Raw genomic sequence first — 72,089 nt, forward strand, 5'->3', positions numbered from 1 at the left:
GCTGTTGATGAGGTATTGCCACTAAGATCATCATCCACTATGTTTTCAGTGTTGATGGCAGGACACTGTTACTTGCAGAAGCTTTTCCACAATTCCTTTTCAAGGATGGCTCTTCAGCTTTCACAGTTTTCATTTGCAGGGGCCTTTTGTTTAAAAACCGATAAAATATTATTTTTCAATGGTGGTACAAGCTTCACTGTATGCTGCAAAGAATAAAATAAATATGAGCATAATATGTACCCCAAATCCTACAAATCATGCAATGTACGTTATTATTATAGAACATGTTTGTTGCCTGGTTTAAAAATTTCTCCTAAGACAGGACCTGATACAGTATTTATTTTTGTTTTTCATAGGATTGCAAATACCATTAAAATTAGATGCACAAAGAATTTTCTCAAGTGGAAGTTTTGCACCACTTATTTCTAAACCAAACAATATCACTCTCAATTGACCAATACCATTCTCCACCCAATGTCCCACTTTCAATCAGCGTCATGATCCACAAATCCTCATCACACCAGAGCTTGTAGGCAATCTGCAGCTTGCCTAAGCTTAAGCAAAAGGGGCACCTTTCAGATTTTGGTAGAGGGGGGCCAACTTTAACCATGATTCCAAGGGCTAATTAGGCACCTGAAAACCCTAGGGTTTTTTGCAGATAACTTAGAAATTAGCTGATAGGAGCACTCTGTCTAATTCCTATATAAAAAAAGAGGATTTAATAAATATTAGACCCACTCAGCTCTAATACTAACATATTCTCATGTCTTGTGTCAAGTCACTTAATTAACACTAGTTGCATTTTACTGTATATTCTTTGTTACTAACTCTTGAATACAACAATTGAAACAATTGTAGAAAAATCTAGATTGCTTTCTATCACTTTTTTGCAGTTCACTAAGCTTGGAATAGATCATTTAGCTTTGGAAACACACTATGAGGGAAAGGCCCTATGAATTTATACTGCACCTGCCTAGGGCTCTAGAGGTGTCACCTTACTACAAATAATAGACAAGAAACTAACCTTAAACAGGAGTGGAACTGACACTTTCAAGTCACTTTCACAGTATTGCCAATCCCAAATGTTCAAAAAACTTCAATCAGGCTCACCAAAAATCATGAGATTGGCTTTAATATCATGGGATTACGTAAAAACAACAGATTTGGAGTTCTTTTTATTTGCCTTCTGCTTTTTGAACCTTTAGGGTGCACTGGGGTCATATTTTGAAGCTTTCTCCACAGCCACAAGGACTAGAAACTCATTTTTCTTTAAGAATGAAGGCTAAAATCATCACATACCCACTTGACTCCAGGAGCGGGGGCTTTAAGGAAAACAATTATCTTGAGACTTATGACAAAATCATGGGAGTTGGCAACACTGCTTTTACTTCTGTTTAAAGGCTAGTTATTTTCCAGACGGCCCTTAAACACAACACTACAGCAACTGAGTTGCAGTTCTCACAGGATAATATTTAAAACCAAACACCAAGAAAATTCTATATTTTAAAATTGAGGAAAAAAAAGAGAGACTTCTGAGGTATATCAGGGCCACTGCAGGCAGGAAATGAAAGGAAAATGAACAGGCACAGAAGCTCTGGGCAGCTCTTCCTTTAGAAAGAAAGTTAGAGGGTCAAATCTTCAAGTCCTTCATCAACTAAACCGTCTATTGCCATCAGTGCCTCCACTCATAGACATAAACATCACAGTGAACATGTGATAACACATGTGGTCAATAACCGTACACTCCATACTTACATATCTGAGCCATCTTATCCAGAATTACATATTTTATATGCATTGGCTCAGGGACTGGATTTTCTGGCATATTTTGAACAGTGCTGAGCACACAGATGGTGCCCAGTGAATTATGCAAATCATGACAGTAATCACCAACTTTATGGACTCTGTGGATGCAGTTTCTGTTCTTTGTTCTGGAATTGGCTTGAATACAGTGGAAACCCTAAGACTTTGATGTATAATCACATCTGATACTTCAGTGACAGTTTCTCATTTCTTCCTTTTCTCAAACTCAGAACAAAAAATGACTGAACAAAATGGTTTTCAGTTAAAATTGCACAGCAGCCATTGCTGTACAACCCAGCATGGGGCAGAACCTGCTACCCCGTGGGAGTTAAGTGATCTCCTCTCATCTGACTAAAAGAAAAGGAGTACTTGTGGCACCTTAGAGACTAGCAAATTTATTTGAGCATAAGCTTTTGTGAGCTACAGCTCACTTCACTTTCCAGGCTTCCTATCCTCTGTGCTGCTTTCCATGCTGTCAACCATGATGTCCATCCTGGCACCATTTGCTGGAGTCTCAGAAAACTGGCTGCCTTGTTTTTTTTCCCCATCTATCAGAGTCCTCTTTTTTTGCAGCAAGCAGCAGAGAGAAAAGGGCTTGTCTGTTGGATGGGGAGCTAGCCCTGAAAGACCTGGGTTCTACTCCCCCTAGGGACTTCCTGTCTGACCACAAGCCAAGGCTTTAAGGACAGAAGGATTTGTGCTGGAAATGGCCCACCTTGATTATCATACACATTGTAAGGAGAGTGATCACTTTAGATAAGCTATTACCAGCAGGAGAGTAGGGTGGGGGAGAGAAAACCTTTTATAGTGATAAACACCCATTTTTTCATGGTTTGTGTGTATAAAAACATCTTCTGTATTTTCCACAGTATGCATCTGATGAAGTGAACTGTAGCTCACGAAAGCTTATGCTCAAATAAACTGGTTAGTCTCTAAGGTGCCACAAGTCCTCCTTTTCTTTTTGCAAAGGTTTTTAGGCACTCAAAGATGCAGCTAGATATCTAGTGGGGTTTACAAAGCACCAAATCTTCTAAGTTCATTTGAAAATCTCACTAGGTGCCTAAATACTTTTGAAAATCTGGCCTTTAATCTGTGTGTGCCTCAATGCCCCATCTGTACAATGGGGATAACAGCATTGCTCTACCTCACCAAGGGGCTGGGAGGAGAAATAGGTTAGACGTTGTAAGGCACAGCCTCAGATACCATGGTGATGGGGCCAGATAAGTACCACAGGTAGAGTGGGAACTTCTCGATACACTGCTAGCCTTCCCTGGGTTTGACCTTTTCTTTTCACCTATGCCCCCAAATCTCCCCCTTTTCTGAATGTAACCCAAGCTCAGTGCTTTGCTGGATTTTTTCTGAGTCCCCTTCCCCACCGCTTTGTTCTCCCTAAAACAACCCCTCCTCCCTGGCCCCCCTCCACAGTGGAATTCCTCTTTTACAGGCTAAACTGCCACATTCTTAATCACCAGCCCTTTCTCATCTTAATCACCCTGCCTCTGTTTGTAAACAAAATACTGACTCCCTAGGGCACCTCTCCTCTGCAGAACTTACATTTCACACTAATGCTGTGCTGTAGTTAAGAGCTTTACCTGGGAGCTTGCACACCTGCTGTACAAAAATTGGCGGGGAGGAGGGCTTCTGCCTCTCTTCCCCAGTTGGCACCCTTGTTAAGCTTTACCATGGTGATGTGTCCTTCTGGCATACATGGTGCTTTTATTTGAATACACTAAGTGCTTCCTTATGCAGAAATATTAATTAAATTAGTGCTTTATTACACTCAGAGCACATTACGAATAAAACACAATGAAAAACACAGTTGGTCAAAGCGTTTTAATTAGGGAAGTCTGTGACATGAATGTTCTCAGTGAATGAAGAGAGCGCCTCACTTACTTCACATGCTGAGCTGCCTGTAATATAATCAATAAAAAGTGTTCTTTTATTTTTTGCCAAGCAGCTTAAGTCAGTTGCAGATGGAAATTGACTGAAAACCGAAGATGAACTTCTTTACTGAGTGTGATACATTAGGAATCATAACCAGCTACAAAGACTGATAAACTCTGACAAACTGTGAACCATTTATTAATATATTGGCTAAACCTCTGTGACCGATTTAGTCATCAAAGCTCCACCAGAATAAAATAATTTGCCAATGACACAGTTTTAAAAAGTTACATTTCTGACTTGCCAGGATGAGGGTGACGGAAAAACAACTGCCAGCAACTGTGAGTTGTTTGTCATTAATGCTGTCCTGAGGGAATGCTTTGTAGACTAGAGCATGCAAGCCTGTTTCCTGCCACTAATAGCCAGAAGCTTGAGCTGGTAGATTGTAGAATTAGTAGGCACAGGCTGGGAAAATCGTAAAATACAAGAGCAGGAACACAAATTATACATTTTTAGATACATGTATCATTCTTAATATTAACGCATGGTCTGAAGCATAGGGGGGAGGCAACCCCCCGCATACACTCACACTCTCCCCAAATGGCGCCCTGGCTGATTGAAACAGTAAAAGTCATGACAACTATCTTGCCTAAATAGCAAACGTTTGGGAGTTGTTTTACCAATTTTTATTAATAAGTGATGCCTGTACCTCAGCATTCTTGCGCTTGTAGAGGTTGTTCTCTTTTGTTTAATTCCAGGGGGTGACTGACTGGTTTTGTGTGTGTGTGCGCGTGGAGAACCCATAGAGTCTGACTGAGAATGGAACCTACAGGACAGTCTCTCAGTCATCTAAAACAACACCAGGCTAAATGACCTTGCTGTCTATGCATGCAGTTCATGGGTTGGGAGACGTGTGGAGACGTGTGTTTAAATCCTGAGAAATTGTTATTTTCACCTCCATTTTTGTTCGTTGGAAAAACGTAATAAGCTGTGCTGTTCTCAGCTGTGTTGGAATGTCTCATGTAACTATGTTGGGGGAGAAAAAGATTGGTTATTATCATGTGTCTATAATTTGGGCAGTCTTCCTTAATTAGCATCAGAGCTGTAGTTTAATCCAAGAGAGATTAGATGCTCCTTTGTATCCGCCATTTGGCTGCAATATAAATATCAGGTGGCACTGGGATTGATCATGCCCTGTCATTTTGAGGCTGATAGCTAAAAAAGGTTTGACTCCTTCTACATTATTAGATATAGCTAATATGGAATTGTTGTTTCATTTGATATGTTTTAACCAACCCGCTAATTAGACTGGTTTGATATTAACTCACTCTGTCTTCATTTGATTTATGTCTTTGATTTTATGTTTTTTGTTTAGTTATAAATTATATACAATTGGAAGCCCAGGTGGATTGATATTTCTTAACCAGACATCAGGCTCTACAACTGCAAGAACCTTGGGACAGATAACAGAGATAACTTTATAAGACACCTCCTGGTGGTCCATAGAATCTGCCTCCTTCAGTCCTCCCAACAAACCAGAGACAGTGAAGAAAATCATACAGCAGAAAAACATTTTAAAAGTAAAAGCCTTGACTCGGCCAAGTGAAAGTCAAACGGCCAAATGAACGAACACGAAAGGAGAGCAGCATTGTCAAAGCTAGTAATCCTAGATGCCATTAAATATTTAGAATGATCTATTTCTCTCTAGCTCCTGCCTGGGAAGTTTAATAGCTTCCTGCAAATTTGGCACTCTCAATTAACGGGCTAAATATCCTTCTTCAAACAAGTTTGAAGCAAAGAAACCATTCTGGAATAAGAGTTTGGGTTTTTAATTATCAACAGGATTAGATATGGCAGGTATAGTCAGTGCTTATCAGCAAGGCTGTGACGGAGAGACTGCCGAGACTCATCAAGCCCTCGGATCGCTACCCCTTCCTGCTTCTCCACGTGGGCACCAATGATACTGCCAAGAATGACCTTGAGCGGATCACTGCGGACTATGTGGCTCTAGGAAGAAGAATAAAGGAGTTGGAGGCGCAAGTGGTGTTCTCGTCCATCCTCCCCGTGGAAGGAAAAGGCCTAGGTAGGGAGCGTCGAATCGTGGAAGTCAACGAATGGCTACGCAGATGGTGTCGGAGAGAAGGCTTTGGTTTCTTTGACCATGGGATGGTGTTCCATGAAGGAGGAGTGCTGGGTAGAGACGGGCTCCATCTTACGAAGAGAGGGAAGAGCATCTTTGCCAGCAGGCTGGCTAACCTAGTGAGGAGGGCTTTAAACTAGGTTCACCGGGGGAAGGAGACCAAAGCCCTGAGGTAAGTGGGAAAGCGGGATACCGGGAGGAAGCACAGGCAGGAATGTCTGTGAGGGGAGGGCTCCTGCCTCATACTGGCAATGAGGGGCGATCAACAGGTTATCTCAAGTGCTTATATACAAATGCACAAAGCCTTGGAAACAAGCAGGGAGAACTGGAGGTCCTGGTGATGTCAAGGAACTATGACGTGATCGGAATAACAGAGACTTGGTGGGATAACTCGCATGACTGGACTACTGTCATGGATGGTTATAAACTGTTCAGGAAGGACAGGCAGGGCAGAAAAGGTGGGGGAGTAGCACTGTATGTAAGGGAGCAGTATGACTGCTCAGAGCTCCGGTACGAAACTGCAGAAAAACCTGAGTGTCTCTGGATTAAGTTTAGAAGTGTGTGCAACAAGAGTGATGTAGTGGTGGGAGTCTGCTATAGACCACCGGACCAGGGGGATGAGGTGGATGAGGCTTTCTTCCGGCAGCTCACGGAAGCTACTAGATCGCATGCCCTGATTCTCATGGGTGACTTTAATTTTCCTGATATCTGCTGGGAGAGCAATACAGCGGTGCATAGACAATCCAGGAAGTTTTTGGAAAGCGTAGGGGACAATTTCCTGGCGCAAGTGCTAGAGGAGCCAACTAGGGGGGGTGCTTTTCTTGACCTGCTGCTCACAAACCGGGTAGAATTAGTGGGGGAAGCAAAAGTGGATGGGAATCTGGGAGGCAGTGACCATGAGTTGGTTGAGTTCAGGATCCTGACGCAGGGAACAAAGGTAAGCAGCAGGATACGGACCCTGGACTTCAGGAAAGCAGACTTCGACTCCCTCAGGGAACGGATGGCCAGGATCCCCTGGGGGACTAACTTGAAGGGGAAAGGAGTCCAGGAGAGCTGGCTGTATTTCAAGGAATCCCTGTTGAGGTTACAGGGACAAACCATCCCGATGAGTCGAAAGAATAGTAAATATGGCAGGCGACCAACTTGGCTTAATGGTGAAATCCTAGCGGATCTTAAACATAAAAAAGAAGCTTACAAGAAGTGGAAGGTTGGACATATGACCAGGGAAGAGTATAAAAATATTGCTCGGGCATGTAGGAATGTTATCAGGAGGGCCAAATCGCACCTGGAGCTGCAGCTAGCCAGAGATGTCAAGAGTAACAAGAAGGGTTTCTTCAGGTATGTTGGCAACAAGAAGAAAGCCAAGGAATGTGTGGGCCCCTTACTGAATGAGGGAGGCAACCTAGTGACAGAGGATGTGGAAAAAGCTAATGTACTCAATGCTTTTTTTGCCTCTGTTTTCACTAACAAGGTCAGCTCCCAGACTGCTGCGCTGGGCATCACAAAATGCGGAAGAGATGGCCAGCCCTCTGTGGAGATAGAGGCGGTTAGGGACTATTTAGAAAAGCTGGACGTGCACAAGTCCATGGGGCCGGACGAGTTGCATCCGAGAGTGCTGAAGGAATTGGCGGCTGTGATTGCAGAGCCACTGGCCATTATCTTTGAAAACTCGTGGCGAACCGGGGAAGTCCCGGATGACTGGAAAAAGGCTAATGTAGTGCCAATCTTTAAAAAAGGGAAGAAGGAAGATCCTGGGAACTACAGGCCAGTCAGCCTCACCTCAGTCCCTGGAAAAATCATGGAGCAGGTCCTCAAAGAATCAATCCTGAAGCACTTGCATGAGAGGAAAGTGATCAGGAACAGCCAGCATGGATTCACCAAGGGAAGGTCATGCCTGACTAATCTAATCGCCTTTTATGATGAGATTACTGGTTCTGTGGATGAAGGGAAAGCAGTGGATGTATTGTTTCTTGACTTTAGCAAAGCTTTTGACACGGTCTCCCATAGTATTCTTGTCAGCAAGTTAAGGAAGTATGGGCTGGATGAATGCACCATAAGGTGGGTAGAAAGCTGGCTAAATTGTCGGGCTCAACGGGTAGTGATCAATGGCTCCATGTCTAGTTGGCAGCCGGTATCAAGTGGAGTGCCCCAGGGGTCGGTCCTGGGGCCGGTTTTATTCAATATCTTCATAAATGATCTGGAGGATGGTGTGGATTGCACTCTCAGCAAATTTGCGGATGATACTAAACTGGGAGGAGTGGTAGATACGCTGGAGGGGAGGGATAGGATACAGAAGGACCTAGACCAATTGGAAGATTGGGCCAAAAGGAATCTGATGAGGTTCAATAAGGATAAGTGCAGGGTCCTGCACTTAGGACGGAAGAACCCAATGCACAGCTACAGACTAGGGACCGAATGGCTAGGCAGCAGTTCTGCAGAAAAGGACCTAGGGGTGACAGTGGACGAGAAGCTGGATATGAGTCAGCAGTGTGCCCTTGTTGCCAAGAAGGCCAATGGCATTTTGGGATGTATAAGTAGGGGCATAGCGAGCAGATCGAGGGACGTGATCGTTCCCCTCTATTCGACATTGGTGAGGCCTCATCTGGAGTACTGTGTCCAGTTTTGGGCCCCACACTTCAAGAAGGATGTGGATAAATTGGAGAGAGTCCAGCGAAGGGCAACAAAAATGATTAGGGGACTGGAACACATGAGTTATAAGGAGAGGCTGAGGGAGCTGGGATTGTTTAGCCTGCAGAAGAGAAGAATGAGGGGGGATTTGATAGCTGCTTTCAACTACCTGAAAGGGGGTTCCAAAGAGGATGGCTCTAGACTGTTCTCAATGGTAGCAGATGACAGAACGAGGAGTAATGGTCTCAAGTTGCAGTGGGGGAGGTTTAGATTGGATATTAGGAAAAACTTTTTCACTAAGAGGGTGGTGAAACACTGGAATGCGTTACCTAGGGAGGTGGTAGAATCTCCTTCCTTAGAGGTTTTTAAGGTCAGGCTTGACAAAGCCCTGGCTGGGATGATTTAACTGGGAATTGGTCCTGCTTTGAGCAGGGGGTTGGACTAGATGACCTTCTGGGGTCCCTTCCAACCCTGATATTCTATGATTCTATGATTCTATGATTCTAAGAGGAGTATGCTCTCTTAGTGGAATTGCCATTACCTTGCTCATGGGAGCAGTCCTATTTACTTCAAATGGGACAGCTTCCATATGGAAGGGGAATGTAATTTGGCTTTGAATAAATAGAGGCCTACTTAGAAAACCACCTGCAGGTGTGAATGCCTGATTCCATGCCCTTGTGGTGGGAGACAGGGGCTCAGGACCCTGCCCTCAGTGCTTAATTTGTGCCGGGGCTTGTCAGGGCTGAGCCCCGGCGCCTTTGGGCTTACTGCGTCAGTTATGAAAGTAAAAAAATTGCCTGACCCCAGCACCTAATCGCTTGAGCTCTGGCACCTCTTTGGTTACAAATTAAGCACTGCCTGCCCTCATCACCACTGAATACACAAGATCTATTCATCGCCTTTAAAGAGAGCCAGAGTCTTGTCTTTTAATCTTAGAAGCATAAGGGTTATTTCAAATACAGAAGTGACTCTAGAGAAAACAAATAAATATTCATGTTCCCTACATAGCATAGCTACAGTATTGAGTCATGGATGACTTTTTATTAGTCTCCGCTTGTTAAAATTCATTCTTGAAGCAATAGGAACCTGGTTTCTGGGGGCACAAAATGAACCTGGCCCAGTATTTTTTAAAATGGGGGGAGAGGGGGATTTTGGGGTCAGCAAAGCACTAAAGCAGGTGATTAAAATTAAGTATATGCTTAAGATCCACCACAGGGACTAAAGTCAATAGGACTTAAGCACATACTTAAAGTGCTTTACTGAAGAAGAATAGTTTTCCTCATGTGCTTAAAGTTAAGCAGATGCTTAAGTGCTTTGCTAATCAGGGCATATAACATCTAATGTACTCATCATTAAACGCAGTCCTGGTTTTTGTTTAAAGTTTGATCCACCTTGCAGTGGAACTACTGGTAAATCCAAACGAGATCAATCTGCGATGGAAAGGCAGTGCTTGATCCCAAGACTCATCTCTGGGGAACTCCCGTTGCCATCAGCAAATCACTGGACTCCAATCCTTCCTGGAGTTCCCATAGATGTTCGAGTCACTGAAGTCAATGGAAGTCCCATGGGCAAGATGGCTACAGGAGCAGACAGAGAGCGCAAACACAGGTGCTCATTACATTCACTGCAACTAAAACCTGAAGATACAGCAAATCAAATCCACTTTAAAGGGATATTATGGACTGATCTCACTTCTTTCAGTTTGGGACAGCAGCTGCACTTTGCAACACTAGTGAGACAGATACAAAGCTCCAAACTAAGGATTATACTTTGTAAGAGAAAATATGTACTAGAAAAGAACCCCACGATGCTTTTTACTATATTACTTTTATGGTCCAGAAGGACTCTCTGCCTTAGACCTGGAGGCACTGGGACATATTCTCACATAGGTGACAATCTCTTTGCACAGCTCTTGGGCTCAAAGGGACCATAAAGTTGGCTTTACCAACTACCTGGAGGGGGGAACACATGCAGAGCACCTCTGGAAGTATTAGGTAATATAAACTTATCTCCATGGTCCAGCTCTCCCCAGCCACTAGATCATAGTCTGCTGGGTGCAGTTTAGAGCAATCCCAAGGCTATTCTTGCTTATAATGGGAGCCAAACCAGCCCCAGAATTAGCTTTATGCCATTTTTGTAGCTCCCTATCTTGAGTCTGCCTTAAATCCTATGCCAAACACAGCTCAACCCTGTCCAGAAGTCAGGGCCTATATGTAAATATTCTCCAAAATTATAGTATGAAATCTTCTCCCAGTGAATCCGAGTTTGTGGAGGAATGCATGAAATTACACACATACATTTATATTATCCAATATCTCCATAGCCAATTGCACAACTGTTATGGTGCCTAAATCCATACGCAAGACTTCCAGTGAGTTCAATGGGAGTTTTGCCTGAGTGGAAACTTTAAGATCATAGTTATTTTATTTTCAGAAATCATGGGTTTCTCAAACACACAGTCCTGAGCAGAATAAGTTACAAATTCGATTGTGAAAATGTAAGCCCTGAACATTCCTGTAGACTTTAGATAAAAGCTAGATCATTCTGACAATGAAAACTGGCTGCTGTCCAATTATTTCCCTTAAAGCACATTCACAATGTGGACACTATGCAAAACATAGAATAGTATGAATATGCTAATATTTACAGTATTTTTCAGACTAAATCCTGCAGCCATAAACACAGTATTCAAATGTTTGCACGTAGTTTTTTTTTTCTTGAACATTCAAAAGCCACAGATGTAATGGTTTCTCTGTGCACTAAAAATCTCTGCTATTATTTTGAGATACAGGAGTATTTTAGCACAGTTTTACTTCACAGCATTTCTCACACGGTGAAGCTTTTGAATGGGGTGTAATGGATCTGGATACCTGAGTCCACTTTATTCGTAACAATGATGTGCTATCAAATAGCTGTAACCATTCCTCTGTTGCCATAGCACAGAACACAACATCCCTTGTCATAGCAGCTGAACTCCTGCCTGGAGGTGCAATGATCAAGACAATACAGGTGCTCCCTTCCTGATCAGTCAGTCCCTGTTGGTCTAAGCTTATTTGAATGATTTCTTCAGCAAACACCCATTAATGGTCTGCTAAGCCATGTCTCATTATTTCTTAACCAAGAGGATATTTTTTGGACCTTAGAAGTAGTTCAGTACCATGGTCAGCACAAAGACATCTCGAATCTATGTAACTATAAGGTGAAGTAGACAGCTAACGGATCAAGGATGTGACACTGATGGAAACAAAAGAAAGCAACAATGGAGAGGAAAATGTCTTGTCTGATGCTGATGATTTGTATGGGGAGAGCAGAGGAAGGCATTTGACTTACTGTACCACGCTTTAATCAGAGAGAAAAGCAAAGCTGTTTAAGTGATGCAGATGTAACCGAAAACATTTTGTTGTGATCTTTAACAAAAAATTATATTGCAAGCAGCTGAAGAAGCAATAAACTTTTAGCCTGGTTCAAGTGAGCATCTGGCAAATCTGCCTTCCAGCTAACAAGAGACTCGGTTACTGACTAGCTAATTTTGCCTTAAAATCAAGAGGCTGAAGGAGACAAGGTACAGGGTGAAGAAAGTGGCACATTATGTTCAGAAAGATCCATTCAGTCTTTCACCCCAGCTCCCATAGGAGGAATCTGTCTGATGATATCCCTTGCTATGATGGCATAGGCTCTGCTGTAAGGCTGATCCGCAGCACCTCTATGTACACTCTTGGAGGGGAGCAGCAGAGACTCAATGAATCCTTGAAAAAATGCAAAAGTACCACCAGTATAGATTCGTGTGCATACTTCCCACAGAAAGAGGAAGACAGGGCCTGGATGTACTCCAAGACTCAACATTGCTTACAGTACTTACAGGATCTATTAGCTTTGAGAAAAAAATACCTTGACAGCATCAATGACTTAAAATCCATGAACATGACATCAGAAATTTCTCCGGTGTCAACGAAATCCTCCAAAACAGGGGAAAGGCCACTACACCCACTTCCTACCAGGCACTCCGCTAAGGTAAGGCCTATTGTATCTAAGCACAAGAAAATATTCTTGCCATGTGGTTACCTACCATTTGCCTTGACTGTGTAACATGTAGTTGCATAACCTCTTTTGGTTTTCTGTGTCAATGGTCTTTATTCAAGATCAAGTCCTCTTTTAAGTCCACTCTTATTGTGCCACCATTTGAAATAAAGAATAATTTAATGTTTACAAGCAGTCATACAATAGTGAATAAAGAGCGAATAAAGGTTGAGTAGTACCTGCTGAATTAAATTTGATTTTCTGTGTATCCTGGATGCAAACAGAAGAACTAAGGTATCAACCATAATCTGATGATTGTGCATGTTCCTTTAGGATCTAGATTTGACCTGATAACAGAACATTCTAAAGGAGCAGCTGACTGCTGCTGTCTCTGGGATCCTGGTGGTTTATGAGACCACAGTCAATCATGTGGGGTTTTTGTTAGTTTGAGGTTATCATTTGTGTTATTAAGTGCCACCAATTATAGCCCTCTACCAAGAATGGGGGGACCTGGTTATATTTCATCACTTTTAGAGGTAGGGTCCAATAACAGCCTTTTTTGGAGAACAGCTGGAGTGCTTTAATAGATTAAAATGGTGACAGATGCCATTTTCTATCTTCCCAACTCTGCCACAGACCTTCTGTGTGATCTTGGGCAAGTGACTTCATTGTGCCTCCATTCCCCATGCGTAAAAAGGGGATAATAATACTTCCCTTCTGCACAGGAGTGTTGTGAGGAAAATAAACCATAAATACTTAGAAGACACTCAGACAGTACAGTGATAGAGTCATGGAAGTACCTCAATAGGTAGAGAATCCTGGAGTGGGGGGAGATGAGAACACATAGGGCCTGTAAACACATATTTGGAGTGATGTGGCGTGTGCATGAGTCGAGATTTATCTGAATGTTTTGGGGAAAATGTGCGTGAGAGCGAGAAAGAGTTGGGTGTGTATGATGTCTGGAAAATGCATCCATAAAATAATTGTGTTCAAGGCTATCACATCAGATGGCACTTCATGGTTATCCACCTTGGTTGTTTATAGCTGTTACTGATTGGAGAGCTCAGTAATCCATTGAGATAAGTAGGAGGCTTTCTATTGACTTTGCATCAGGCCCCGTGTAAACTGCTTTGAAATTTTCTACACAGAGTACATTCTTTTATTGAACCACCATGATTTTCACTGAGCAGCCAGGTACAATGTCATCAGCAGTACTAGTTTTGTCATCGCTACAAGTTTCACTGCCTGCCACGGGGACACAGCCAGTATTAGTTCTCAATGCTCCATTCACTAGAAAGCTGCTGCTAACTAATACACTGGCAGATGCTTTAGAAACAGAAAACAAAATTTTGCACTTCACTGTCATTACACTCAGAACTTTGAAGTAGTCTGTATGAAAGGTGCTATCTCCAACCATTTTACAGAGTAAAGAATCATACAGTTGAAAAATCGAATGCAGCCTTTCCTTTCAGTTGCAGTTTTGGATCTCATGTATCTGAACTGTTTTGTTTGCATCTGCTCAGAAATGAGGCTGATTCAGCCTGGCTTGATTCAGTTAGATACAGAGCTCCCAGCAGTGGAAAGGCTGCCTGCCAGAGTATTGTGTTCATGCAAAGTGGCCACAATCCCTCCTTTGACAGCAGAGCCACAGCTGGCCTGTGCAGGGCCCACAGTGGGTGCAAGCGGGGCAGTGTGGGGAGGGGACAGAGGGCTGACTCGCTGCATCCCTTGGGACTCTCTATCAGCAAGGCATTGACCACACTTTGAAGTCAACCTCCCATGGCAGAAGCCCTGAAGGAGAACACTGGTTCAAATGCTGCCTACCCTCCCACAAGGACAAATTCACCTTTGGATATAGTAGCTTCTGCTACTGCATAGGGGGTGCAAATTGTGCCAGTGGGGGCTGAATGAAGCCTAAAAATTTCTGGTACCAGAGACCATATTTTCTAATGCTTTATGGGCCTGATCCAATGCCCACTCTGATCAATGGCAGTTTTCACATGACTTCAGTGGGCTTTGGATCAGGACCTACATTGGTATCATATTCGGTACACTGATGCTCAGTAAATAATGGAGGGGAAGAAGAATTAAGATGCATTGGCAAGGGGAGATGGAGACATTTGTAAAGAGATGAATAATCAAGGAGAGGGAAAGATCCACAATAGACACACTGAGATCTAGGAGGAGTGTGGCTTGCGCTATGCCGATGGGTGCCAGTATAAGAACCTTTTCATATGGATAAGTAGTCTAGGAATTTATGACACACCCTCCCTATAGTTAGTTGGGGTTGGTTCCCTTTTGATTCATGGGAGATTGACAGGCACTGGGGTCACTAACTCCATTGCCATCAGTGGTAGAATTCTGGATCTACCCTTGTGTAACAGAGCAGAATTTGGCCGAGTCAACACAGTGGCAAAGGATGCAAAACACTGCCAACTACAGTAGGTGCTGTAGAATAGATCTTACAGACAGAGGGTCCTTACATTTCCTGAGTGGGTTGTTATAGTGCTATGTACAATAGAAAATTTCTCTTTTAAAAAAAAAAGGAACTCTGATTTAACAAACAAATGCAGCTCTCATTTTCAAAGGTCTGGAGTATTAGGTCATCAGATTATAACTGACTCGTTCTTATGTATGACCAGCCTTGATTCCTGCTGGAGTGTTAACTCTACCAGCCTCCTGCTCATAAATGGATAATGTATGACATCAGCAGGATACTCTATACAGTGAGTCATTCTCACCAACACAAGCGGGTCGGTCACTGCACCGTAACACTGGCTTTGAAGAAAGGGGTTCTGAAGGACTCCGGAAGTAATCCAGAATACCACGGGTTATTTGGCTGCTTTCTAAATGGTACTTTTATTTAGTGATCACATGTTTCTTTTTAAACACAGGGATGTATTGTTTTGTACGTCACTATCTGCTTGCATTAACATTACCTTCAGTGAAAATTCATTTCTCTTTCTCTACATGATGAGGAATTAGTAGAAATGCACTCACCAAACACTAAGGAGGTTTGGATTTGGATCTGAATGGCTGTCTCTATAACAGGCTGAACCAAAGCCTGGTTACTGAATGGTATCTGACCTTTGGGTCTGGATTCAGGCTCAAACTTTGACCCTGGGGCTCGTCCTGAGGGAAAAATAATTTGTGTCTTGGATGATATTGACAAGACATTTTCTTTAAACTGTCTTCTAACCATTAAGGGCCAGATGTAATAGCAGTCACTAGTCAGTAGGTGTGAAGTGGCTGCTTCCTTTTAGCACTCCTATTGATGCAAGTCACCCCAAAGAGGTTAGGGAGCAAAGAAGCTAGGTCAAGCTTTATTCATCCCCTCACCAGCCTATAGAGCAGAGAGCTGCATCCTTCAAAGATATCTCGGAGAGTCAGGGAGGTAGTGTGGTAGGGACACACTGCTCTCAATGGCACAGTCTGGCCTTAAACCGAGTGAGAACATAAGCAGTCCTTACTTGGGCAGAACTCCGAGGACAGTCAATGGGAGTTTTGTCTATACAGACACTGCAGTACATAGAAACTCCAAGAAGTGTTACTCTATTGTCATAACTATTTCAGTTTTTACACACAGAAATGTTTATTGAAGAGAGATTTTTAAACCCTACTGGTTTTCATTTGGGGTTATCACCACACTATCAAATTGTCCCCCTTTAGTGGCACAAAAGCCTCCTTCCTCCTTAAATAGACTTTATGCACAAAGACCTCAGTTTCCACATAGGCACCAAAATAAGTGGGCAGATTTTCAGAAGAGCTCAGAATATTGAGTGCCGAGGGCTGTTTGAAACTCTACCCCTGCATGTCAGGACACGAGATGTTGGCTGACAAGCACTTTGAAAATCTGGCCCTAGCTGTTGTGGGGGAGGGCAGGTGCTGAGTATTTGAAAATCTGGCCCATTAGTACCAAGAGGTTCAACCTGTTTGGGAGGCAGTGTCTCCTAATGGGTAGTGCCTGGGTCTGGCATTCAGGAGGTATGGGTTCTACTGCTCGCTGTAGCACTGGCCTGCTGGGTCTTGGGCAAGTCACTTTCCTTCTCCAAGCCTCAATTCCCCATCTGTAAATTGGGGATAATGATCCTGACTTCCTGTCTAAGTGCTCTGAGATCTCCTGATGAAAAGAGCAATATAAGCACTAGGTATTTGTGGACAATTCTTAGCTTGGTATGAACTATGGACTAAAGATGGGCCCAAATAAAATCAAAATTTGGGCTGTTTGGATCCAGCTGCAACTCCGCTTTGCATGGTTCTCTTATTAAGAAGTAGTTCTATATTATTCTCAATGTACTTATTTCTTACACATTTGTTCAACAGATATCAATGGAGAAAAGAGTCCCACAGCCCAATTCAGATGTAAGAGAGGCAATAGCCTTCTTGGACTCAGTGATTGCAGATCTGGATGCAGAGAGATCGCAGAAAGTTCCTGTGACAGATCTCCCAAACGTGGATGTTGACTTTGATGGTGAAGTCTATATAGTACATCTAAAATACTATTACTAAGGGAAGAGGGGTGGAGGCATGAAGGGAAAATATGTGGATCATAAAAATGTCACACTCCAATTTCTACAACAGGTAGTCTTGTTTATAGAGCTGTTAAAAATATCAGCAGAATAGTCCTTATCTATAGGTGACTGAAACATATCTTTCTATATAGATTGATCTCTTTCCTCATTCAGAAATGGTTGGCTGATATTGGTCAACCTTATAAACCAAAAACTCACTGACAGGCACCAGTGTGCAAATATTGGATTGGGGGAGGGGTATCACTGACAATTCAATCAATACACTTATTTCAGGTTGATCCAAAAAATGAATTTTTCTGAAAAAAATCTGATTAATTGAAAAGTCAGAAAACAAGTAGTTTTTGGTTGAATGAAACATCGTGTTTGCTCTGACATGAAATGCTTTGTTTGGATTTCAAGCTTCTCCCTCCCCCTCTCCCCAGTTTAAAATAAAGCTAAAGGTGATTTTGAAACCAAAATTCATTTGGAATCAAACTAAATATTTTGTTTCAAAGAGGTTGAAGTGAAACATTACTTTTGGGGAAATTTGAGAGGTTCCACCCTCCTCTCCCACTACAACCGTTTGCTGAAAAGGACACAAATTCACAGAATATCAGAGTTGGAAGGGACCTCAGAAGGTCATCAAGTCCAATCCCCTGCTCAAAGCAGGGCCAGTCCCCAATTTTTGCCCCAGATCCTGAAATGGCCCCCTCAAGGACTGAACTCACAACCCTGGGTTTAGGAGGCCAATGCTCAAACCACCAAGCTATCCTTATCAGCCAACTAAAATCTGCATTTTTCACCAAGAAAAGTTTTTGTTGAAAGATCTTGCCAGCCTACCTATAAGCTAGAGATAAAGTACAGAAAATTTTAGTCAGAAAGTGAAATTCAGACATTCCTAAAGTAGAAGTCATTATGAAAACTTCACTATGTTACTCAGCATTACTTCTAGAAAGGACTTAATTAACATCCTCCTTTGTCAATTACTAGCTGAATGTCAACATTCATTGGGAAGCTATTAACTAGAACTATCTTCTGTCTTTCAGTTGCTACCAGCACTCGTGAGCACAGTTTACATTCAAACTGGATTCTCCGTGCCCCCCAGAGGCACTCCCAAGATGCCTTGCACATAGAGGCAGCAAGCCAGTCTAAAAGAAACAGCCAGAGAAGAACAACTGGCTCCAGAAAGAGATTGGAAAGATATCCAATTTATTTACCCAAAGCAGTGGAAGGGGCATTCAGCACTTTAAAATTTAAACCAAAATCATGTAAGAAGGACTAGCCCCAGCTGGAAGATAGCTATATGAAAAGCTAGAATGTGTAGCAGTTACTTCTCTTGGTAAGCTCTGGCCCACCCAACACTGCAGCAGGTACATAACAGTGCATGTTAACTGAAGGCTTTTTATGCTGTTTGTATTGTGAGCCATGGCTATTCCAGGTTTGCAGTGACATTGGAGCATAGCTCATTGAGTTCACGGTGCCTAACAATACTGCTTTATCATTGGGTGCGGGGGAAGCGCCAACTTGGCAAGTGTTTTCCAGTGTTATTGGAAGCAATGATTTCAGCATTGCCTGGTGCAGTCATCTCTCTCCTGCCTCTAGTGCTACAAAGCAGTTCTATTGATCTTTGGTGAATATTTGCACCAGGAGTTCCAATTTCAGGGCAGCGAAATGGACTTTCCTCATCTTTGCAGGAGAGGATTTAGTGTGTGCCATCATCAGTCCCATGACCTGAGAGCACGCAGTGGCACCAACGAGAGGCTGTGGAGAAGGCAGCCTTGAAAGGGCCTTAAAAATAACAGCAATAAGAGCATCAGCATGAGCAGGGATGTGTTGAGACAATTCTCTCACTGTGTGCTAGAAAAGTCAAGAAGTTCCTGTACTCTGCTCTCTGATGGAAACTGTTTTGATGTGGGAGAAGCACAGAAGCTTCCTTGCAGGTGGAGATTTGTGCAATTCTTTTCATAGGTTACAAAAAATAAAAAAAATTCCTCAACCATATATTTGAATATCCCAGATGCTGATCAAGCCTTACCTAGATGATGGGAATTTAAAACATTTATATGCACTCCTATAGGTGTGTAATATCTTTGAACAGTAGCATTTGTGAACAAACAGGACATGGACTACTCTCTAATCCGGGGTGGGGGGAGGAAATCATGAACATAAATCCTAGTACATCAGCACTAGTTTATGCCCATTACCTGGACATCTGTGTTCATTAAGACCTCCAGTAAACACTGGAAAAAACGTGTACTATAGAGGTGCTTCTAAGAAGGTGCTTTTACCTTAGTCATGCTACATAAGCCATTTGGAATTTTTATGACATACAGTATGTCTATTTCTCTAACGAATAGCAAAGTAAAACCTCATGGACTACACTGAAGCATTCCCACCATGTTGCACTGGCTGTTTGGACCAGGCACTGCCATTATGAGTCCCTAGTTTTTGTCTGAACCTCATCCAGGTTAAAGTTGACTTTCTTCAGAATCTGAAAGAAAAGCAAGTTAGAGAAAGTCTATTTTGCTCCAGTGTCTTTTCTTTCTATTGGCCTTCAGTCAGTACTGATCCTTGGTGCATGGCTTATTGGACATGAAATTTACTATTTTAACTGTGTCTGCAATGGGCTACACTCACCTCTCATGAGCACCTGTTGGCCAAGTGCGTGTGCCTGCACTCTCTCTCTGTCTTTGTGGTGGGTCTTTGCTGACTCAGCCCTCCAGCCAAGTCTCTCACACACACAATCTGTCTGTGAGTAAAAGCACAGCAAACTCCTTCTGGGGTATAAGTCCAACAGGGGCCTCTCTCAGTAACATCTCTCTCAAGTTGTCCCTGCTCTGGTATAGAGCAATGCCCCAGGGCTCCCTCCCTGGAGGCAATGTCTTCACCCTCTCAGGTCCTTTCTGGCCACAGCTCTCAAGCTGGCCAATGCAGTTCAGTTGTCCTTCTAGGGTGTATCAAGGTCCAGGCCACTTTCCCAGTGGCTGGTGGGGGTGCAGGGTGGTCCCAGCCCAGGGACCCTATAGATAGCAGCTGTGCCATGTCCCTTTATCTAAGCCACACTGCTGCTCTAATTCCCTGGGCCACTTCCCCATGGGTCCAGTACATTCTTCACACTTACCTCAGGGCCTTGTCCTGGTGGAGTCCCAGCAGCCAGCCCAGAGCTCCTTCACATTCCCCCAGGGTTCTGCCAGCATTACTCTGTCCAAGGCCAGCTGGCCATACTCCTCCTACTCTAGCAAAGAACTAAACTCTCTCTGGCCCTGCAGCTCTTCTTATACTAGCTTGTTGGTTCCTGATTGGCTGCTTCTGACACAGCTGCTCTAGGCAGCTTGAAGGATTTCTCTACTGCCCTTTTCTGGGGTAGGGTGTGGCAGGGCCTCAGGCCTCCAGCAGGGGGCCTCCGGACCTAGTTCACCCTGTCACAGTGTCCCTTGTGAATTGGGAAGGTACTTTGCACAACTCCCTGCCATTTCTATGTTCAGCATTTCTGCTATACAAGGGACTTGGGTAAAGATCCAGAGGCAGGGACTGCTGAATTAATCAGTTTATTGCATTGTAACCTTCATGAGCATCATGCATGCTGTACTGTAACATTTACTAGACAGCAAGTGTTATAGATCTGCATTTCTATTGCTTCTTGACAGACTTACTTGACCAGGATTCCTGCCACTGGCTAAACATTCTTCAGATCTTATTGAGTTAGGATGCTGTTCTTCACCTGATAGGAGAGTGCCAAGGAATCAGCTGTTCACTGCTGACACCTGCTGATTGAATAACATCCTTTTTTTTCTTTCTAATGATATTCATGAACTGAGTTTGCTTCTGTTACACTTCAATTTTACATGTTGTTCCTCTACATTCAGCTTAGCCTGTAGTCCTGCCCAATCAAGCAACATAAATTCTGCCAACATCATCCAGAAAGTCTGATGCCATGTTGAAGCAATAAATTGGGGTATAAATGTAGCCTGTTGCTCATAGACTATAATGGTAGAAGCAACCATCATAGTCATCTAGTCTGACCTCCTGCATATTGCAGGCCACAGAACCTCACCCATCTACTCCTGAAATAGGCCCAGAACCTCTGGCTGAGTTAGTAAAGTCCTCAACTCTTGATTTAAAGACTTCAAGTTACAGAGAGTCTAGCATTTACTCTAGTTCAAACCAGCAAGTCACCCATGCCCCAAGTTGCAGAGGAAGGTGAAAAAAGCCCCAGGTTTTCTGCCAGTCTGACCTGAGGAAAAATTCCTTCCCGACCCCAGATATGGCAATCAGTTAGACCCTGAGCATGTGGGCAACCTACCAGTCAGACACCTGGAAAAGAATTCTCTCTTGTAACTCAGAGCCATCCCCATATAGTGTCCCATCTCCAGCCATTGGAGATATTTGCTAACAGCAGTCACAGATTGGCTACATGCCGTTGTAGGCAGTCTCATCATACCATTCCCTCCATAAACTTATCAAGCTCAGTTTTGAACGTATGGAAACCAGCTAGATTTTTTGCCCTTACTGCTCCCTTTGGAAGGCTGTTCCAGAACTTCACTCCTCTGATGGTCAGAAACCTTCGTCTAATTTCAAGCATAAACGTAATTGATGGCTAATTTATATCCATTTGTTTTTGTGCCAACATTGGCCCTTAAATAACTCCTTTCCCTCCCTGGTGTTTATCCCTCTGATGTATTTACAGAGCGAAATCATAACTCCCCCTCATCTTTCATTTTGTTAGGCAAAACAAGCCAAGCTCCTTAAATCTCCTCTCAAAAGGTAGAAATTCTCAATTCCTCTGATCATTCTAGTAGCCCTTCTCTGCACCTATTGCAGTTTGAATTAATCTTTTTTAAACATGGGAGACCAGAATTGTACACACTATTCCAGATGAAGTCTCACCAGTACCTTGTATAACGGCAATAACACTTCTCTATCCCTGTTCAAAATACCTCACCTGATGCATCCTAGGATTGCATTAGCCTTTTCCATGGCCACATCACATTGGTGGCTCATAATCATCCTGTGATCAACCAATACACCCAGGTCTTTCTCACCCTCTGTCGCTTCCAACTGATGCCTCCCCAGTTTATAACAAAAATTCTAGTTGTTAGTCCCTACTTATATGACCTTGCACTTTGCACTATTAAATTTCATCCCATTTCTTTTACTCCAATTTTAAAGGTCATCCGTATCTTCTTGTATGATATTCCAGTCATCCTCCATATTGGCAATACCTCTCAACTTTGTGTCATCTGTACATTTTATTAGCACTCTCCCACTTTTTGTGCCAAGGACTGTAATAAAAATGTTAAATAAGATTGGTTCCAAGATTGATCCTTGAGGAACTCGTCTAGTAACCTCCCTCCAGACTGACAGTTCACCTTTCAGCATGAGCCGTTGTAGTGTCTCCTTTATCCACCTTTTAATTCTCATATTAATCCCCATTTTCTATAATTTGATAGTTTCCCATGTGGAACTGTATCAACTGCTTTACTAAAATTCAGGCAGATTAGACCTACTGCATTTCCTTTGTCTAGAAAATCAGTTATCTTCTCAAAGAAAGAGATCAGGTTGGTCTGGCACGATCTACCTTTTGTAAAACCATGTTGTATTCAATCCCAATTACTGTTAACCTCTGTCTTTAACGACTTTCGCTTTCAAAATTGGTTCTAATACAACTGAGGTTAAACTAACAGGCTTGTAGTTTCCCAGATCACTATTTTTTTTTCCTTTTAAAAATATAGATACTAGATTTGGAATTCTCTAGTCATAGGGTACAATCTCCAGGTTTACGGAGTCATTACAAAATCCTTGCTAGTGGGTTTACAATGTCATGTGCCTTTAATATTCTTGGATGGAGATTATCCAGGATCCCCAATTTGGTCCCATTAAGCAGTTTGAATTTGGCTTCAGCCTGGGATGTGGTAATTTTTACTTCCACATCCTTGTTCCTATTAGCCACCCTGCCATTGCCCCCAAGCTCCTCATTAACCTCATTAAAAACTGAGCCAAAGCATTCATGTAGGTTTTGGGCCATGCCTAGATTATCTTTGATCTCCACCCCATCCTCAGTGTTTAGTGGTCCCACTTCTTATTTCCTTAGATTTATATATTGGTTTTAATTTCCTTTGCAAGGTCCAACTCTGGTCAGCTTTTGGAAGTTCTTATCTTTTCCCTACACTTCCTGACCTCCAAGAAGTAGCTTTCCTTGCTGAACCATCCCTTCTACCATTCCTTTTAGGCTTTCTGCTTTTTCTTAATAACATATTTGAGATGCTCATTCATCCAGTTTGGTCTGCAACACTTTCCTATGAATTTTTCCCCTTGCTTGGGATGTAGGTAGTTTCTGCAACTTTGACTTAAAGTAATTCCAAACCTCCTCCATATTCAGATCCTTGAGGTTTTCAGTCAGGTCCACTTCCCTAACTCATTCCCTTAATTTCTTTAAAGTTTACATTTTTGAAATCAAGAACCCTAGTTGCAGATCTGTTTTTGTTTATCCTTCCGTTTAGTTTAAACCAAATTAACTCATGATCACTCAAACCAAGGTGGTCCTCTACAGCCAGTTCTTCTATGAGATCATTGCTACTTACCTGCCCCACCACGTTGGCACCTCCTATATTGTGGCCCTGCCCACTCTTTAGAGAAGGATAAAACTGCTTCAGGGCAGCTCTAACATCAGCTCAGCTGCAATGGTTTCCTAGGCACCATTCAGCAACCAAGAAGAGGTGGAGCACAGGATGCTTCTGCCACACACCCTCTCTTCGCAGACATAGCCCTTATGCTGAGGGTCTGGGAGGGTAGCATAAAGTCACTTTGGCAGCTTTATGCCGTCCCAGGAACCTGCAGAAGGCTATTCCCTGGGGGCCATTTCCACTGGGTTTTTGACCACCTCAAGCTGCTAGTGTGTTTAGGAGGCAGATCGTGATGGAAAAGCCGACCCATAATCTTTCTGAAGAACAGTAATTAAAGTACATTATGAGACACACACACATTGGTAACATGGATCATAAAAAGGCTTTTAAACAATATTCAACTCCTCTGTATTGGCTTCAGTGCCAATTTCAGAGATTTTACTCATATACTGGTCATTTTGCTTTTATTTTAAAGATGCACATGGGTGGGGCAAAACCAGACCAGTTGAACACTTCCCACTCATACCATCTTCTCTCTCCTTGAAAGGCTCCCGTGTCATTTTGTTGCCACTGTGCTGTGGAGGTGCTCCCACTGCTGGGCAGCACATAGTCCCTTGTGTGATATACGGGCTTTAGTTTGATGACTAAGAGAACAAAAAGGCATCCTAACAATTCTTTGGACTCATTTTCTTAGCCTTTACTTTAAATCCCCCCTTCATTAAACTTAGGGAAATTTAAACTAAACAAAAAAGCAGCTTCCCTAATTAAAGCCCCTTTCAAAGTTTAAGATAAGGTCTGAGTGCCTCATTTCCATATTTAATGGATCACTTCATTAACCTGATTGCAAGGTGCTGCCTTTCATACTTTCACTCCCAGAACTTTTCTGTGGGGCAAGTGCCCTTCAGTACCAGTGCTGTTAGCATGAGCTTGGTCATGCACACAACATACAGCTGTCACAGAGTCCCTGGGCGATGCTCTGGAACTGCTCCCCATGAAGCTAGTCAGGACTCTGGGGAAGTCTCCTCTCTGGGAGCAGACTGTCTTCAGGACACAAAGCTCACACAGCTTCCACCTTCCTGGGTCTGACCTCGGAGCATTCAGCATCCTCTGCCCCTCTGTGCGCTTCCGACAGCGAGTCCGCTCAGGCGGGGTCCTGGGGAAGCCAGAGGGTCCTGCAGCCCAACTTCACAGTCAGATGTGACTCTCAGCCAGCCAGTAAAACAGAGGTTTATTAAATGACAGGAACATGGTCTAAAACAGAGCTTGTAGGTGCAGAGAACAGGACCCCTCAGCTGGGTCCATTTTGGGGGGCAGTGAGCCAGACAACCACGTCTGCCCTTCACTCCATGTCCCAGCCAGCCCCAAACTGAAAACTCCCTCCAGCCCCTCCTCCTCTGGGCTTTGTTCCTTTCCTGGGCCAGGACGTCATCTGATTCCTTTGTTCTCCAACCCTTTCGCTCTCACCTTGCAGGGGGGAAGGGCCCAGGCCATCAGTGGCCAGGAAACAGGGCGTCGGCCATTCTCTGTGTCCAGACTCCTGCACACACCTGCCCTCTAGGGCTCTGCAGTGATCATACACTCTTATCCCACCACCTAGATACTTAAGAACTGCATAGAGGAAACTGAGGCACCCCCACACTATTCAGAGGAAACATTAAGAACAGTCCCACTTCGTCACAACAGCATTAGGGTTTGAGCTTGCACCATTGACTTCAATGGGTGAGTTAGCAGTGACCTTAGTAGGTGCAAGATCAGACTTTTCGTGTCTATTGCTAATATCATGAAAGAACTGTGCACATGCAAAAGAGCTCCTTCATACTACTGCTGAGTACCAGAGCCCTGGAAGAGTTTACTGTTGCGCTCCTTTAATCAAACCAGTGAGACCCAATAGCAAGGTACATAAATGAGGAGCTTTATTGATCGTATCTGCACTATATGAGTATTCACACAACACTGATCTCCCAAAGCCCTGTCCCAGCATGCATTCGGCTCAGTAAAACCTGGGACAGATTCTCAGGAGAGAGTCTCTTCTTTTGTTGTTTCAAAGTCCCAATATTCCCGAGGCTCACTCCGAGTGACTAGCACTTGTGACACTGTTGGGCCATAGTATCACAGGGATTCTTTGTATTAATTGCTCTCACACATACACACCCCTTGGCTGCTGTGAAATGAAAGAAATAATACACTAAAAATCAAATAACTTCAGGGGGAAGAAGTCTTCTGAAGAAATCAAGCCTATGGGACGTAAAGCCACTTTGTTTATATCATCATTCTGCATAAATCATTGGCAGATGCAGAAGTAGTTCAGATGGTGGGTGTGTAATGGAAGTTGGCAGCTGGACAAGATGTCCACTCCAATTTGAATATTTCAGTGCTGTACAGTTACAGTTAAGACAGAAGGTGTCAGCACAGCCATTGTAAAAGCATGTCTAGGAGAAGTCCTAGGCAGTGCACAAGGAAATACGTTATTAGTTTACTGGGCTAGCAACTTTATATGTTTATAGGAATACATTTATACCAGTACAACTTCCCCCCTCCTCACCCCACTCCTGTGAAGGGGGAGAGATACATGAATTTAACTGTATCCTTTTTTCAACTATTACATTATTTGATACATGATGGAACAGCTTCAACAGGAGAGGCTGGGAGAGCTCCCCCATACCAAAATATCCCATATCCCAGTGGGTAGGACACTCACCTGCAATGAAGGACACCTCAGTTAAAATCTTTGCTTCCCATCAGGCCGAGGGGGAAATTGGCCCTGGGTGAGTGCACTGACAGTTATAAGGTTGGCACCACCTCCTCCAGCTGTCTTGTGACGTTTTTTTCTGGACTTTTATTTTAAAGAGTGCCCTAAAATAAAATGAGGCAGAATTTTCAGTTCAGGACAAACTGATTTTTGTCCCCGAGTTTTTGGAACTGCCAGCCAACCAAACGATAAAATAAAATAATTGGCTATTCACCCAGCTCTACTCTGCACCTCTGAATAAGTCAGGACACTATTTAAAGCACAGTGAATGCAGCCCACAGAGCCAGGGCACAGGTCATTCCCAGAGCCACTACTTCAGAGCCTGCCATATAGCCATAGGAGAGACGAGGGAGTTGGAAGAAGGAGCAAGAGCATGTGAAAAGCAAGAAGCTGGCAACATGAGAAGACAAACTCTCAGACATCAAGAAATGCCCAAAGTTCAGGAGTGAAAGTTGTTCCAGTAACATTAATGCAGCTGCACAGTGCATCCTCTTTTTAAGGCTATGTTAATAAGGAGATGTAAGGGACAAACATTTATGTACAACAAGAGAAAGAGGAATGAAAAATACTCCATGTACGCAATGTCACTGAGTTAGTTGCCAGAAAAATTTTCATTTTAGGGATTTCCTTTGTGGCACTTGATCCTGAACCCTTGAGATTGCATTAAGGTTAGTTTCTTTACATTTAATTTCCTAGGGGTGTGTGTGTGTGAATGCAAGAGAAAGACAGGGGAGAACTCAAAAAGAAAAGGAGTGCTAGTGGCACCTTAGAGACTAACCAATTTATTTGAGCATGAGCAAAATCTCTCACTAATTGATTTGTCCAATTTACAAGCTCTGTTGTGTTGTGAATTCCTTGCTTCACAGTTGTGTATTTTTCACAGTCTACAAACTCTCAAGATGTGGGCTGAAGTCAGTGGGCTTGATCCAGCTTTTTACTGAGTATAATATGAACAGTATCTTCTTGAGCAATGGGCAGCACAAAAGATATTGCCCATGTTGCTTGATTCTTTCAGATTGGCATGACACAGCAGATAAGGTCTATTACCAGATTAGCACTGGTTTCTTTTGTGGTGGGCAAACTCATTCATAATCTATTAACAGGTAGCTCCACCATACACTCTTCCACTGATAAGTAGTTTTAATACAGTAACTACAATTCATCATTACTTTTATCATAAAAATGTGGCACGTTTCAAGACTAGAATAGAGAAACATCCTTTAGGGATAACTCAGGAATAGTTATAAGACCCTGGTACAGGGCAATAGACAAGAGGACCCATTAGAGATGCCTTAAAACCAAACGGAGTCTATGGAATCAAAGTTTTAAGTTATATTGTTTTCTTTAAAGTGAGATTGACGGACCTTACTAAAAGCCTGCGCTCATTGAAAGTGACACTGCACAGCAAGGACAGATAGAATGAAATGCGTGAATGAGCTTTAATAGCCAATGCTATTAGCTGACAGCACCCTGACCCGCTAGACATGATCTCATAGCAGCTCTTGCGGGAGGTTTCTCGAAATGCAGCTTGAACTGTCCTTCGGCCACACGGTGGCACTTCATTCCTAGCAATTCTGCAGTCATCATATTTCTATGATCAGCAAAAGAAAAGGGAAATTGAAGTGTTTTGTCCTACTTGGTCAACAGACATTCAGTGTGTGTGTGTGTGTGTATAGATGCATAAACACATACACTACTCATTTTTAATGTCCTTAATTCATAAATGTTTATTTGGCAGTTTCCAATTTACTTTAGTTCTTTAAGTGAGTTTCCTCATTCTTCCAAGGAGATTTCCCTTTGAAATGAATGCCTGCGACACCACAGGAAAAACTGGAGACATCAGCAAATCCTGTCTGAGCTGCTGACCAGGCACCTCACCACTCACGTTGCTGGGGAAGTGCACTGGACATAGTAAAGGCATTTTTAAAAGTGATTTTGTGTTCTCAGGGAAGAGAGTTGGATTAAAAATAGGGAACCGAGGAAGGATTAAATCCTCAGAGTTTAATGTCGAGATGAGACTCAGCCACAAGATTCATCCCTGGCTCTGCAGTTCCCCGAAGTCCAGAGCCAGAGTTTTAATTGAGACAGTTATTTTGATATGGGAGAGGCCTAGTTAGCTTAAGAGCCAAACTTCCCAAAAGTTTTGGGGCTGTTCAAATCCAGGGTTTCAGTCTGGGCTTCCTTCTAATTTAATATATGAAGAATTATGTCCTTGTTAAAAAACAAAAAAATTACTATTGTCTGCAACTCTTGTGCCATGGGGAATGACAAAACGGAGAAGGGGATTGATGGCAAATAAAATACCCTGTTTTATTTACAAGACAGCTGTAGCTTAAGCATCCGGTTAGTTATTTAGACTGATCCATCACATTAAAGTAAAAATGTGGTAGATCAATCCAGATACCTAACTGATGCATCACTTTTAATGCAGTTTCAAAGATACAGGGCTGGTTTTTGTCCTCAGTTCCAGTGGGCTAAATCTGGAGTAATTTAATTGTGTCAAGGGAATGGAACAAATGGAATACATCCAGCAAGAGCAGAATTTAGCCAACAGTTTCAGCCATTCAGTGCATTGACATTACACATTTAGGGCCTGATTTTCAAAGATATTTAGGTGGCCAGTGGGAGTTTCCAAAAGTGAGTAAGCAGGTTAGATGTCTATCTGCATCTTTAGGTATCTAAATACCTTTGAAAAGCTGAACTGTAAGACCAAATCTAGAGCTAGCGGAGACAGATGCAATTGCATTTATACCCATGGGATTACACTCACTGACAACAGGTTTGATTCAGGCCAGAGCTTCAATTGTCAAGATGGCAAATGCAAGTTATGTGAGCAACATAATGCTAACAACAGCCTATCCTGCAGCGTTGTAAGATTTCTACTCCCTTTGCACAAGGTTCCTGCTGATCACCCCATCCCTGTAGGGCAGCTATTTCTTACTGATGCGCCCAAACAATAGGGACACCTCAGGATAAGCAACACTTCTTGGAATGACACGGCAATATTAGAAATGCTGCTGCTGTGACATTCTCAAAAGTGCCTCTGGCTGCATCTGTTCATCATTCATAAACTGTATTGTCGGACAGGGGGTGCCTGTACGTGGCAGCATGGCATTTTCGATGGACATTTTCCTGGGATAAGATCTCATCACTCATCTCTTCCCTCGTGGTAAGATTTCAAACTTGTTATTTCACATCCAAGTATGATTTAAGGGGCCAGAGTCTGATCTCTGTTACGCCAGTGTAAGTCTGGAGTTATTCCATTGATATGGTGAGACGAGACAGAGTCGAAGGAGAAGTAGACCCAGCGTGGACCAGAGTAAGGGGAGACTGAACGTACTGTCTTTGCAGGCACTCACTCACTGCTACCTTTGGTTATTGCATGGTACTTGGATATTAGGGTGACAGGCATTTCTAAGGCACCTAAGACAAATACAAACAGATAGCACTGATCCCTATCTGGAGAGGGCTTAAACGAGTGATCAACAAACTCCCTGAATCTGTAGTTCAAGTGCATTGTATGAGAGGCTGAGCCCGTGGAACAGTTTCAGAATTTTACATTAGAATAGTCATTTCCACCTCAGCCTAAGCACCACTTTTCCTCTGATTACCTCCATGCTGGACTTTCTGCGCTGTAATGCAAAGCTCTGTTTGGAGAGGATCCATGGCCAGGTAAATGATTAGTTTCTGATTTCCCTGTGGATCTTTCTGTTTTGTGTGCGATGGGCTCTAGACAGTCCAAGTTGATCTGTTAAAAGAACCAGGCTCTCACTGCTGGTGTGATGAAACAACTCACTCACTCCAGCACAACCTAGAGCACCTGCTCTGCACACTCGGCAAGCAGACAGCAGCACCATGGTAAGTGTCTTTCAGCATTACTCTTCTTTTTATGTTCAATACCTAGTTTCTCAGATCAGATTTAAACACTAACTATACTGTATTTTACAACTAAAATATATTTGTCTTTCAATCAAGTCTTGAGGCTGACATAAGCGCTGTTAATTTCCTGCTTTCATCTATCCTTTAACCATATCAGTGCTGCATGATCCAAAAGAATTCAGCGTAACTGAAAACAACGTTCTGTAACCATTCTTAATTGCACGCTGGCTTTAAAGTTTAGTTAATATGTTTTCTCTATGGAAACAAGAACTACTGCTGTGTAGAGAACAAGTCTCGGGGAGTTTTGCATGAAGGCAGGAATGAGCAGTGCTATTAAATAAACAAACTTAACAAGAAATGGGGGAAAGACATAATTGTTTCCCCAAAGGGGTTGTCATTTCATTTTACTTAACCAGCCCATTAAGGGCTCTTTTCCCATGTTCCATTAGGCATAATGCTAATGTCTTCTCTCCCATAGTACGGATTTATCAACACCTGCCTGAAATCTCTAATTATAGAGAAATTTGGTGAAGAGACATGGGAAACACTCAAGTAAGTATTTGATCCTTTAAAAAGAGCAGTACTGATGACTTGGGTCTTCCATCATGGGAGCCAAAGAGGATTAAAATTTGATTGTGTCCTGTTGACCATTATAAATACAATTCAGGCCCACACAGCTCTATGTTTCACTGCTACAATTAAGTATGAGCCGAGCGTGCCAAATTCTGGGCTGAGTTACATCCCCGCTGCAGCTGAGGGAGTGGTGTTCAGCATAAATCAGAACAGAGTCCATGAGAGGCAAATTCATCCAAAATGTTATTTACTAACGCCAGTGGAGTTACACCAGAGAGCGATTTGTCCCTGAGACTCAGAATGCCCTTACCTTCTGCCACCTTAACCTTCTCCCTCCGGTAGTTCATTTCTAGTATATCATAATGTCATTTATCACATATTGTAAAACTAGCCCCACGTAATTTCAATGGAAGCACGAGACTTGGTTTTTTACCTGTTGGATTAGGCAACAATAAAGAAGAACATAAGAATGGCCATACTGGGTCAGACCAAAGGTCCATCTAGCCCAGTATTCTGTCTTCTGACAGTGGCCAATGCCAGGTGCCCAGAGGGAATGAACAGACCAGGTAATCATCAAGTGATCCATCCCCCTGTCGCCCATTCCCAGCTTTTGGCAAACAGAGGCTAGGCACACCATTCCTGTCCATCCTGGCTAATAGCCATTGATGGACCTATCCTCCATGAATTTATCTAGTTCTTTTTTGAACCCTCTTATAGGCTTGGCCTTCACAAGATCCTCTGGCAAAGAGTTCCGCAGACTGACTGTGTGTTGGGTGAAGAAGTACTTCCCTTTGTTTGTTTTAAACCTGCTGCCTATTCATTTCATTTGGTGACCCCTAGTTCTTGTGTTATGAGAAGGAGTAAATAACACATCCTAATTTACTTTCTCCACCCCAGTCATGATTTTATAGACCTCTATCATACCCCCCCTTTTTATAGCTTAAAGTGAGCCACTTTTCATGTTGTTTTATGGACTTTCCACAGCCTTTCCTCTTTTGTGTGGAGGAAGAGCGCCAGAGGCGCCAGAGTGGTGGACAGGGGCAACTCTTGGAGCATCAGACCACTAGAGTTGTGTGGCCATGGGGTAGGGAGCGAGGAGCCAGGACTTCTTGGAGCCAGTGCAGAGACACAGGGTCTCCATGCAAATGGTCCTGCTGTGCTGGGCCTCTAGCAGATCTCCCAAGGTCTAAGCAGATGCTGGGATATTTGTGACTAGGGAGTGGTGATCACATCTTCCCCAATGGAATGAATGGGAAAGCCTCCATAATGGAAATCTCATGCAGGTTACCTCCATACAGCCCTATTTCATAGCTAGGAGGAATGGTCGTGCTATGAGATTACAAAGAATAAATGTATAATAAGGGAGAAACACTCACAAGCTTTACAGCATATTATTAAGAGAGCTCATTACCTTGTCTTTGGAAGTGGTCGTGTTCATGAGGAGTACTAAATTATAAAATACCACAGCAATGAGCACCATAGAAATGCCTATACTAATGGAAACATTAATAGTGAGTTCTCACACTTGTAGTTTCAGAAATGATAGATCAGGTGGTTGTTTGTTAGGTGGTTTGCATGGCATGCACTTCCATTCCCTTGAAAAACATTCACATTGACCTGAAGTGCTGCTTAACCTAATATTAAGATGAGACACACAGCCAAATTAACTTAGTTACATAGGTGTAAATCTGGAGTTATTTACACTGCTGTAACTGGGAGCAGAAGTTGATCTGAAATAATAGACAGGGCTCTTGATGCAAGTTTGAACTATCACAATTTGCACAAAGATCCAAGAATCAACTTCTTGGCCTCTGATGCCTGCTCTAGCAAAACAGAGTGTACTGTGACATTTGCAGAGTTTTTTTGGCTCTCTTCAGCACACACACATGCTTATGTTGGGTCTCACATACATCATTGTCTAAATCTGGCAACTCCTCTTATGTTGGGCTGATAACAGTTTTATCGTTCAGAATTTACTTGCATTCTGCCTGCAGGCCTGCCAGAAATACCCAAGTTAGTCAGACTGTTCTCCAATTTTCCACTATTAGCTACTAAAATGGTTTTGCTTTAAAAGTTCGCCACACAGGGCTCATACACAATAATGCTAATGCATCCTGTGAAGTGATACAATGCTCTAGAGATCTCCCAGTGCAGTGGATTACTGTATAGCAGTCCACAGAATAGAGGACCGGAGACACGCTTAACACTCTGGAGAATGAGCGGAAAGAGGCGGAACTAGCGTGAACACTAATCCATGAGCCCAAATAAAGCACTGGAGAAGCTTGAAAGACCATTAGGACAGGGACTGTCTCTTTCTCTATTGTTTGCATAGAGCTGAACATATGTATGGTGCTCACTAAACCAACAGTAAAAGTCAGAAACGCAAATTAAACCAACCCTTGGTGGCTGGGTGGGGAAGAACACTGAATGCACTGGGCATGTCACCAAATCTGACTGATATCATAACTAGAAAGACAAGTCGGGTGTGGGAATATCTTTTACTGACCAATTTCTGTTGGTGAGACAGACAAGCTTTCAAACTGCACAGAGCTCTTCTTCAGGGCTGGGAAAGGTACTCCCAGTGCCTACTGCTACTGGCTGATTTATGGAGGTGAGTGATGTTAGGTCCTGTTTACACAGGGAGCTTTCCCTAAGAGAGAAAGGCTTGTTGTGTGGGCTAGGATTGAGTAGACATAGGTTTAAATCTCATCCTCTACCAGAGGCTTCTTATGTGACTATAGTCAAATCACTTAGGCCAAGAGCTTCCAAAAGGCACTAGCGATTTTCAGTGTGCAACCTGAGACACCTGAAAATCAGGCCCCTTTGAAGTGTCTTTAAATTCGGCACCCAGAGTGTAGAATTCCTGAAAATCTTGTCCTTAATCTGTGCCTGAGTTCCCCACCTATAAAATAAACAGGATTATTATCTTCTTCTCACTCTTTGTCTATGCAGGCTGCAAAGTTTTCAGGCCAGGCACTCTCTCTTACTATGTGCTTGTACAGTGCCTGGAACAATGGGGCCCTGATCTTACTTAGGGCCACTAGCTGCTACTGTGATACAAACAGTCCCTAATCATGGTAGCTAATAACATATTTTGAATATAGTAATTGTTTGTTGGTTTCTGCATTGTTTTCTTAACCAGAGCGGCCAGGGATTGCCCTCTCCTCTTGTCTCCCCCCACCCGAAGAACAAGCATCTAGCTGTGCACTGGTGAGGAGAGGGCCTAGGATGAACTGGCTTGAAGCCCCTTCTCTAAAATATTAAGCATTAATAAAGTTTCCTTCCTCACTGAGCATGTGATTATCTTCTTCCACCCGCTTTCAAGTTTTAATAACCAGACTTCTTATGGCCAGCACAGAGGAACTCTTCCCTTGCATTCAGGTTCCCCTCTGTGCTCCTTCAGACCCTGCTCCAGGAAATTCTAGGCTCACGTGCCAAGGAACAATTGGGAGCATTCAGTGACTTTCTGCTTTGCTGTTGCAGTTTCTTCTTGGGGACTTGCTCACATAACCATATGGAGATTTGGAAAATGCTGGAACCTGCTTTCTCGGTAACTCTGGCCTAGTTTCACTGTATTCAGTTCTGTTGATGGATGGATTGGTTTCAGGCAGTGACCAGTCTGAGTGGTTTCCCTTCTGTGTTATCATAAATCTTAATTTTCTGGGTTTTTTCAGAACACAGGCAGAGGTCCAAGACACCTTCATGACTTACACTGTGTATGATGACGTTATTACTCTGAAGCTGATCCAAGAAGCCTGCAAAATCGTGGGTAAGGACTGCTCATTACCTGATTGCTGGCTTATTGAGCACTGACCATTTACTCAGTGCTCTTCACACTGATACTGTCCCTGGCTGGCCAAGAGGCCAGATCATGGCAGTAACACAATGCGCCCCCCACTGGATGCACTGTGGAGCTGCACTATACAAGGGGAAGCTCTGGTAGGGCTTATGCAACATCTCCTGGGGGCTGCATAGCATGAGGAGTGTGCAAGGTGTGTGGTCGAGAAGGATGAGGCAGCGGGTGCTCCCTTCTTGCCCAGCTAGCTCTGGTCCATGGCCCAGCCCTCTCCCTTTGGAGTGCCTGGCTAGGGGTGGTAGGAGCCCTGCAAGTCTGGTAGCTTTTGCGCTGAGCCTGCCTGCTGCACATTGCTGCATTTGCCAGCACTTTGTAGCTGATTGTCTCCGAGCACTGAGTGCTCCCAAGAGCAGCTGCGTTAGGGGCCAGCCAGTCCTGTGGAGCTTTTCCATTGCGCTGGGGCTGAGAGAGATCTGCAGCAGTTTGTTTACAAAGGGCTTCCCAAACTGAACCTTGCTATTTGTTTGTAGAAGCGGGAAGTGACCCCATAAATGCACTTGGAGGCTGGAGATCAGTGACCTCCAGGAATCCCCAGAGCTGGCCCCTTGTTATCTCCAGCCTCCCACAGAGGATACCCCAGTACAACCCTCCTGCTTACATTAGAGGGCCTTGGAGATGTCCCTGTGGCTTTTCCAGAGAGAGGCCGTTGTTGGGGATGGAGGGGAGAGAGGACGACTGGAGGAAAAAGGGCCACTGGCTTCTCAGGTCTAAACACAAAGCTTTACCCCCATCTGCCCAAACCTTCACGAGAGCTGTGACTCCGAGGTTCTTGACAAGTGAATTTGTGATGAGATGTGAGGCTTTCACACATCTAAGTTTTGCAAGCGTTGTTGACATGAGACACTGATCAGATGGTACACTATTCTCTTGGCATTTGGATAAGAGGTGCTATAGAACAGGGTGGGCCTAGCTGGCCGGTTACTGAACACTACAGTCCCAAAAGAGAGTCATCTCTCTCTCTCTCTCTCTTTTTTTTTAAATGTAGAAAAATTCACTGCGATCCCTGGTCTAAAGCATGGCTGTTGCAGGCAGCTGTATTGGGATGTAGGATTTGTAGCATGGTATTAACCCCAGGAGTCAACATGGTCTTAAATTACTCCATCCTGATACCTCTTATCTGTTTTCCTTGTCCACAAAAGAGCTGTTTTACTCTTGGGGATTAGGGAATCCACAGCTCTGTTTAGTACCAGCCTTCACAGTACGGCTTAATCAACATGGCAACAAACACAGGGATATTAAGGAAACAGTGGCCTGATAAAGTGGAGCGCAAGCAGCATAAATTAAATGAACTAGATTCTAGAGCCTGATTTCAAACTCATTTACCCTAGTGTAAACCAGGGTTAACCCCACTGAAGGTAATGGATTCCACCAACATACACTGCAGCCAACATTTTCTGCTGTGGGTGTGGCCATAATGCCTCTTTGCTAGCTTCATTAAGGTTTATTTAAAGTCAAAAATAGACATAGCTCTGAAAACTGTTCCCACCAGTAGATCTGGGTGCATAATGGATCTTTTGGTTCACTGACGTCTCAGAGTAGGTTGAACCAAATATGAGAATTTTGAAAATTTCTGATGAATTGAAATGTTGGAAAAAATGTCAAAAGCCCAATTCAACATTTTTTGTTTCAGTTGCAGGTATTTTAACAAACGCAAAGGCAGATTAGATCCACAAACTAGCTAGCGGAAGAGGAGGCAGTGGACTCCTAACAAGCTTTAGCCCAGGAGTAAAGGCACTTTCCCGGGATGTGGGGAAACCTGTCTTCAATTCCCCCTCTTCCTAATGTGGAGAAGGGATTTGTAGTCGGGTGGCCTGCATTGCAGGAGTAGCTCCCTAACCATCAAGCTATAGAGTCCTTCTCTTTCCCTGGCCCAATGGCTATTTATTGTCATTCACAGTGGCAAGTCATAGTTATTTATGAATAGTCATTGGGCCAGGGAAAGAGAATGACTCTTTAGCTTGGTGGTTAGGATAGTCACCTAGGATTTGGGACAACCAAGCTGCAGTCCCTGCTCTGTTGATTATTTACAAAAAGTGGAACAGGAACGACAGGGAGACCCATAACAGTGTAACCCACCGCCTAGGGTACTCTCTTACAATGTGGGAGATACAAGTTCAAATCTCTTCTTCATATCAGGCAGGGGAAGGAATTGAAGCCACATCCAGAAGAGAGCCCTAAGCACTAGGCCATAGCTTCTAAGGAGAAGCCAACCACTTCTTCCTCCATCTGTTTTGTGACTCCAGTCGGAAACATTTTTTCAATTTTTGGTTCCATCGAAACAATCTGGCAAACTCGACACAAATTTGCAAATATCTTTGGGTTGGCCAAAATGGCATTTGTCAGCAAATAAACTTGTTGCCAGAAACATTTTCATCCAGCTCTACCCACCAGATCATAACAATTTTTGTAATAGGTCACGTGGGGGCCTTGGCCATTTGCCTGTGTCCGTTTCAGACCTTAAAGCTTGGGTCAGGTCACAGGGTATAGATAGCATTGCACAGCTGTAAATCCGAATATCTTTTACACAGATGTGTCAGAAGACGTAGTGCTGAAACTTTTTGGAGAATATTTCTTTACTTTCTGTAAGATGTCTGGCTATGATCGAATGCTACGGACTTTGGGAGGGAATCTAACCGAATTTATCGAGAATCTAGATGCCCTTCATAGTTACCTTGCATTGTCTTATCAGGTACTGTCTTCTTTCTGTGGATGTAAATTGCTCCGCTCCCTGGCCATTTTTCTAGTTCTGTGCTTTATGGAAGAAATCCTCTCCCTACCATCCTGCTACTGTAAGAAGATGGGGAATCCTCCCCATCAGCCCACGTGCTGGCAGTGGAATTGAAAGTCTCAAGCTATTCCACCCTAAAGGGTTTTACAAACCCATCTCTGCATGGCATTGCCAGATCCTCCAGCTTTGCCCTTCTCGTGTCCACTCTGGTCCATCCCAAGTCCCCTTGGAGGTAGCCACCCTGGAAGCCCCAAGGGAGCTGTACACCCCTCTCTATGTTGCTTTCCCAAGGCTTACCTCTCCCCTTTGCAACAGCATTGCAGTGGTTCCTCTGCCAAAGGAGTGTGCTTCTATGTGTTGGAAGGATTTGCCCCTAAATGCCTAACAGCAGGTTTGCAGGTACAGTTGAGAGAGTTCAAAACATCCTGTGGCCACCTCTGGTTCTTGTGTTCACTAAAATGGCATGGCAATGATGGAATGTGCCGAACCTACCCCAGCATCCCATGAACAAATACTCAGAGTGCAAAACCAAAAATCCCTCAAGCAAACAAGAGACAATGCCCTAGTCCAACAGGTTAGATTTTTTTTTCATGCCAGTTTTCAGTTTGCTGATAAGTCTTTATGTCTTTGAAGTAATTGATGAAATAGTGGGCCAGACCCTCAACTGGTGTAAATCAGCATAGCTCAGTGACATCTCTAGGATAGATGACTATGCAGGTAGACTGAGGTCTCTCGTCTCCTTACTTAGGAAATGAATGCACCATCATTTCGCGTGGAAAAGAGGACCGACGGGGCAATGTTACTTCACTACTATTCTGACAGGAGAGGCCTGTGTCATATTGTCCCAGGTAAAACCAATATTATTTCATAATGGCCATAGTGTGCTCTCAGATATCTGTCACTCAGGGCTCCCTGGGACTTCAGCACTTTGAGTCCTCACCTTCAAGGCCATGTTCAGCTTAGTTCCTGCATCTCTCTGCTCCTCTCTCTTTTCCCTTTTGAAAAGTTAGCCCCTTCATGCTTTTCTCCATCTGCACGTTCCTCTTCTCCTCCTTGAAACCCTTCCTTAAGACACGCTTCTTCCAAAAGGCCCATGACTCTTAGTACTCCCGTATAATGAAGCATTAACAAAAGGATGCTGGAATATTTAGTTTAAAAGGGAATTAGACAAAAATGGTGGGACCAACAGGACATGTATTGAATGCCACCAGTCACTTTGTTTTCCATGTTGCTTTAGCAGTACATTGTCTGTCTAGATTGTAAGGTGTTTGGGGCAGGGACCTGTCTTCTTGTTTGTAAAGTGCCTTATGCTGTTGTGTGCAATTGCTTACTTACCTCGTCCAGCATCAGATACAGCCGTGCCTCAGTTTCCCCTCAGCAACTGGATAGTTAATGTGGTTTAGCCTGCTGGCCAAACTACAAGGGCTTCTACAAGAAGATTACAAAAGTCCAAAACAAAGGGTGTGTGTGTGTGGAAATTGTCACATGGTTCCTGGCCTACAAATGAATGAATTATCTTAATTATGGGCTGAACCAGAACCAGGGCCTTACTTAGTCTGTAGGCTCCCCTAAAGGGCCAGCATATCTAATGACAGTGCTCTATAAATAATAAGAAGAAAACATTTCAGTGCTCAGCCTCAGCTTCTGAATTCAGATGAAGCAGCTTCCTTTCCTTCTGTTTTAGCAGATCATCTCCAGTGCAAGTTGGTGGATCCATATTTGGCTGCTTAATATGGGAGGGAGGAGACTAATGTGGGACTGAGGTGGGCTGGAGATACAACTTCAGCTGTGAATCCATCTCCAAATTTCCCTAGTCTCCAGGTGCTCAGATTGAGGATTCTGGTCTAGAATCATCTCTATTTTGTGAGAGTGGAGATGGTCAGAAAATAGGTTTTCTCCCATAGAAATGCTGACGTGGTTTCTCATGCCCCTAGTTTCTTCAATGGGCCAGGGTCCCTGGCTGGACTAAATCTCCCATGATACACCATGGTCTCTCCTCTTGCTCTCACCTCAGTGCATCATGGGAGATGTCCACCTGATAGAGGAGAAAAGAACCATGAGGCATCCAAACTACAACTTCCATGAGGCACTAACGTGGCATGGAGCCCCATCCAGTCTGCCTGACTCCAGTCCTAGGCTTTATTGCTGAGACCACCCTTCTTGGCTTATTTGGTGCCCTTCAAAGACAGTATTTGGACCCTCCAGGGTTTTTATGTACTGTTATGAGTTGGGTTAAACCTTGTTCCAGGTTGCGTTAAAACTGATGTCTGAATTGACCCTTCACTTGAGACGGTGGAAAGAGACAATTAAGGCAGGTGGGTTGGGGACACCTAAAACAAGGCCTAATAGAGTCTTCCCAGAAACTAGCCCCAGCTGGGTGGAAGCAGCGCTTAATTTGTAATGAAAGAGGTGCTGGGGCTCAAGCAATTAGGTGCGAGGGCTCAAGCAATTTTTTTACATTCACAACTGATGCAGCAAGCCCAGAGGTGCCAGGGCTATGAACTGTCAAGCCTAGAGGTGCCATGGCCCTGGCACAAATTAAGCACTGGGTGGAATGTTCCACTGGATAATAGTTTCAATCAGATGAGTATGTGAAATAGACAAGCTGGGGTACAGACACAGAACAAAGTGACAGACTATGAGGCAAAAAGCACAAAAGCAACAGCCAGTTGTGTGTATGACCTGGGAAAAAGCTAGAGATGAGTGTTTTAGATCTGGTGTTGGCTAGGGAGGCTTGGAGCTGTAAGTTAAGAAACTATTCTTTTGTTTCTGGTTCACCCTGCATTTGGAAGAGCAGGACCTTTCCCATTGCTTGTAAATAAGCAAGTTTGCATCAAAGAAAATACCAGACTCCATCATCAGTTTCTGCCCCCAACTGGCACATCCCCATGCCTCTGAACTTTGATTAGGTGCTTGGGTAGAAAATTGACAAGAGCCTTAAGCTGTTTCTCCCCACAGAGAAGAAAAGCACAAATGCTTGAGGGATGACAATTTTATGAGTTGGAGCATTCCCTAAGCTTCCTGTCAGGAGATCCTTTCAGAGCAGCTGTGGGGCTCCCTTCCTCTCATGGAAGGAAATTGATGGGGGCCATAGAGTGTGTGCAGGACTTTAGGTTTGATCTATGTGCAAAGTTGCACTGGTTTAACTAAAGGTATATTTTTAAACTGATTTAGTTAAACCAGTGCAAACCCCTGTATGGACACACTTAATTTGATTTAAATCTGGTTTATAACTGGTTCAGCTTGCATTGGTAAATTGAAAAACACCTCTTTAGTTAAACCACTGCAATGTCTATATTTAGGCCAGACCTGAAGTACAGGATCTTATGAAGTGTGTAAGTCCCATGTCCCACCCACTTTTGAAGAGACAGTAGTAATGAGATACTGGGGTTTTAAAGGGCAACATTGTTTCCACATGTGGGAATCAACATGGGCACATATGATTATTAGTTTGTGTGTGTGTGTGTGTGGCTTTGTTAACTTGATAAAATCCAAATTGTTGCAGGGTCACACAACTGGTGCCCAGCGACTACTAGGACGGGGACTCTATAAATACCACAGACAGACAGACAGAAATCTGAATAGATCTAACATGTCAGCTGAACATTATGCTCATTGGTTTACATTGGGGTAGGACACTCATTTTGCTTTTTCCTTCTAGAAACAGAACAATAAAAGTTACCTTTACCTACAAGGTGCACTTTATGAACAATTTTAACTCCAGGCCAAATTCAGAGTCAGAGACTGATCTCAGTTACACTGGTGTAAATTTGGAGGAATTCTGCCTACACTGAAGTTCTTTAGGATTTATGCTGATATAACAGATTCAAGAATATGGTTTTCAGAATCACTGATGTCAGTGGGTTTGCAGCAGTGAAAGTCAATGTAGAATCAGGTTATAATGTTACGTTGTATGGCATCTTTCATACCAATATATTAGAGTATAAATAATACAATTGTGGAGATTGCTGAGAGGTACAGCTTAGGCAAGGAAGAAAAGAGATACGGAGCCGAAGAAGTTTTGCTAACACGAATAGGTCACCATATAAATCTTCTGATTCAGGTATCATAGAGTCCGTTGCCAGAGACTTCTTCAACAGTGAAGTGACAATGGAAATTCTTACTCAGAGTGAAGAAAAGGAGCGCACTGGGGAAAAGGAGCATGTGATATTTCTTGTTCTGCAGAAGGCAAAAAGGCCAAAGAGAAAAACCAAAAAGACAACAAATCCAGAAAGCGGAGACTCCCACAAAGATAAAGAGGTGCAGTAAATCATGTATGGAAATGAGGGAGGTTTACTTCCAGTTTTCTGTGCCTGTCCGGTTTCTCTTAATTTACAAGAGATATTTTTAAGGCAAACAATCCACACATTCTCCCTTTCAGTTTAGAGCTGGATTGAGGATGGTGAGTCTGAGTCTATCTTGCTCCTATGTAAAATGAGGGCAAAGTGGATGTATTTCACGGAGGAGTAAGGTCTACACCAGGTGCAAGGCAGTGGGGCATCAGGCCTGTAAAGCTCTGGATAAGTCACAGGTTAGAGTTCACGTCTGAGACTGAATAATCAATTAAAGAAATAATAATTTAAAACGATGTGATATATTGTATTTGAGAAAGAGCACGTGATCATGTAATTAAAGACGGCCTGTGCACAATGAAGCAAAATGAAGGTTATATGTGCAACCTTAGCTTTAGCATTTCCTGTCTTTTAAGTGCTTAACAATTCAGCCTTAATGTTGTCTTAATATAGTGTGTTAAAATGGACTGTCTGTATGAATGGTTCACACACAAACATTCTCCTCTCTTTGACTGCTGCTCTCCAGAAGGCACTAGACGTAGCTTTTCAGACAACGAAGGAGAACTATTCTGCTCTCTTGTGCTGCCCAGAAAAGAAATCCCACTGGGATATTGTGAAAAGTGTTGTGAAATTTGGGAAAGGTGAGTGTACTAACCTCCGTTACAGTGATCATAATGAGATATGGGGCTCAGCTGTGCAGACAAATGGACACATTCCCAGGAGGATGGCAGCCTGTTGGATATAAATACTGGAGGCAGTAAAACAGTCCAGATGATATCACTGATTTATGTACGGATAGCAGAGTTTGGACTTGGTGAGAGGTTTTCTTCTTTAAATATGATCAGACCATAATTTGCAATTACTTTATTTGCCCCAGACACTTTTCTTCATTTTCATTGATGTCACTTGATGCCTGGGTCTCTATACTCATTGTGGGACTTTTATGATGTTTTTTTCCTGTTTACATTATTTTAAAAATACTATAGTGCAATGGGACTGGCCACTCAGCCATAGGGGCTGGACCTAGAGTTACTGGGGGTGCTACCACACCCCCTGGCTTGAAGTGGTTTCCATTATAGACAGGCTTTACAGTTTGCTTCACTGGTTCTCAGCACCCCCAAAAATTTTTTGAGCATCTCTGCACGCAGGAGACTGATAGAAGCATGGAAAGGCTTTCACTTATAGGGGTGTTTTTGCGGCCAATGTGAAGAGACTTGATCCCAGTCTACTGTCCCGGTGTGAAGTGGCCACACCTCAACAACCACCGGCACAACCTTGCAGGCAGGCTCTGAAGAGAAGTCAAGGACTGGAATAAACAGGAAGAATTAATTATCTTCCTACTTTGGCAGGGTCCCACCCAGGTCAGCTCTGAGGTACTGTTGGGTAGATTATTTTACTGCTGCCCACGCTGTACCTGTTCCGTGGATAAACAGAGGCCCTCGTTCTCGAGGACTGTGAATATGGCACCTTACAGCATGCCATACGCACTGAAAGCATTGTGAATGAATTTAATGACCATGGCAGTGAGGCAGTAATGCCGCTTTAGCCAGGCACAGTAGGGGCAAGGGCTGTGCACACTCTCCGTATACCGCTCTGCCAGCACACCGCTCTCCTGGCCTGTACCACATTGATACTCCAGTCTAGCTACTCTCATAAGTCAAGCCAGCTAATTGTGCAGCAATTTTTAAAATGTGCACTGCTGGTAACTAGGATGAAACTGCCCATCTTGTTCGCCTTTAAGTCAGGATTTGAAGAGGGGAAAGGCTAATGTGCTAACCTGCTCCCCCGCCTCCCCCCCTCCACTCCTGCTCCATTCCCAGCTGTGTGGCGGTTATAAATGTCTGGGAGAAGCTGTGTGGTTCCAGTCTGAGCTCTTTCACTGACAACTAGAAAAACAGGCCATTAGTCACACTTCGTCATCTGCAGGATTCTAAGCACCCCTTCCAATTGCTGCTGCTGCTAGCTGGCCAAATGCATTGTTGACAATGTTTCTCTGTGCTATCCAAAAGGTTTTGTTATGAAAAAATGTTGTATCAAAAATGACTGAAGTAGCCTTCAGCATTACACAGTGCAGCTTTGTATAGCAACGGTAAGGGTAGTTATGGTACTGTGGCCAAGCGCTTTGTCAGCATTTTCTTCACAGACGCTAGTTCAGGGGGTTAATAGATTGTCCATAAAACACTGCTGTGGGCAGAAACTTGGCCTCTGAGGTGACTTTTCCGTTTGATAGCGACTTTTTTTCTTTAATTTGGGAAATTAAAATCCATTTGGCCAGTGTTCATTTATAAGTGACTGTGAGGCAGTGAAGAAGCTCAAGCAACACACTTAGACACTCAATTCTCCTGTTCCAGCGAGCGAGGGCTTATGTTTTAGTCAAGGAAAACAAAGCACAACAGACAGTTTGGCTCACATTCTCAAAGGTATTTTGGTTCCTAATTTCCACTGATACCAATGGACACTGAGAGCCTAAATACCTTTGGGGCTCTGGGCCTTTTTGTCTAGATGCAAGGACCTGCTTTCTCTCAGGCAGTCTCTGACTTCCTCTTCATGCAGATGCCTTTTTTGGTTTGTGCCTGGAGCACCTATGTAAGACTGTTGCCAGGATCTCTGCATTTGCAAGGGACAAGGTAAAATTTCTGCTTATTGTCACAGGGATTAAGTAATGAAGTTCAGCCTATTTCAGGCGATAATAAAAACCTCATCATTAGACTGTGCTTCTCTTCATATTAAAATAGATTAGAGCTGGTCGAAAGATCTTGGATAACATTTTTTGATGAAAAATGTCTTTTTGATCAAAAAAACTGTGAAAAAATTTCCATGTTTGTTGAAATCTTTCAGGGTTGTTGAAAGTCTGACAACATACATATTTCTGTCTTTTTGACCAAAAAAAAAAAATCCACAATAAACGTTGATGAAACATAAAAAATATGTTCATCAAGGCTTTTCACAGAAAATAAAGATACGTTTTTGACCAACTGTACAGCAGAGTATGATGGACTGAGGGCAGTGCTTAATTTATGCCAGGGCTGAGCACCTCTCGGCTTGCTGCATCAGTTATGAATGTAAAAAATTAGCAAATTAAGCACTGACTGAAGGGGAGTTTTCCAAAGGCAGAAAAGGCATGTATGCTCCCAACTCCTGTTAACATTCCATGGAATTTTGGTGCCCAGATTCCATTTGTGCCTTTGAAAGTCTCCCCCTTATTCCTTGTGTTTGTTTTTTTGCAGGGAACCTGTCACATACTTTTGACCCAGTTTATCCAGAGAGGCTTTGGGTGGAAGAGAGAACATTCTGCAATGCTTTTCCTTTCCACATTGTGTTTGATGAAGAAGTAAGACAGCCTCCCTGGTCGGAAGCTTGTAGCTAAAGATGTTATGGCAGAGAAAACAATCTAAGGCCTGGATCCTCAGCTGCCATGGACGTCATGGAAGCTGGCGTTAGACTGATTTACAGCAGTGGAGAATCTGACCTTAATTGTTCTCTCTCTTGCCTTATGTTGGAAATGAAGGAACATCACATTTTGTCTTGATATTTGCGTGTGTATAATTAAAATTAGAATTGACAAACACCTGCCGTCCTCGTCAGCGTTCCCACTGGCCAATGGTACGTCAGGACGGTGTGTCTGGTATCCTAGGGGCACCCATTGTTAACCACCACGAATCTCTGTGTTGGGCTCTCCTGTGCCATTGCTGCCTGCCTCCCACATAGCTGTGCAAGAAGTACTACTTAAACTGGGCTAAATACTGCTGAAGTTACATCATTTTACCCCATTGAAATCTATGGATCTGGGCATACGGATGAGTTCAGATCTGCTCCCAATGACACCTGTGAAAAGATCTGACTTTATCTGTATGCCCAGATCCATAGACTTTGCCCCACCCTCAGCAGCTGTGGAAATGCTAAGACTGCACATTTCTTGAGCTCCTGTCATCTCACCTTGAGTCCTCCCAGCCCTAGGTCTCTATCCCCTCCTTGAACTCCCTAAGTTAGTTTCTACTGGGCAGGGGTGGGGAGTGGGCTCAGACAGACTCAGGCTAGAAGCTTGGACTCTGAATGTGTGACTCCGGATGCTACCCTGAGCAGTCTTTCTTGAGATATCAAAGCGGTAGCCCTGGTCTCAGACTAGTGAGGAGCTGGACACATATTTACTCAATCCAAAATTAAACAGGTTTTAAAATACCTTCTCCCCTCCACATTCCTTTGTTTTTGAAAGAGTTTTTAGCTTTAACCCAGGTTTATGATTTTCCTTCCTGTCCTTAGCTAAGGATCAAGCAGGCAGGTGTGAACGTTCAAAAGTTTGTGCCAGGACTACGGCGACCAGGGGGCAGAGTGGATAAATACTTTACTGTCATCCATCCACAAGTTACCTTCACCATTTTCAGCATAAGGAAATTTATCAACAGTCAATTTGTCCTCAGAGCACACAGAGAAATGTTGCCTGACTCACGGAGAAACCAACCCATGCTGAAGCTCCGAGGTACTAACTTATAGCTGCTTTTTACTGCTGCCCAGCGTGTGTGTGGGATACTTAGGCAGAGAGGAGTAGCTGAAAAGCCTGGAGGTTGAATTTTCTTAACTATACGTTTACTTTTGGAAAACTGGGCTACATGTCCCCCAACTAATAGCTAGAGCATGGTTTATCAAATCAGTCATAGTGTGGAGCAAACCTTAGGGAGAGTTTCTCTCGTAGGCCACTTCCTGTCCCAATCAAGCTCCCAGTCAATTTGGGACTATTTAGAAAAGCTGGACGAGCACAAGTCCATGGGGCCGGATGCGCTGCATCCGAGAGTGCTAAAGGAGTTGGCGGATGTGATTGCAGAGCCATTGGCCATTATCTTTGAAAACTCATGGCGATCGGGGGAAGTCCAGGACAACTGGAAAAAGGCTAATGTAGTGCCCATCTTTAAAAAAGGGAAGAAGGAGGATCCTGGGAACTACAGGCCAGTCAGCCTCACCTCAGTCCCTGGAAAAATCATGGAGCAGGTCCTCAAGGAATCAATTCTGACGCACTTAGAGGAGAGGAAAGTGATCAGGAACAGTCAGCATGGATTCACCAAGGGCAAGTCATGCCTGACTAATCTAATTGCCTTCTATGATGAGATAACTGGCTCTGCGGATGAGGGGAAAGCAGTGGACATGTTGTTCCTTGACTTTAGCAAAGCTTTTGACACATTCTCCCACAGTATTCTTGCCAGCAAGTTAAAGAAGTATGGGCTGGATGAATTGACTATAAGGTGGATAGGAAGTTGGCTAGATTGTTGGGCTCAACGCGTAGTGATCAATGGCTCCATGTCTAGTTGGCAGCCGGTGTCAAGTGGAGTGCCCCAAGGGTCAGTCCTCGGGCCGGTTTTGTTCAATATCTTCATAAATGATCTGGAGGATGGCGTGGATTGCACTCTCAGCAAGTTTGCAGATGACACTAAACTGGGAGGAGAGGTAGATACGCTGGAGGATAGGGATAGGATACAGAGGTCCCTAGACAAATTAGAGGACTGGGCCAAAAGAAATCTGTTGAGGTTCAACAAGGACAAGTGCAGAGTCCTGCACTTAGGACCGAAGAATCCCATGCACCGCTACAGACTAGGGACCGAATGGCTAGGCAGCAGTTCTGCAGAAAAGGACCTAGGGGTTACAGTAGATGAGAAGCTGGATATGAGTCAACAGTGTGCCCTTGTTGCCAAGAAGGCCAATGGCATTTTGGGATGTATAAGTAGGGGCATTGCCAGCAGATCGAGGGACGTGATCGTTCCTCTCTATTCGACATTGGTGAGGCCTCATCTGGAGTACTGAGTCCAATTTTGGGCCCCATACTACAAGAAGGATGTGGAAAAATTGGAAAATGTCCAGCGGAGGGCAACAAAAATGATTAGAGGACTGGAACACATGACTTATGAGGAGAGGCTGAGAGAACTGGGATTGTTTAGTTTGCGGAAGAGAAGAATGAGGGGGGATTTGATAGCTGCTTTCAACTACCTGAAAGGGGGTTCTAAAGGGGATGGAGCTAAACTGTTCTCAGTGGTAGCAGATGACAGAACAAGGAGTAATGGTCTCAAGTTGCAATGGGATAGGTTTAGGTTGGATATTAGGAAAAACTTTTTCACTAGGAGGGTGGTGAAGCACTGGAATGGGTTACCTAGGGAGGTGGTGGAATCTCCTTCCTTCGAGGTTTTTAAGGTCAGGCTTGACAAAGCCCTGGCTGGGATGATTTAGTTGGGGATTGGTCCTGCTTTGAGCAGGGGGTTGGACTAGATGACCTCCTGAGGTCCCTTCCAACCCTGATATTCTATGATTCTATCATTCTATCATTCTATGATTTCCCCCAAAGTGTCTCAGTGTTTTGGGGAAAGTAATACTGCACGTGTCTGAAAAATTAACCTTAGCTGAATTGTTTGTTAATTTTATCGTAGACTCATGTATAGGCTGGGAAAGCTTGCAGGCAGGGAATATGTAGGGAAGTAAATCAAAATGTGTTGGAACTGCTTCATGCCTTTCTATTCAAAGGACAAATGATCTGGATGGAGTCCATACAGTGCATGATGTACCTGTGTTCACCAAAGCTCCGCAGTTTAGAGGAGCTGGAGGAACAAAAGATGCACATTTCTGACATTGCACAACATGACACAACAAGGGACCTCATTCTCCTGAACCAGCAGCGTCTGGCAGAGATAGAGCTGTCCAACCAGCTGGAGCGAAAGAAGGAAGAGCTCAGGATCCTCTCAAAGAACTTAGAGGCTGAAAAGAAGAAAACAGAAACCTTGCTGTATTCCATGCTGCCGAAACATGTAGCCAATCTGCTCAAGGAGGGCAAAAAGGTGGAAGCAGGTACTGGACTTTCATTATCACTTACACTCTTCAGGTTCAACTGGTGTGGCTGGCCTTAAAAACTTTTCAGTTGCCTTTATAATTGAGTATTCCATGGGCATTCCCTTCCCCAGTCACTGAATAAGAAGCTGCAGGTGATACCACCACTACCATTCTCTAACCCCAAAGGCAAAATTGTGCAGTTCTGAGAGGGTGAATACTCCATCACCAATCAAGAGCAGGGCTGGTTTCATGTGAGGGTAAGATGTGCACTTGTGGATTATATGTTCTTTTGATTTTAACCTGGTAACTGCTAAAACAAGAAAGGTTGATTTCATAAGCCCCATGTAGCAAAACACTTAAGCAGGTGCTTAAATTTAAGCAGGTGGTCAAACATTTGCCGCTGTATGAGCAAAAAACATTTGCCCATGCAAATCAAATAGCCATCTAACACTGCCTTTAACTTCTGGCATCTGCCTAATTTACATGCACCAATTTAGTCTGTGCCTCTAAAGCTGAACTTCTGAACTTTACTGCACAAAACTGTGAACTTGAATTTAGAGTTACTTAAACTCTTCACTGAAAAATGGATATTTTTAAAAACAAGGTGTAAAAGACATTCTGGGTCCAGTCCAGCAGTCTTAACGGGAGAGGGCTGTTCATAGTCACTGGGGTATTTGCATGGCTTTATAAGAGTACATTATAGGAACCATATTTTTTTAAAACACAGCTAATGGATTAGAAGAATGTTGCAAACAGATAGAAGATACAGCTGAAATGTGGCCAGCTATGACACTATAGCTTTAAATATTAAAATATTCAGGCTGGGATTTCAGTGGAGCCTTCTGAAGTCAGGTGCCCACATCCCATGGAAATTCAATGCAATTTGGGCATTTTAGGTTCTTAATTTTAGGCCTGATCTGATGCCCATTGAAGTCAGTGGGAGTCTTTCCATTGAGTTGTGTGTGCTTTGGCTCAAACTAGTCAATAGGATTTTGGTTGGCAGATTACAGAAATCTATTGTCAACTTTTATTATTGACGTAGTCAATAACAGTGGATGCTTTTATAAAGAAATATGCATCTCATATCTGCTTTCTCCCTCAGGGGAATTTAATTCCTGCACGATTCTCTTCAGTGATATAGTGACATTCACAAATATCTGCTCAGCCTGTGAGCCTATCCAAATCGTGAACATGCTGAATTCAATGTATTCAAAGTTTGATAGATTAACCAGTGTTCACAACGTGTATAAAGTAAGTGTTTCTGTTACTTGTGTTCAGTGCTGTTCTTTACTGCACTTTTGTTTCCCACATTTGCTTTTGTTTCCTTTTGTTTCCCACATTTTGTTTCCCACTTTTGTTTCTCACAATTCTAAAGAGAGGCTAAAATGTAGAAGAATGGCTATCACCACAACACGCAATTTGACTTATTGTCAAACTTTTGAATTGAAAATTTGGGGGAGCATCACACCTCCCTACTCTCCCCACCATGAAGATTCAGGAACTGAGAGTTTGTCACTGGAGAGTTTATAAAGTATATAAAACTAATGAAAAATATTTCATACACAGCTAGGCCCTAGATTCATCCCCAGTCCTGTGACATGATGAATGAATCCAACCCCCAGTTACTTCAATGGGAGAGCAAGGCACTCAGCACCTTACAGAACTGGGCGTTTTGCTTTCCAGTGAACTCAACAGGAGCCTTTCCATTGACTTCAATGGGCTTTGAATCAGGCCCTTTCTGACTACTGCATTCTTTCCCTTGTCTGTCAGGTTGAAACAATAGGCGATGCATACATGGTAGTTGGAGGAGTCCCAGTGCCTATTGCCAGTCATGCGATAAGAGTGGCCAATTTTGCATTGGGTATGAGAACTGCTGCCAGAGAGGTGATGAACCCAATCACTGGAGAGCCTATTCAGGTATGAAACAGATGAACTCAGTTTGATACAAAGTACTGCACTTAAGTGCTTTGCTGAATAACAGCCTAAGTGTATGAGTAGCTTTAAGCAAGAGTTTAAGTCCCATGCTGTGTTTGTACAGTGCCTGGCTCAATGGGGGCCTGGTCCATCACTTGCATTCTGAGGTGCTATGGTAATACAAATAGTAATGCATTTATGTGCTTTGCTGAATTTGGGCCTTTAGGCCTCAATCCTGCATGGTGCCGAGCACTAATCTGGACTTTAACAAAGCACTTAGGCACATGTTCATTGAGCAAGTCCATTGGGATCTGCTGTATCTTTATTGGCATCTGTGTCTGTACATAATTAGCAAGTCAGTTAATGGCTCCAGAACAAGAACAAAAGTAGTTGACCCTGATTTATTCCAACCTTGCCTCTCCTTTGTCTGAGCTGCTTAACACAGGGCAGGGCTGTGGCTTTTTTCCTGTTAGTTGAGAAAGTATAAGCCATTTTACAAATCATTACTGCACAACTATAAAAATGCAGTGTGAACTATTACCAAAAAGGACCAATTCCTAATCTAGAGGAGGGAATAGTATTGCAGAAAGAAGAATGCAGGGCATTGTCTATAACCAGTTTTTATTAGTATTTTCTTTGACAATAATTTACAGCAAAGCAGTGAGATAACAGCCAGTTTACAGAGGACAAAGCTAAGTGTGGGTAGATTGAATGACGTATGTCGTATACGTAGAGGTAAGGTTTATTCTGAGACACTGATGCAACTTCCATTAGGCAATGGGCTACTGTCCATTGGTGAAATTTAGCCCTTTGCATGGGATGAATTTCACCCTAGTTGAGCGGCATGCATCTGTTCTCTGGTGGAAGAGTGCTCTGGTTTGTTTTCTTGTTTCAAGTCTTATTACAGACCACAAATGCTGGTAAAAAGCTACACCTTTTACACTGGTCAATGGTTAAATCCCTTTGGGTATATTTTCAATATGATGCTACTGATGGGAGTTGTACCAGTTTAATTGCCACATGGCAGGTTCAGGCTTTACCTAGTAAGATGCAAGATAAAGTTCAGCCCTGGTGTGAACAGGTGCCAATTTCCCACTGAAATCAACAGGATCCTGTGCCCACTGTATGCCTGGATGGAACTTGCCCAGCTATCCACCCAGTCTGGCAGTGCCGGAAATAGAAGCGTGCTATACAGAGAACAGCAGAAGATGCGGCCAGTCCTCCTTCCATTTCATTGTTTGCTGAATTGTAATATCAGCTCCTTTTTCTGGAAACCCGTAAGACAATTTTTTAGACTTGCTGTACCTTAAAAGCAGAGTTTCCAAAATATACTACACATATTGTCTTCAATGGTCTTTCTAGCACAGCTACTTAGTTCCCAGAATGGGGGAGAGACTGCTCAGTACTATCCAATGGGGCGGTGGATGGGGATGGGCTGCTGACATCTTACTGATGATCGCAATGAAGAGCCAATATGATTTTCAAAATATCATGTTGGGTTTAAACTGACAGATCAGAGTTGGGATCCACACAGGACCAGTTCTGGCTGGAGTGGTTGGTGAGAAGATGCCCAGGTATTGCTTGTTTGGAGACACTGTCAACACAGCTTCTCGGATGGAAAGTCATGGACTTCCTAACAAAATCCATCTCAGCCCAACAGCGTTCAGGTAGTGTCAAAAGGTTAAATAATAATGAGACCCCAAACAACCCAGAATTCTTTTCCTCCTTCTCTTCTGCTTATAGCATTAATAACACAAATAGTTTCTCTGTTGGATGAGAGCCAATGTAGGCATAGAGCACCACTCCACTTAGCTCACAGTACTTTTCAATCTGGAAACACACATGATAAAGTTTCATTTTCACACTTACTAATAATCTCAGAACAACACTGAGGGATACAGTTTAAATCTGAGTGACTAAACTGTGACGCAGCGGTGCCTGTTGCTCAAGCAACACCCACACAAAGTGCCTGTTTACAAGCACTTTGCACACACAAGGTTTGATTGTGGCATATAGTCACAGCTCTGCAATGACAGCGTGAAGAAGGTGCGGTTCCCAACTAGGAGCTTCTTTTCAGCCACACTGCCTCTCAGAGCAACAAGTAATTTACATGAATAGCTTTTTAACATGGCAACACTTTCTGCCCCAAAATAATAAATAAAGTGTCTTACCTTTCATTGCTACCCCCAGCAAAATTCTTGTGGTATTTAATGACAGCTTTTTCTGAGTAAGAGTTGAAGGATTGGGTTGACAGTCAACATAAATGTGATGTTATGGACCATAATCATAATCCAGTCTACTCTCTTCTATGCATGAAAACCAAAGAGGTTCACAATCAAATAAATATCTGAAGTCCCAATCCACTTGCATTACCCAAATACCCATCAGGATTTTTATGCATTCAATCCAAGAAGATTTTTCTGCCAGAAACCAACAACAAGCAATTTGTGGGATGAAGATATTTGCTTGTTTTAATGTAACACAGGAGAGATGCTATCAAATAAGCTAAACAACTAGGGGATGTTTAACTCTGCATTCTGCATTCCTGATACAAATTCATGTGTGGCTTCTAATTAAATATGGAACTTTGGAAACTCTCGTGATGAACATTCTCCATTTGAAAGACTCAAAACGTCCCACCCTGTCAATAATTACTGTAAAGAACAGTTATAATCTGAAATGTAACTTTATACAAATGGCACTGTCTTAACTAAACAGAACTGCTCCCTCTACAGTACATCCTCAGGAACTCACTTGCTAACTGTACTAACCAAGTATATTCTATTCCTTTTCATACTGGAGAGCTAACCAGTTTCGGTAGCGGGAGCTGGATTCCTTTCTGACTCATGCATCATCAGCAGATTCGTTACATTTCAGCTTCCAAATCTTTATTACTGGTGATGATGCATGAGCCAGAAGAGCAGAGGCTAAGTATGCAGGATTTGCCCGGAGGGAAAAGATTTACTTGTGAAGTGAGCACAGTTGATTTCAAGCCACAAATATTGACCCTCACATTATTTTCACAGGGTCACTTTTCTGTGTTTAACTGCACGTTATGTTAACAGGGAACTTTGCTCACCATGGCCAAAGATGCAACTGAAGACAGACTGGTTAGGTCCCAATCCTGTGCCATGTGCAGTGGATGGGCAGGCTGCTGCCCCTGGGTGGAAGTCAGGTGGGGTTCTACCCATTGAAGTCAGTGGCGTTTTCTGGGATGCAGCTGGCTACTCAGGCACTACCCATTGCAGGACTGGGGCTTGAGTACCTTCCTGTTCGGAGAAATGTCTTGAGTAATTTTGAACACTCGTGTAACATTTAAACAGCACCTTTTCTGTTCTCTACTTTCCTAGTGTAAACAGTCTTTACAGAAGAGCGTCTAAGTTAGGCTCTGATTGCGAATATTCATGTGTATAAAGTTAAGCATGTGCGTATATATTTGCAGGACAGGGGTCTAAGCTTGATGCTCCTATGTAAAGGCCAGGGGAAAGCACAAGATGTAAGAGAGGCTGTTCACATGATAAATATCTGCTCATTGTGACATCAATGAGACTAATAGTCTGTGTCAAGCTAAGCATGTGCAAAAGTGATTGCAGGTCAGAAGCTTAGCCTCTAGGCCAACCCTAATTAGAACAATGAACTTGTGCTTTGATAGTGTTGTTCTGTTTACAAAAACAGCACTAAAAATGCATCCAACCCTACAAATATTGTTCTGCAAAATGTTTCCTTCATCCTACTCACCCCAAATCCCCGCCTGGACTTCTTTGTCCTAATGGTTGTCCCATGTCTTCCATTGTGCAGATATCTACAAAATCAAGGCTTCGAAATAGTTGAAAGGGGAGAAATTGAGGTGAAAGGCAAAGGAAAAATGACCACTTATATCTTGAGGCAAAATCTATATGCAACTGAGAATGAAATCATGGGGAGAGCAGAAAAGCAGCACTCCAGTCACACGGATCAGATGGGTAAGCTAAGAGAAATGTCTTAATCCAGATATAGGATGCACAATGACATTTCTCTCTGATCAACATAAAGCTCATACTTCACAGAGAACACCTTTGCCTCCTACAGTACACATACATCACATACTTATATCCTTGCCTTAGGTTAGAAATCTATGTCCTCAAACTAACATTTAATACAGCATCTCAAACAGTTATTTAGTCCCATAGGGCCTGATTTTCAGAGGTGCTGGGTACTTGCAGTTCCACTGATGTAAATGACAGTTTTGGTGCTTAGTATCTCTGACAATCAGGCTTAAGGTCAGCACAAACTACATTTTCTAGGGAATAACTTTAAACTGACAATACATATATGACTAAAATACAATTATTTGTAACCAAATGTAATGGACGTTGTCTTTATATTCTTGAAAATTATATTATAACCTGCTCAATTCAACTATGAAACAAATAATCCAAATTTTCTTCATTAGAAGCCCAAAGGAAAGAACCTCAAAAAATTCAGTAATTTACATCATTATGGCCCAGTATCTTTTTTTTTTTCCGTGTGTGTGTGGCTGCTAATGAGGACTTCAGACTTAAGATTCTTGCCACTTGGAAGTGAGATACTAGGGCAGGGTTGGGCAAACTATGGTCCGGGGGCCACATCTGGCCCTCCGGATGTTTTAATCCAGCCCTCGAGCTCCCACTGGGCAGCGGGATCTAGGGCTTGCCCTACTCTGGCACTCCAGCTAAGGAGCGGGGTCAGGGGCTTGCCGCACTCCGCATGGATCCCGGAGCAGTGGCATGTCCCCCCTCTGGCTCCTACATGTAGGGGCAGCCAGGTGGCTCTGCATGCTGCCCTTGCCCCAAGCGCTGCCTCCACAGCTCCCATTGGCCGGGAACTGCAGCCAATAGGAACTTCAGCGGCGGTGCCTGAGGATGGGGCAGTGTGCAGAGTCGCCTGGCCACACCTCCATGTAGGAGCTGGAGGGGGAACATGCCGCTGCTTCTGGGAGCTGCTTGAGGTAAGTGCCACCCAGAGGCTGCACCCCTGAGGCCCTCCCATGCCCCAACCCCCTTCCCCAGCCCTGATCCCCCTCCTCCCCTCTGAACCCCTCTGTCCCAGCCTGAAGCAACCTCCTGCACCCCCAACCCCTCACCCCAGCCCCACCCCAGGAACTGCACCCCCAGCCGGAGCTCTCCTCCCTCTCCCCCTCACTCTAACCCCATGCCCCAGCCCAGAGCCCCCTCACACACCCTGAACTCCTCATTTATGGCCCCACCCCAGAGCCCGCACCCCCAGCCAGAGCCCTCACCCGCCCTGCACCCTGATCCCCAATTTTGTGAGATACAATTTCCATACCCGATGTGGCCCCAAAAAAAGTTTGCCTACCCCTGTAACAGGGTGACTTTTAAAAAATAACGTTTAGATGCTATAATAGTGATGGGAACCAAGAGTTAATTTCATCATGAAACAAGCAGCAAAGAATAATAATAGAAATAGAGGAGTTACAGATGGCAAATACCTAGAGGTTAGAGATGGACCTAGATCTAGACCTTAGCTCTAAAAGACTGAGTAGTTAGAAATGGAAACGCAGTCCCTTCCCTGAAGAGTTTGCAACCTAAACAGACAAGACAGACAACTAGGGTGACCAGACAGTAAGTGTGAAAAATCGGGACAGGAGGCGGGGGGTAATAGGAACCTTTATAAGAAAAAACCCCAAATATTGGGACTGCCCCTATAAAATCGGGAAATCTGGTCACACTACAGACAACGGACTTGGGGATAAAGGTGTAACCTATAAGCAGAGGGATTAAGGTGATGGCTGGCAAATGTTACAAGTTCTTTTTAATCATTTGGGGTTTTTTTAAGTGAATATATAAGGGTGTGGTGTGAGGGCAGAGGGGAGAGTTAATAGTTGCAGAGGAATAAGAGACCAAAGAAAGGGGAGGGTGGGAAGGGGAAATGGGCAGCATAGAGACAAGGAAAAGTGGGGAACAGGGATTACAGAGACGGAAGCTACAGCAGAGAATTGGAGATGCGGGAGGGAACAAACAGACAATTAAAAAGGACCCATTAATGTTTTGAAACATGATTTAAGCAGTAGATTCAAATTGCCATCTCCTCTCCCCAATTATCACCAAAATGGCACCACTGCCTCTTGGGAAAAGTCTCTTTTCCTGAGCAAACACTCCAGCCTGGGACGTAGAATGGGAGCAGTCCCATGGCTCACACTGCAGTGTTTGTTTGAGCAGAGGACTTTTCTCAACAGAGCCATGAACTGTTCCCATTCTACAGTCCGCTGCCCTGGCTCCTGCAAGTGGGAGCCAAAGAGAATCCATGACTAACACAGCTCAACCATCACGGGAGTGGAGTTAGCTGCAAAATAAGCTTGTCTGTTTGTCTTTACAAAGCCCATCAGCTGAATAGTTGTTTCTGTGCTGCGGAAACCATGAAAAACAAAACACAATGAAAAGGAGTACTTGTAGCACCTTAGAGACTAACCAATTTATTTGAGCATAAGCTTTTGTGAGCTACAGCTCACTTCATCGGATGCATACTGTGGAAAGTATAGAAGATCTTTTTATACACACAAAGCATGAAAAAATGGGTGTTTACCACTACAAAAGGTTTTCTTTCCACCCACCCCACTCTCCTGCTGGTAATAGCTTATCTAAAGTGATCACTCTCCTTATAATGTGTATGATAATCAAGGTGGGCCATTTCCAGCACAAATCCAGGTTTTCTCCCCCCCTCCCCCCACAAACCCACTCTCCTGTTGGTAATAGCTTATCTAAAGTGATCACTCTCCTTACAATGTGTATGATAATCAAGGTGGGCCATTTCCAGCACAAATCCAGGGTTTAACAAGAACGGCGGGGGGGGAGGGGTAGGAAAGAACAAGGGGAAATAGGTTACCTTGCATAATGACTTAGCCACTCCCAGTCTCTATTCAAGCCTAAGTTAATTGTATCCAATTTGCAAATGAATTCCAATTCAACAGTCTCTCAGTGGAGTCTGGTTTTGAAGGTTTTTTGCTGTAATATCGCAACTTTCATGTCTGTAATTGCGTGACCAGAGAGATTGAAGTGTTCTCCGACTGGTTTATGAATGTTATAATTCTTGACATCTGATTTGTGTCCATTTATTCTTTTACGTAGAGACTGTCCAGTTTGACCAATGTACATGGCAGAGGGGCATTGCTGGCACATGATGGCATATATCACATTGGTGGATGTGCAGGTGAACAAGCCTCTGATAGTGTGGCTGATGTTATTAGGCCCTGTGATGGTGTCCCCTGAATAGATATGTGGGCACAGTTGGCAACGGGCTTTGTTGCAATGATAGGTTCCTGGGTTAGTGGTTCTGTTGTGTGGTATGTGGTTGCTGGTGAGTATTTGCTTCAGGTTGGGGGGCTGTCTGTAGACAAGGACTGGCCTGTCTCCCAAGATTTGTGAGAGTGTAGGGTCATCCTTTAGGATAGGTTGTAGATCCTTAATAATGCGTTGGAGGGGTTTTAGTTGGGGACTGAAGGTGACGGCTAGTGGCGTTCTGTTATTTTCTTTGTTAGGCCTGTCCTGTAGTAGGTGACTTCTGGGAACTCTTCTGGCTCTATCAATCTGTTTCTTCACTTCCGCAGGTGGGTATTGTAGTTGTAAGAATGCTTGATAGAGATCTTGTAGGTGTTTGTCTCTGTGTGAGGGGTTGGAGCAAATGCAGTTGTATCGCAGAGCTTGGCTGTAGACAATAGATTGTGTGGTGCGGTCAGGGTGAAAGCTGGAGGCATGTAGGTAGGAATAGCAGTCAGTAGGTTTCCGGTATAGGGTGGTGTTTATGTGACCATCATTTATTAGCACTGTAGTGTCCAGGAAGTGGATCTCTTGTGTGGACTGGACCAGGCTGAGGTTGAATGTGGGATGGAAATTGTTGAAATCATGGTGGAATTCCTCAAGGGCTTCTTTTCCATGGGTCCAGATGATGAAGATGTCATCAATATAGCGCAAGTAGAGTAGGGGCATTAGGGGACGAGAGCTGAGGAAGCATTGTTCTAAGTCAGCCATAAAAATGTTGGCATACTGTGGGGCCATGCGGGTACCCATAGCAGTGCCACTGATTTGAAGGTATACATTGTCCCCAAATGTAAAACAGTTATGGGTAAAGACAAAGTCACAAAGTTCAGCCACCAGGTTAGCCGTGACATTATCGGGGATAGTGTTCTTGACGGCTTGTAGTCCATCTTTGTGTGGAATGATGGTGTAGAGGGCTTCTTCATCCATAGTGGCCAGGATGGTGTTATCAGGAAGATCCTGAGGAAACTACAATCCATCGGTAATCTTCCTAATTGGTTAGTCTCTAAGGTGCCACAAGTACTCCTTTTCTTTTTGCGAATACAGACTAGCACAGCTGTTACTCTAAAACACAATGAAGATACTATGAAAGTAGGCACCCTACTTTGGTCCAGAAACAAAACTCTTTGCACCTTCATTTGCTCACATGTCACCTGACGCAGCTTTAGGCCACTGTCTTATTTAGCTTATGAAATATTGACAGATGGTGAATGTCAATGACCAAAAAGGGAATAAACGTGATCCCACTTCACATGTAACTAGGTGAAAAGACAGATTGGTTCTGGCAAGAGCTAATTGTTTTGAACTTTGGGAACTTGAAAACTACCACAGATTTATGGCGTCCTCCTAGATGTGTGCCACCATTACTCAGCACATGGTAAACAGCAGAGACTACGCATGCTATGCATTCTGGGGAGACAGTTAGGGTCAAAGCATAGAAAATGGAGGGCAGTTAAGGAACATACCCACTTGAGTGCCTAATTTGCACATGCCACTGTGGTACCTGCACACACCAATGCAGCCAGACCACTGTACATACCTTTTTTGTGAGTGCAGGTGAATTTCCAGTTTTCAAAAATGTAGCCCAGAAAGTCTTCCCTTCTCCTCTTCGCACTTTCAGGCCTTTGTTTCAAAGCTCCTCTTCCTATAAATGCCTAATATAGACCGTGCACGTTATCACACGTGTGGTCTCTTTCCTCCCTCTTCTTGTAGAGGCAGATGCTCTGGGAAATCTAGCCAGCAAGACTATTGCTGTTATGAAATACGCTGACAGCCAGCAGCTGCTCACCAGCAGCAGCCTTGCATATGGTGAGTACATCAAGGATTTGTTTCAAAATACTCCTGCTACTTTATTTCACATAAGGAGAGGGGAGGATGATCCAAAACAGTCTGCTGTCATGTCTCATCTGCTCACCATGGTGATTAGTGACATAGACCATGTCCACACTGGGGATTTCAGCCTTTTGTATTGAGGCGGCTACGTGACTGAAAACCCCTAGTGACTTGCACTGGTTCAGCTTTCCCCTGCTTGCAACTGGAGTAAACTGCACCGGTGCAGACTGTAGCTTACAGTGGCTTTGCTTGTCTACACTCGGGGTTTGTACTTGTGCAGAGGCTGTCCACTAGTGTTGTACCCTGGGCAAATCACTGTTGTAAACAAAGCCTTTGAAAATCTAGGCATAAATGTAGTTGAGTCATTGACAGGCCTACACAAGGCAAAGAACCAGGATTTACAGCTTATGCAAGGTTTAAACACAATTCTTGTAGCTAACCCAGATCATCACAGGCTTTGAGCAGTATTAAATTGTGTTAAAGCATGTTCTATTCCAATCTCAACCTATGTTAAAGCAGCTTCAATAACCTGATTTGGCCTCATCCACCATGCCTGGCCAAACAGTGTTATAACTAGTTTTATCCACAGCTTTATTCATACCCTGATGATGCTGAAGTACAGCTGTTAAAGCAGTCACGTTACTGCACTTTGTGCAGCCAGAGCCTTCCGCTGTCACATTATAGGGGGGTGTCTCTAATCAGCAGTACTGCTTTTAGTGATGCCATACAAATATACCTTGCAGCCACTACCTTCATAGCCATTTGCATTTCAGCATCCTCACTTTGAGGAGCAAGAGGACTCTTCCTCCCAGATGGAGCTTTGTGAATCTCTTTGTTTTCTCTTCACTTCAACCCTCCAATCCTCTTTCTGAGCCAGGAAGGCCTCCACTAAGGACTCCACTGTTATTATTAGAGTTACGTGGAAGGTGCTCCCATGTTATGGTGGCAGTCTGCAGTACAAAACCCTATGACAGACGGATTGACTAGTAGCCACCATGCTCCTAGAACATAACTTCCCAGGCCAGACTCACTGCTTTTAAACTGCTGGAAGGATGGGTGTGGAGTGGTACAATGCATACCTTAGGGATTTTACCCTCCTTCAGCTCCCTTTTATCCTGTGCTCTCCTGCTAGCCACCTTATGCTCATTCCCTGACTCCGGGTATGTTCCATTTCTCTTTTATTTTCCCCATCTCTCCATCAGTTAGTTGAGCAGGTTTTAGCACACTTTGATTTAGAGGTTTTAGCTCTTGTTGGTGTTTTTCTTACACAGAAGTACAGAACTTGATACGTATCAAGTGACAATAGAAGTTCAGAAACAAAATAGCCGCTCTGTCAGATAAAGCAGAACTGAATGCATCAGCTTTGCCTGTGAGAATATCTGCTCTCATGGGACAAAGCCAGAGTTTAAGAAAGGGTATCAGCAATTTTGTCAGTGTTTCCTCCTGGGATGGCTAAAAAGCTGGCTCTGTTCACAGCAGGGGACTCCTTGGTGATTTCATTTATTTTTTTTTCACACCTCTTTTTGTTCTCACTTGTTATCTGTCAGAGGCTGAAGCCAGGCTGTGTAATGGAGAGCATACAAAGGGGGATGCGGAACAGCAGCTTTCAGATCAGATGAGGACACAGCACTTTAGCGACGGCAATGCCCATTCTAGGTTCTGTGTTTTGTTGTAATAAAAGGAAAACAAGGAACAATAAAATTCAGAACATTTGTTATCAAGCACTGTAATGAAAGATAATAAAGTTTCATTCCTGATGTTTAGCAATCCAATACTGTAGTAAGAATGGTGAATTCAGTGCTTTTGCTTTCAAGGGAAACAGTTGAGCTTTTGTTCCTTATTAAAAAGTAATCTAATACTGTCTGTGTCCTCCCCAGTTGGCTCTTAATTTAAAAATGTGATATTACCTAGGACACAGCAACTGCACCTTGGATGAAGACAGCGCTCTGGTTGCTTCGCTTGTCAATAAGACTGAGTAGCAAATTTAGTCAAATAGTATTTTGTAATATTAACAACTACCCCATCATTTGACAAAATTTATAACCTACCTGAATACTTACACAAATCAAATCCTTTGCATTATCCTGAAGGCACAGAGGTAATACTGACCCAGACTTCTTGGGTTCCAGCATAGCAATTATGTTAAAAGTGAAGCTCAGTGATTCTGAGACCCAGTAATAATTGGTGCATGTAAGGTGCTGGCTAAGTATCTGTGGTCATGTCTCCCTCTAGTGGCTGGCACGTATAGTGACTAAAAAGTTGCTACCTACTTCTATGGGCGTTTATTCCTTTAGCTCAAATAACTGGGACTGAAGATCCTGGGTTCTATCCCCACTGGATAACAACATGGTAAGTTCATGACAAAGTGGCAGTCTTCAGATTCCTGAGCAGCTCAGACGTTTGCTGATGTAGAAATCATTAGTTAAGTGTGTGCTCATATTTCCCTCTAGTGGCTGGCTCAAATGGAGGGTAAGAGCCTGAGACGGCTACTGTGGGCTAACATAGCTAACCCCTTTCGCTGAGCATTGGCTGCTTGTGCTTTTGCTGCTGTTCCCATGAACAGCCTGTGGTGAGTTGGTTGCCCAGTGACATAATGCAGCATCTTTCATTGTGAGATCTCCCAATGCAGATAATTATCTCTAATTAACATAAGAGGAAACAGGGGTAGAAAGGTGAAATGATTCACCTAAGGCCACAGAGTGAATAAGTGAGTGGGAGAGCTGGGTCTCCGAGCTCCCAAAATTCCCTATTCTGGCATGTCAATCTAAAATGAAAGTCCCCCTTGTCTCTAAGCTCCCTTCCCCCGTTCTAGCTCTGGGAGATGTTCATGAAACACAAGCATTCACCACTAGGTAAGTGATTCCGGAGGGTGCCTCCCATATTGGAAGTAAGTGACAGTTAAGGTCTAAAAGCCGTACTATGGCCCATGTGAAAGGAGTTGGCAGTCCCATTCCAGGTACCAGTACCACCACCAGAGAGTCCAAACATTTGATGGGCACACAGACTGAATTTCCTTCTTACCCCTAGAGCAGAGGTCCCCAAAAGGGCCCGGGCCAGCCTCCACGGGGAACGGGGAGTGAGTGCCACCCAGCCTTGCTCCTCCCCCAACTCTGCTCTGGCCCCACCCCCAGCCGTGGCCCTGGACCCAGCCCCAACCCCATCCCCATCCTTGGTCCCCCACTGCGGCTCACCCATGGCTTCCGCTCCTGGCCCTGCCCCCAGCCCTGGCCCCTAGCCGCAGGTCTCTTCCCATTCCCAGCCCACCCCAGCTGTGGCCCCAGCCTCAGACCCTTATCTCTGTCCATGTCCCCCCACCTGAGCCCTGGCCCCACTCCCAGCATGGCTCTGGGGTGGGGGGGCACAAACAGGGTAAAGGGAGGCTTGACCATGAAAAGTTGGGAACCACTGCCCTAGAGGAGGGGGTTTGAAGAACCACATTGGCAGGGAAGCTCAAGAGTATTTACTTTTCTATTGTTTATACTCAACATCCTAATGAAAGGTGTTGAATGATTAGAAGTTGTCTTGCAACATATTACTTCTGCCACATATAAAAGCGCTGGGACGAAAGCTAAAGAATCCCTTTTCTTATTATATCAAATCCTCTAAGCCAGTGAGCATACTAAATCCACTGAATATAGTCATGGCCCTTTTGTGAGGGAACAAGGGCCTTTCAAATCCCATTTCTACCCAGAGTCATCCTGGGGCTTCACCTTATCTGGGGTCAAGAGGGATGAATTGACATCCCCCCCCCCGCCTCGCCCCCAAGTCCGTCAAGACCTCTCATATTTTTCATCAAAGGGGGAAATGACACAAATTACATGAATTGTTCGCTCTTCATGGGAAATGAATGACCTTCTCCCTCTATGCTTGGGATTGAGAATGAACATGTTTCTACACATCTGATCAGAGAGTTGCCTCAAGTGCACTTCAGGAAGAAGAGGGAAGATGAACATTACATAGGTAAACAACTGGCTCTTTAAGACACAATACAATAGCAAATTTCCTACCTATATTGACTGAGCACTTAAATCTGTCATTTATATGGGGTAATCCACATGCCAAGCCATATAATTCATAGGAGGGAATGTGAACACATCTGGGTGTTTATTTAATAGTCTCGTGGCACAGGCTTTCCTTTCCTGTGCTGCTTTTGAAGATACATTTCATTTTGTGCCCAGCAGTTTTCCTGTTACACATTATGTAGAAAAATCAACAACCACACAAGCTTGATACCATATTGTGTGTAACAAAGCCAGTCTTTTACATATGTTATATATTCACCTTTTCTCTGACATCTGCATTGCACTTGGGAAAACACTCACACGCAAAGGGATGGGCTCCAAGGAATGTAGAAACATTATCTAGCACAGGAATACTCAATTAATTTGCAGCAAGCAGCTTGTATAATACATAACATAGACTTAACATAATACACTTTGGTCATTTGCCAGAGATTCTAAATGATTAGACTGTATCAATTTACTCTTCAAACACTGATTAAAATCTCAAAACTTTCATAGCAAATGATGCATGAACCAGAGTCAGAAATGTGATGACTGAAATACTGCAATGTCACAGATTCATCACACAGCCTTTCCAAATCCACACACATTGCATTTCAGCTGGCCCCTTAAATGCTCCTCTCACATGTCCTGCTGATCTGCTCCCCCCTCTCTCCTTTGGAAAGATAATAGCTCAGACTTAATTGAAGCAAATAGGTCATTAAAACGGTAATTTTTTGTAGACATTAACATGATAGACATTCACTTACTGCCAAAGACAGGCAGAGAATGAAGGGGTGGATACTCTAAGCACATTTAGCATTAGCATCTACATAAAACCAAATGTAAGGTAAACATCCAAGGAACTAGGGGTCCTCATCTGTCCCTTCATGTTCCAAGGAATACTCATTGGGTGCAGAATAAACAACAACCCAACTGCACCAAGCTCCATCCTAGGTAGAGGCCTTGACCCACTCTCCAACTGAGAGCAAAAAGACTCTCTCCTACTCATTGTATCTAACAGCCAGACAGTGTGTAGCAGTCACTCCGATTACTTCTACCGCCTTTCTTCAGGGGAGCTCTCATTACAGCACCCGAGGTGTGCTTCATTTCCACTGGAATCCAGAAATTCTAGGCCTTCATACCTGTTATGCAAAGCACATTGGCCAACGCAGCTGTCTGCTTAAGTAACTGCCTTATCAGAAATTTATTGAAACAATACTTGACTAGCAAGGTGTTCCTGTAAATACAGTACTCTGTTCTCACTTCTCTTTAGAGAAATGGACACTATGACCATGATTTTAAAAAATGGGTGCCTACATTTACTCACCTCATTATAAACTGTCTGATTTTTAGACCTGCTGAGCAGCCTTAAATCTCTCCGCAATCAATGGGAGCAGGCACCCAATGCCTTTGAAATCAGGCGAATTTTATTAACTTGTCAAAAAGTTATTTGTATGACAATAGAACGTTATGGCGCCAACTGAGCCCAAGGCCCATTGTTGAAGGTGCTATACAAACATACAGTAAAAGTCCGTCCCTGCTCTGAAGAGCATATGGTCTAAATAGACAAGCTTGAGAAAGGTGGAAGAAAGAAATTATTATTATTTCTAGGTGAGGATTTGAGGCAGATAGGCGTTCGGTGGCTTGCCCAAATGCATACAGGATGTCTGTGGAGGTCAGCCTTTGAACTCAGGCTACCTGAATCTCAGGCAGGGCTCTAATTACAAGACCAACCTTCTTTGCCGCTATGAATTTAGAAGCCTAACTTTTGACAGCCAGTTTTGAAAATGATATTTTTTGGCACAAATTTCCTCAATATCTTCCCCTCTATGAATATAGATTTCTAAACACTGCAGTCTCCCCAAGCTTTGGTCTACAGCATTAAATCCTGCAGCGCAATGTTGGCTTAGCACTTTCAGGAATATCACAAGGGTTTTCTCCACCTTTACTGTCACTGCGTTTATGTTATCCTGTCTGAATGCTCGAATGCCTGACTTTGAGCTCTCCTGGCCCCTGCCACTGAATTATAAATATAGTCTAACACATCATTGTTCAGGTACGACTTCTGTATTCGTTTCAAGCTGCCTCCTTCACTTCAGCTTAAGCTGTACATAGACAAGAAAACAAAACGAAACAAAAAAACAGCGGAATGAGCTCATTTTTTCCCTCTCATCTCAGACATTCAGCCTGTTAGGCAGGGTTACTGGAATAAAGCAGGGAAGCTCTTTTTCCACAGCAAGCCATCTGGCTGACATAGACTCACACTGATGCTAATCTGTTGGTTTCGTTCTTTTTATTATTTTTTTTCCTGAGGAACACTTCATCTGCAGCTGTAAATTCAGACCTGCTCCCTCTGTGCACAGAGCATTCATTTTGCACACATATTTATTACCACATTATGGCCCATTGTAGGTGTCAGGAAATCATTGTTATCCTTGGTGCGTCTACGTTGTTCTAATGTCAGGGATGTACTTTCAAATGGAAATTAAGCAATTATGTTTCACATGGGGAAACCTGACAGATGCATAGATTTTTACACCACTGGCAATGTCGCTGTCACAAAAGCAGTCATTGCTCCCGGCAGACTGCCAAAGAAATATAATGTATTTCAAGAACAGGGGAAAAACGCAGGAGTAATTAAGTGTGTGATGAGAGTTCGTAGATCATGTAGCTGTTTAACTTCAAAATGTGATAATGACATGACAACGAGATCACTTAACTCATCCTTGTAAAGGAGGCTTAAAGGAACCTATTAAAATACAGACAAATGCTTTCCACGACATCTTCGCCCCACTCCAATTTAAATGAACACGATCAAGTATGTTTAATATTTTTTCTGTTAGGAATTTGTTTAAACAGGCTCCAGTGCAAAAACAGGCACTGTAAGCAGTGCTGCAGATCAGACTTATTAAATAATGCCTTTTACTTTTATCATACATCCTTCGGCTTTGTAAGTTTCTTGGGGCAGGGAGCATTAATGTTATTCATCTATAAAGGGCCATGCACAATTCTGGTCAGTATATAAAATAATTAGTGGGCTTTCAACTCAGCTGTATGTGTGTTTTTTAATTGTAATGCGATGCACACAGTATACGTTGGCTGAAATTCATGCTGTACAGTCTTCCCACTTGGTTTTTTTTTTGTTTGTTACAGGGTTTTATTCAGCAATCTTTTGTGCAGCTCCCAAGTGCCCTTGCTTAGTAGGCTCCTGCTGCTCCCAGGTTGTAACAGACCAACAGCAGTACGATCCTGGCAATCAGCGAATGCAGATATAAGGGGTTCTTATCACTCCCCTGTTGAAATCAATAGGATTGAGAACAGGATTGGGCCCAAAGAATAGAATACATTTTAAAAGGTCTGCTTCTAAAATAAATATTTGAACCAACACAGACCAGTAAATGCGTGTGTATTAAAGCAGGCTTATGTGCACAATGATCAGTTTAAATGGAAAATAGTAAATATTCTATAAAATGGACCTATTTAATAGATTTAGAGACACTCACATCCCATAGCACTATCCATGGGAGATGTACTCGTTTAATGGGCATTTTATATGGGCAAATCTTGCAGTCCTCACTCAGGCAAAACCTCTCATTCTTTGTATTACAGTAATAGCGAGAGACCCAAGCAGAGATTGGGGCCCCATTGTGCTAGGAATTGTAGAAACACAACAAGGTCCTGCCCCAAATCCTTTACAATTTTAATAGACAAGACAGACAAAGGGTTGGAAAAAGGAAGGATTGCTATTGCTGTTTTACAGCTGGGGCACAGAGAGTAAGTGACTAGCCCAAGGTTTCACTGGAAGGCTGTAACAGAGCCACGAATTGAACGCAGCTCTCTCCAAGCCAGGTCCACTGGCCTAACCAGCCTCACCCTCTCGGAGTTTTGCCTGTATAAAGGCTGAGTAAGACCTGACTCTGAAACCTTATAGGAATCAGGCCCAAGTGAAGTTTGGGTGCTCAGTACCTTGGCTCCTGTAGATAGAATTCTGCTATTATGAACTGTTTATTTGTAAAAGAAACACTTTCTGTCGTTCTGATTCATTCTAAAGCATTTCAGTAGCATAAAGAACTTTATTATTATATTCAGGGCCTGTGGCAATCCATAATTTTATGGCTGTATAATTGTTTCTGGCTTCACGATATCTGGGATGCCCACATCACTGACCTTCTCTCCTTCAGTACTCCCTCTCTCCTCTCACCCTCCCAGTAATGCTAGCCCTGACCCCCCCTTTTATTCCTTCTCCTACTGTCACCTCCATGCCTTCTTCCTTGCTATCCCATATGCATGGAAGACCCATTTTCACTAAACCACCATGCTCTTCCTTTTTACGTTTGCTCTTAGCATGTCACAGGAAACATGGGTTTGACACATCCTGTCAAACTAACTTGATTTTTTAAAATTAGATTACAAATTTGGTTGATAAAAGTAATAGTATTGGCAAAATAGACTTCTGTCTTAAGACATCTGTCTTAGTACTGCACAACATTTTGATTAAAAACTAGATTGATACCAAATCAACATGGCACCCTTTGAGTGGATTAAAAACTGGCTGACAGATATCAAAACGTAATTGCAAACAAGCAATCACCCTCGGGGGTGGTGGTATTTCTAGAAGGGTTCTTGGCCTAACACTATTTTACATTTTTATCAATAATCTGGAAGAAAATATAAAATCATCACTAATAAAGTTTGCATACGACCCAAAGATTAGGAGGAGTGGTAAATAACAAGGAGGACAGGTCACTGATACAGAACGATCTGGATTGCTTGGTAAACTAGGTGCAAGCAAACAATACGGCCAGCTTGAAAGTTATACATATAGTAACAAAGAAAGCAGTCCATATGTGCCTATACACTACTGTAATAATCTTTGCACAAAATATGCCTTGTGAGGAATCATTTGAAAATAAATAACTCACTGATCATTAATATTCTTGAGTGATGTATGTACATAATGGGTATTAAGGTTATGAACATATGCTGGAATTAAAACTAAAGTGTGTGTAAACCGGGTGTGTCAGGGGAATTGTAAAACAGGTCTATCCTAAACAAGGGAATGTGTGTTTTCCTCTATTTACATATAAGCAGTAAACAGATATCAAGCTAACAAGGGAGTGGAGGCAAATTTCACACTAACAAGTGGAGGAGAAGACAGTAAGAGCTGTCCCTTGGGTACAGTGAATTGGGGCTACTGTCCCAGGCCCTGCGCTTTGTGGGACCCCATTAGCAGGGAGGGGAGGGGAGGTGAGAGGCAGGCAGGCGAGCAGGGTGAGGAGGCAAATCGGGAGGCACGTGGCAGGCGGGGGGGGGGGGGGGGGGGAGCCGCCCTACCAGAATCTCCCCCTCCCCTCCCCACAGCACCTCCTGCCCACTGGCAGGTCCCACCCATCAGCGCCTTCCCCTCCCTCTCAGTGCTTACCATGTGCCACGGATCAGATGTTTTGTGGCATCAGGAGCCATTGGCGGGTGGGGAGGGGAGAGGAGGGAGGGTGCAGCATGTTCAGGGGAGGGAGCGGAACTGGACGGGGAAAAGGTGGGGCAGGGGTGGGATTTTAGGGGAGGGGTTTGAGTGGGGGCGGGGCCTGGGCAGCACCGCGCAGCGGATTAGAAACTCTGTGCCTATGTTCCGGGCCTTGCACCCCTTAGGGACAGCCCTGAAGACAGCATGGTGTCTATACCCAGCACAAAGAGAAACTTAGTCTGGGTTTTATGTTACAGAAGAACCCATTTCAAAGGTTTACTGGTCTCTAAAAACGGGGCTGAAGCTCAAGTGATAAGCAACTGCATCAGCTGATTTATAATACAGTAATACTGTATACAAAGTGTACGGAATGAGGTCTTTCCTGAAAGCTAGTAACACACTAGTGATTACTATCACTGTGAAATGTATGAACACCAGAGGAAGAATTATGAATACTGTGACAAAGTTCCTCCTTTACCTTGGTGAGTCTTGTGCTAATTGGAGGATTTGCTCGCCTTGGAGCTTCACGGCAGCCCTCAGCTTGGGGGACAGTTGAGGTCGACTGAACCCACAGTCCAGGTCGACTCCTCTTGTGTCTGACCAGGAGTTGGGAGGTTTGGGGGGAACCTGGGCCTGCCCTCTACTCCAGGTTCCAGCCCAGGGCCCTGTGGAATGCAGCTATCTAGAGTGCCTCCTGGAACCGCTGTGCGACAGCTACAACTCCCTGGGCTACTTCCCCATGGCCTCCTCCCAACATCTTCTTTACCCTCACCATAGGACCTTCCTCCTGGTGTCTGATAATGCTTGTACTTCTCAGTCCTCTAACAGTCAGCGTTCTCACTCTCAGCTCCTAGTGCCTCTTGCTCCCACCTCCTCACACGCGCACCACAAACTGAAGTGAGCTCCTTTTTAAACCCAGGTGCCCTAATTAGCCTGCCTTAATTGATTCTAACAGCTTCTTGATTGGCTGCAGGTGTTCTAATCAGCCTGTCTGTCTTAATTGTTTCCAGAAGGTTCCTGATTTTTCTGGAACCTTCCCTGTTATCTTACCCAGGGGAAAGGGACCTACTTAACCTGGGGCTAATATATCTGCCTTCTGTTACCCTCCTGTAGCCATCTGGCCCGACCCTGTCACATAGCCCCCCCTCCCCCGCTGCTCAACACTACAGGGTTGGGCAACTTGGGACATCAGGCAGTGTACTCGTGACAAGCCATCTGCACTGCCATGGTGGCTTCCAGCCCGGTGTTGAATGGTGAATTGGAAAGGTTGTAGGGACAGGAACCATCTGGTCACCCTTGCGTTCTTCTCTTTGTTTTGCTGCATCCACTGGAGGGGTGCATGGTCGGTCATAAGGGTAAACCGTTGTCCCAGAAGGTAATAACGTAGTGTTTCCATGGCCCATTTCACAGCTAGGCACTCTCTTTCAACCACAGCATACTTCTGCTCTCTCGGGAGGAGTTTCCTGCTGAGGTAGAGGATTGGGTGTTCTTCATCTCCGACCATCTGCGATAGGACAGCCTCCAATCCTACTTCAGATGCATCTGTTTGTAAAATGAATTCTTTGTTGAAGTCTGGGGCTATAAGCACGGGGTTACTGCATAGGGCTGTCCGTAGATCCATGAATGCTTTCTCTGCGGCATCTGTCCACTTCACCATGTCTGGACCCCGGGCTTTTATCCGGTCTGTCACGGCACTCACTCTGGTGGCAAAATGGGGAATAAATCGTGGGTAGTACACCACCACACCCAGGAATGCCCGGACTTGCTTTTTCCGATTCGGCCGGGGCCAATTTTGGATAGCCTCTAGTTTGTTTAGTTGGGGCTTGACCATGCTCCTTCCTACAATGTAGCCAAGGTATTTAGCCTCGGCTAGCCCTATAGCACACTTGGCCGTGTTGGCTGTGAAGCCAGCCCATCTTAGCATGTCCAGAACCGCTTCCACCTTTTCTAAGCGGGTTTCCCAGTTGGGGGTGTGAATAATCACATCATCCAGGTATGCCACTGCATAACTGGTATGGGGCCATAGGAGCTTGTCCATAAGAGGCTGGAAGGTGGCAGGTGCCCCATGCAGTCCAAAAGGAAGAACAGTATATTGAAACAGACCCTCTGGTGTAGGAAATGCCGTCTTTTCTTTCGCATCTTTGGCAAGGGGAATCTGCCAGAATCCCTTTGTTATATCAAGGGTGGTCAAAAATCGGACATTGCCCAGGCAGTCAACTAACTCATCGATAAGGGGTATGGGGTATGCATTGAATTTGGATATCTCATTCAGCCGGCAAAAGTCATTACAAAACCTAGTGGTGCCATTGGGTTTGGGCACCAACACAATTGGGCTTGACCACTGACTGTGGGACTCTTCGATGACTCCCAGCTCCAACATCCTTTTTACCTCTGCCTTAATCTCCTCCCTTTTTACTGCTGGGACCCGATAGGGCCTTAAAGTTACCTTTGCCCCAGGGTCTCTGATAATGTGGTGATATGCTTCGGTGGTCCGGCCTGGTTTGATTGAAAACACGTCCTGGTATCGGTTGATCATCTCAGTTACCTCCTTCTTCTGGTTTGGTGTCAGATCAGTGGATATCCTGATCTGCTTCTGCATGTTACTTCCTGCATCGGGGTCTCTTGGGCCACTACACATGCCTCTCGTTGGTGCCAAGGCTTTAAGAGATTAATGTGATATATTTGTTCTGGTTTCCGGCGTCCTGGTTGCCGCATCTCGTAGGTTACTTCCCCCACGGATTCAACCACCTTGTAGGGCCACTGCCATTGGGCCAAAAGCTTGCTTTCTGCCGTGGGTACCAACACCATCACCTGATCCCCTGGTTGGAACTGTCGGACTTTTGCCTGGCGATTGTAATGGGTTCGCTGGGCCTCTTGCGCCTTTTCCAAATGTTCCCGTACAATGGGGTGACCCGGGCTACCCGTTCTCGCATCTGCAAAACATGGTCAATTATATTTCTCCCCTCATTGGGTTCCTCTTTCCAGATTTCTTTTGCGATATCTAGTATGCCACGGGGGTGACGTCCATATAATAATTCAAAGGGGGAAAACCCAGTTGAGGCCTGAGGTACCTCCCAGATTGCAAACATAAGGTAGGG

General features: G+C 43.8%; 2 protein-coding genes across 2 annotated transcripts; both read left to right on the plus strand.

Moving 5' to 3' along the window:
- Positions 1–12,043: 12,043 nt before the first annotated feature.
- On the plus strand, positions 12,044–18,265 carry C1H13orf42 (chromosome 1 C13orf42 homolog). Its single transcript, XM_073323333.1, is given in 4 exon segments — positions 12,044–12,429; positions 15,736–15,787; positions 16,808–16,943; positions 18,030–18,265. Coding segments are annotated over 4 exon segments (810 nt in total).
- An 11,705-nt stretch (positions 18,266–29,970) lies between these two features.
- On the plus strand, positions 29,971–54,386 carry LOC140908615 (guanylate cyclase soluble subunit beta-2). Its single transcript, XM_078852391.1, has 14 exons — positions 29,971–30,027; positions 30,713–30,786; positions 34,482–34,576; positions 37,192–37,352; positions 38,140–38,239; positions 41,455–41,651; positions 42,210–42,324; positions 44,911–45,014; positions 45,944–46,160; positions 48,185–48,505; positions 49,590–49,738; positions 50,258–50,404; positions 51,914–52,068; positions 54,200–54,386. Exons 1-14 carry the CDS (start codon positions 29,971–29,973, stop codon positions 54,384–54,386), a joined length of 2,079 nt encoding a protein of 692 aa, XP_078708517.1.
- The last annotated feature ends 17,703 nt before the right edge of the window (positions 54,387–72,089 follow it).

This window comes from Lepidochelys kempii, chromosome 1 (assembly GCF_965140285.1).
Source record: "Lepidochelys kempii isolate rLepKem1 chromosome 1, rLepKem1.hap1, whole genome shotgun sequence".
Taxonomy (NCBI): Eukaryota; Metazoa; Chordata; order Testudines; family Cheloniidae; genus Lepidochelys; species Lepidochelys kempii.

What these genes read in the sequence shown, in the direction of transcription:
- LOC140908615 (XM_078852391.1), top strand. Translation starts at nt 29,971, where the DNA reads ATGCTGGACTTTCTGCGCTGTAATGCAAAGCTCTGTTTGGAGAGGATC. An exon ending in TGTTGTGAAATTTGGGAAAG is followed by an intron (nt 42,325 to 44,910) that starts GTGAGTGTACTA and finishes GTTTTTTTGCAG; the next exon opens with GGAACCTGTCACATACTTTT. An exon ending in GTGTTCACAACGTGTATAAA is followed by an intron (nt 49,739 to 50,257) that starts GTAAGTGTTTCT and finishes CTTGTCTGTCAG; the next exon opens with GTTGAAACAATAGGCGATGC.